The sequence below is a fragment of the Gopherus evgoodei genome, chromosome 2 (genome assembly GCF_007399415.2).
Source record: "Gopherus evgoodei ecotype Sinaloan lineage chromosome 2, rGopEvg1_v1.p, whole genome shotgun sequence".
NCBI classification, from domain to species: domain Eukaryota; kingdom Metazoa; phylum Chordata; order Testudines; family Testudinidae; genus Gopherus; species Gopherus evgoodei.
The window spans coordinates 176456467-176528555 of NC_044323.1; the positions used below are offsets into that span (position 1 = coordinate 176456467).

Below are 72089 nucleotides of genomic sequence, written 5' to 3' on the forward strand. Positions count from 1 at the left end.
TACGCACAGGGTAAGATCAGGCAGAGGGAGGTTACATGACTTGCCCAGAGTCATACAGGAAGTCACTGGATGAGCTAGGATTAAAATCCAGGGGTTCTAACTTGAGAGTCCATACTTGATTGCCACAGATTATACAAATGTTCAAAGTATGATCCTTTGTACTGTGCTACATAAGCTTGGCTCCTGCTCAGCACATCCCTGTTGGTAGGGCTCAGACTATGTCTACACTTAAAACAGTAAAGCGGCACCACAGAAGCTGTGACACTGTATTGCTTCAGTGTAGACACCTACCACAGTGACAGGAGGTGTTCTCCCATCACTGTAGCTATTCTACCTCCCCAAGAGGCAGTAGCTAGGTTGATGGAAGAATTCTTCTGTTGACATATAGTTGTCTACACTGGGGGTTAGCTCGACTTAACTATGTCTCTCAGATCCAAACCCATGAGAGACATGGCTATGCCAACGTAACTTTTCAGTGTAGACCAGCCCTAGGATATCCTACTGGATTCCTTTGGCTTGACTCCTTTTTGACTGGAGAAATACAAAGTTCTGGTCTACACTAAAAAATTAGGTCGAGCCAGCTATGTTCTCAGGGGTATAAAAAAATCCACACTACTCAGCAGCATGGTTAAACCCTGGTGTAGACAGGTCTAAGTCAACAGAAAAATTCTTCCATTGACCTAGGTACTGCCTCTCGAGGAGGTGGATTACCTATGCCAATGGGAGAACCCCTTCTGTCAGTATAGGTAGTGTCTACACTGAAGTGCTCCAGCAATGCAGCTGCAGCACTGGGGGCTGTGACATTGCAGTATTTCAAGGGTAGACTAGCCAACCCACTTGTAATTTCAAAATGGGGTCTTCCTCAGAGTAGATAGTGTAGCCCTCGATAATATCACCCACCCTCTCCTTTCTTCCATTTGATCAACAGTATTGACATCTAAACCATCAACATCATTAGGCATCGAAGTTTAGTCATTCTTTGAGATGAATAGGGCAGTTCACACTTCTCAGAACTACTGTAGGCACTGTGCAAACTCAAGCAGACATTAACAAAACTACATTCACCCCACCACCTGCTGTTGACCTCGCCTAGCTATACCAGGATAAAAACTGATAAGTAATTTCCATTAGTTCTATTGATATAAAAACACACCTTTTCAGCAGTGAAGAGAGAAATAGGGCGGGTCTACCCTAGACATTTACATCAGCACAGCTGCACCAATGCAGCTGCACTGCTGTAGTGCACCTGGTGAAGACGTGTTAAGCCAATGGGAGAGAGCTCTGCTATCGGCTTAATAACACCACCTCCACAAGAGGCACTAGCTACATCTGCAGGAACAGGTCTCGTGCCAACATAGCGCTGTCAACACTGGCGCTTAGGCTGGTATAACTATGTCACGCAGAGGTGTGAATTATTCACACCCTTGAGCAATGTAGTTATACTAAAGTCATTTTGTAGTGTCAATCAGGGTTTAGTTTTAGAGTCCAGCATTATCTCTCTCCAGCATGCACAGAGAAATCAGAACTGAGATTGGACATTAGAAAGCAGAATGTCAGTTCATTTTATCCAGCCAATTAAAATAGACTCCTCCCTTGAGTAGTGCATACTCAAGGAATATATAGTGTGACAGACCCAGACCAGTGAGGTACAGGAGTCTGGTAGAGGGCAAATATACAGGGCACTGGATGAGTAGTTTTCTGTTCCCTGAGTGACCAGAGCAGGGGCTGCACTAGAGTAACCAGGAACCTGCTAAAACCAGTTAAGGCAGACAGGCTGATTAGAACACCTGCAGCCAATCAAGGCAGGCTAATCAGGGCACCTGGGTTTAAAAAAGAGCTCACTCCAGTCAGGCAGGAGGGGAGCCAGAGGAGAGGAAGTGCATGTGAGGAGCTGGGAGCAAGAGGCGCAAGGAGCTGAGAATGAGAGGCTGTGCTGCTGGAGGACTAAGGAGTACAAGCATTATCAGACACCAGGAGGAATGTCCTGTGGTGAGGATAAAGAAGGTATTTGTAGGAGGCCATGGGGAAGTATCCCAGGGAGTTGTAGCTGTCATGCAGCTGTTACAGGACACACTATAGACAGCTGCAATCCACAGGGCCCTGGGCTGGAACCCGGAGTAGAGGGCGGGCCTGGGTTCCCCCCAAACCTCCCAACTCCTGATCAGACATAGGAGAAGCTGACCCAGACTGTGGGGAAGATCACTGAAGTGAGCAAAGCTGCCAAATAAGCGCAGGACCCACCAAGGTAGAGGAGGAACTTTGTCACAATAGCTAGACTCAAGCCCGGGAGAAAGTGAAAATAAAAGGTGTTCCTACATAAAAAAAAAAAAAGATTTCTCTCAATGTCCGTAATTAGTACATCTGATGAGAGAAGCAGCAAGGAAACAGCTTCAGGATGAACGCATCACTTACTGACTCATTGCCATGAAGCTACGCTTCAACAGAATTCCTGGTGAACGGCTATGAAATATTCATCAGCTTATATTTGCAAATGGCTCAGCAACATACTGACTAAATGACCTCTGATAAAGCGCCCACATTAAAATGGAATAGCAGCCAGCTGAAACAAGGTAGCTACAAACTACACGTGTTTTGTCAGCACGGACAAGCAGCAAACACAAACAGAAGAAAATCTACTTGGAATCATCATATTGACAGTGAGAAACAAATGAGGAGAGAGTCTGTTTATTTCAAGGAGACCAGATGGCAGTGCTGCCTACAGCAGCCATGAATGCAGCTACCTGGACTCATGTGTTCAGTTGTGTCCAGGTTTTATTTTCAGCCTTCTCTCAACATCAGAAAATTAACACAGCAGGGAGGGAGCATTCTTTAGTTTGTTCTCCTCTCTGCACATTCATTGGTTGATCTTATTAACGCCAGTGCGTGACACACCTCATGCACGTAGAGACCACAGACCAGTGACTTCCTAATATAGGGTGCAATCTTGTGAGATGACAAATGCAGTCGGCTCCCACCAAAGTCAATAGAAATCAGGATGGTTCCACATCTTGCAGTATGTGCTCAGCTCTTTGCAGGGTCAGAGCCATAGTTTGCATTCCTTCCCTTTGCATTTTGGAAGTTCGCTCTTCTTCTACACACTCCTTGGACATATCAGACCCATAATTAGCATGGATGTCTGCCTACATACCTCTGTCCATGCATTGGGTGCTTCTGAAAAAACACTGACATAGGGGGGTGCTTAGGGATGCGGGTTGTGAGAAAGTGGATTTTACACTGGCATTGTTCTTCATCAACTGTCTTCATGCACGCTGATTGTTTTGGGAGTTGCAGGAGGCAGGGGATGGATCCTCTATCGCCATTTAAGTTTCCATTAGTATTCAGGATGTGAGATTTCCAAGGAGGTTTCCAGCTTTGCACTGCATTGCTAGTGACGGTTATTGCTTGTACTGGAAAGCTCCACACTGGAAATTGTGAGGTGAATGCAAGATAAATTGGGAAAACCTGCCAAGTGGTCTCAACACTCCATAATAGGCAGAGGCATCAGGGCTTGTCTTGTCTTTTTCTAGGTAGGTAGGTTCTCAAAAATCAAACTTTAAATAACCTTTGATTGCTTGCCCTAGGCTTTTCAGAAAGGTGAGACACTATAGCCTGAGCCCGACTGGAGATACAGACCTTCTTTTTTTTAATTAAATGCATTGTGTTAGGGAAGATTTACATTCAGGTCAATAACTCTGTATTATAGCAAGATATACTGTACACTACCAATCAGAATTTAAACTAACAGTACCACCTGGTGGCTGATATAGAAATAGCTTTTCTTCAGCGTTTTTTTTAAACACTAGTAACAACCTTAAATATTTATATCTAACGTCATTGTACATTCTAGTAACAAGCTTAAATATTTATATTTAATGTTACTGTACATTGCAGCCCACCCAGCTACACACCATCCACTTTAACAGTGGAAATGCCAAAGGGGAAGAAAAAGTAGTCCGAACAGACTTCCAATATTGATCTCAATCTAAACCTCTTGCCACTGGCATTTTAATCTAGGATTTAAGAATGGGGGGCTTGGGAGACTAACCAGTGTCTAAAAATCTAGGAGGTGTTGCTGGAGTTTATTTTCCACTGTTTATTTAAGGAGGTGAGAAAAGGAGAGGGACACCACATTCCGGCACAATTAGGTGCTGTTTGACTAATGACAGGCTCTGAAATGACCTGACTCCTTTTAGACTCCCAGTTACCTTCTCTTGATGTCCACAGATTTGGTTTAAAGAACACAAGATTGTTCCCACAGTGCAGTTGTGACCCTGTGGTAGACGTAGCGCCATACATTTCCAATCTGCTCGATTGCATGTACAGTAGATACTGAGGCAGTAGTGTCCAATACTTAGAGCAAGGAACTGGGAACATGGGAGTTCTATTCCTGGCTTTGTGCCCACCTTGGTCACATATCATGTGGTGTATATACTCCATCCTGTCCCAGCAACCAAGCAGCTAATGCAGATGCTGCTGGCCAAAGCTAACTGGCAGACTCATAGCAGTGGGGAAGATTAAAAGAGCTGGGAAGCAGAGGGACAAATGGGCTGAAGAAGGGAACTCCTGCCAGCAAGCTGCTGAGAAGCCACTCTGAGACAGCATGCTGAGAAGGGACATCTGGGCCAACAGGCTGAAAAGCCTACAAAAACCAGAGGAAATAGGAAGGAGCTCAGGGCACAGTGAGAGTTGTTGAGTCCCAATTCTGCCTGGCTGGCTTAAGGGCTCTGAAATGGAACCCAATGGAGTGGGTGTGCCTGGGTTCCCCTACTTATCCCTGAGGGACTTAAGAACTGAGGGGGTTTCCAGGCCCCTTGGACACCTGGACCAATGGACTCTGACAAGAATAAGGAGAAAATCTACATACCCCAGCAGGACCTGGGCAAAGCAAACTGACTGACCGCTTTGTCAGAGCAAATGCTGGTGTAACACTCCACCAGGCCAAAGGGGGTGCTTTTGCATCAGCATACCAGCTCACACCATCACCACCTCTATACCTCAGTTTTCTCAACTATAAAATGATTGGCAATAACTTACCTACCTTTGTAAAGCACTGAGATCCTTGGATGGAAGGCAATGAAGAAGCACAAAGCATTGTGTTATAGTTCTAAAGTTACTCCTGCAGTACTGTACTATTTGCTCTAGTTGGTGGACTGTTCCATGACAATTATACTCGGTCCCAGGGCACAATCCTGGCCAGTTAATGTTAGGCCTGGTCTACATTTAAAATTTAGCTACAATGCTCAGGGGTGTGAAAAATCCAGATCCCTGAACACTGTGGCTATGCCAACCTAATCCCCAGTGTAGATTCAACTAGACTGACAGAGGACTGCTTCCATTGACCTCACTACTGTCACTTGAGGAAGTGGAGTTCCTACAGCAATGGAAATCCTTCCGGCACTGTAGACTGCATCTACACTATGGGGTTATGCTAGCATAGCTATGGCACATAGCAGCACTGTGCCACTATAATCCCCGCAGTGTAGACATGGTAGTTGATTTCTTTATAAAGGATTTTAGAAAGATATTGAAAGAGGTCCTTTAAAGAGCATTTTCCAAGCAAGGGGATTGTAAGTTAGATGTTTTTAAAAGGCTTGTCTCATGCCACAAGTTGTAAAATCTAGTAAGGAAAAATATCTTATTGGTTCACAAGTAGAGATAACCAAACATTTTTTGTGGAAACTCTTTTTCTGTGAAAAATAGAGATTCGAGTTGACTGAAACAATTTGTGTCAATGTTGTCAAACTGTTCTGGTAAAAACCAAATCAACCCCAAACCAAAAAATGAAACATTTCATTCTGAAGTTTTCAAAACAAAATGTTTCAGTTTTTCAATTCAAAATGACTTTTTTTGAAATGCACCTCAATTTCATAGACAATTTTTTTTAAAATATAAAAAAAAAACCTTTTTTTTTAAACTTTTTGTTTCACAGAACATTTTTTAAAAATTATTTCAGGGTGCCCAAAACTGACCTTTTTCTTAAAAAAAAAATCAGTACTGTACACAAACTGAAAAATCAGTTATTCACACCGCTATAATAAATTTAAGGAAAAACTCCTGCACAAGTATTTATTTTGGTTTTGGTTTTTTCTACTCAGACGTATTAAAAGACACTTAGGCTAAAAGTTTCAGCCTTGGATGTCCAAAATTAGATGCCTAAATATGAATTTAGATACCTAAGTGACCTGTTCTTCCAAAGTTCTGAGCACTGTAACTTATATATAAAGTATTGATTTTGGTGTCTACCTTTAGATCCTCAATTTTTAAAATTTGTGGCTTAGGTTGGAAGCCCAGATTGGCCATAATTAACACAGGATCACTTCACTGTGAGTGATCATGACCTCCTTGAGCAGCTGCATGACCACTTGAAGAATGAAACTATCAGCATCAAGAATGAAACTCATTTACACAGACGACACAGCCATTTTAGACAGTTCTCCCTCCTTGTGGATGTTTATCCAAACCAAACCCAAATCTTGCAAGGGTCCCCTCTGGTAACTGTGTGACTGACTGGATAGAAGTTCATGTGATTATACTCAAGGTATGTCTACTCTGCAATCATGCTGCGTGAGCGCAATTCATGCAGACATCCCTCAGCTAGCTTTAATGTAGCTAGCTCTTGGGTACCAGTAGTAGCGAAGCTGTGGCAGCACGAAATTCAGCGTGGACTGTACAAACCCATCCAGAACCCTAGGTAATTACTTGAGCAGCTTCACTGCTACTTTACCCAGGCTAGATAGATTATTTGGGCACCACTCTGATTTTTCCCACCACCTGCCTCTCTTTCTCTAAGTCAGCTATAAAGAGAATCTGATCCAGAACAGAATTGACATTCCTCACATGAGAAAACTACTAGGGCACTACTGACTCTGACTGCTAGGGCACTCTTGACTCTGACTCTGTCAGAACATCTCAATAAGTATTATTAAAGAGATACCTGTCTGCTTGTACATGTATTTCTTAGGCAGCGAGTGGTGCTGAATTTACTCCATAGAGGCAGCCATTTCCCCCTGAACATACAGAAAGTTCAATTAGCTAAAATGGAACCAGACTCCTATTGATTTCACCTGGAGAAGCAGCAGACTACAAAGAAACCCAAAACAATATGCTTTAGTTCATCTGTCTCTGCTGTGGGAAGCTGTCATTTCTTACAGTCTAAGCAGTGCTGATTCACATTGATCCAAAGTTGCACATCATTGCTGCAATGTTGGCAAACAAATGTAGTCCACCTGGTAGGGTGAATGGGTTTTATCACAGGCATTGATTCACTGCAGTTTTGATTCCAATACCAGTTTAAACACAGTGGATTGCCAAACAGCTGCTCTAGCTCATGAGCACATGGTCATGAAGTCGTTGCACAAGAAACCAACTCCTGACATAATGAAGCCCACAGAGTGCATTGAAAGCCAGAGGCTGTTTTCTTAGCTAATTAAAGATTGCTCACCAGAATAATTTCACACCACATCACTACCACCAACATGCACAGCAAGTGAAACCACTGAGTGTTGGAAGGGGCAATGCAGGCACAGCAGAAGATCTGACAAATATTGTAATGACTCCTTCCAGTCAGTAAGAGTGCTCCAGAGAGGCCAGCAAAATCTTTCTCACTGGGATAGAAAATTCAGACCAGGAGAATGTTTTTTTCTATTTGCACCATTAGCTGTAAGCTGTTACTTTCAGCATTAGGAGAGCTTGAAAACCTGCATGACTCAAAGGTAAAAATTTCATTCTGGTCTTGAGCCTGTGAATTTTTGCATTGTGAGCAACCAGAGCTGACAACCAGTGAGCACAAGTTAAATTTATGCATTTGGTATAGTCTCTGCACTGAGCAATAGTAAGTCTCAATTCCCCTGTCAGCCTCTTCCTTTATTCACAAGGGCACAAGGTAGGAAGGCTGAGATACCAGCAAAGAATGGACATGTCTGAAGACACTAATTCAAAATGGCACCGTCTTAAAGTCTCAGTTCCTTGAATATATAGTTATCTCTGCTCATTTTAGTCACATCACAAACCTTGTGCTCCAAGTACAAGATGCACTTTTTTGTTGTTGTCATCTCTAATCTAACCACATAGCTGCATGCCCATGTAAAAATACAAAACAAAACAAAACACTACCCTGCACACACAACTCTCATGCTGGGGAGAGGATGAGAGAGAGAGCAAACCAACATGAGAGACTTAAGTCATATCACTTAACAAGCTACTGGAAGATGCTCCATACTACAGTAATGAGTGACAGTGCAAGAATCTATATAGAACAGAGTAGCGACAAGTGTAAGTTTACTCCTCTTTACTCCTGTTAGTGGTGCTGGCTCTGCAGGTCTCTTAGAAGGAAATCAAGGGTACGTCCACATTGCAGCTGGGGGTGCAAATGACAGTTTGTGTACCCAGGCTAGCTATACTCACTAAAAATAGAAGTGATGACGCCGTGGAGCTGGTTTCAGCACCATCTGCACAAGCCCACAGAAACTCCTGGGTACATACTTGCTTGTTTGACCAGACACAGCTTCTCATCCCACATGTCATAGAAGTCTGGGAGGGCTGTTCATGTTTGAAGGAGTAGTCCACAGAGGAGATGGGATTGGTAATAAAACTCTTTCTAGGAGCGTCATCATGTCCCTTCCAGGATGTTTGTCTATAAAATACTTGTTATTTGGTACAACCTGGTACATTCCAAAGGCACCTACAAATGATTTTCAGATGTAACTGTTAGAGACAGTGACAGGACAGTGTCAGAAAAGGGTGACTTTGCTTCATCTAAATAGAGAGGGACTGTTTTGCCACATGGTCCCCTGTGCACAGTCTGAGTTCCCTGAGCTCATCAGCAAAGCCCCTGTCCTACCCTGGCCACATTTAAGTCTCTGGAAGAACCACTTGTCATCCTGCCTTCTGTGAAGCAGGATTACTTGTACCAACAAAATCTGTGCTTGTTGCTCTGCTTCCCGCAAGTCTGTTGATTCGTGGACTGTGAGCTTCTCAGTGTGGGGACCACCCATCCTTACATGTCTGAAAAGCACCTATGCATTACAGCACTGCCATGAACAAAAATAATTATTGCATATCCCACTGTGGCAATAAATCCTATAATCACAGTCTTGACCCAGGAGACTAAAGAATAAGCCCTCTGACTAGAACCAATTGGGAATTGTTCGATGAAATAGTTTGTAATTGGAAAATGCTGATTCACCAAAAAAAGAAGTATTGTGGGAACATATCAGTTTTGATAAAATTTCATCAGAAATGTTTCTTAGGCCCATGACAGAATTTATAATCGGAGACAGAAAGAGATTTCCCCCACCCCAGAATAGCCTGCAACTAGGATGTGAGACACACAGGTTCAACTCCCTGATCCACCCTCTCTGTCATGTTACCACAACATCCCAGGGGAATGCCCTGACCATTGGGGCGGGGGATCGCTCTCACTCTAATTTTTTCACACAAAAAATCCAGACAGCCTGTGGAATGGGGAACTTTTTTTTTAATCTGAAACATTTTCACAGGATGGGAAAACCATTTCTGACCAGTTAGCACTCTGATCCTTTTCGGAACACAAGCAAAGAACACAAGTATTTTGAATTAAAGAATGAAATCCATGACCAGCACCATTATGTTCATTCATAATGTTTGGCTTCAGAAGTCATGGTTGTGCTTTAACAGCTTCTATCCATGACACTTTGCAAATTGCAGTAGCACTGAACATACAAGGATACTCCAGAGTTTCACCCGTATGTAGTTCTTAGTGAGCAGAGCATTTTATTTTGAAGGGTTTACATTGATTGTGTTATAATCAAAATTAACCACAGCCTGTACACCAGTAATTCCAGATACAGTTTCCCTATCACGTTCCCTGGGTAATTTCTTTTGCTTTAATCAGACATCGCTATTGGGTTTGTTTGATCAATTGTTCGATCAAACCAAACAGATCTATAGCAACCCCGCTCTTGGCCAGGGTGCATGTTCTGCATGAAGCACAGCTGCCTGGGTTCTGAACCTGACCACAGAGTATATGCTTTATTATTATACTAGTGCCTAAAGAATGCAAAACTAGACATGGGCCTGAACCACATGATTCAGACCTGGCTTTCATGGGCTGTATGGGGAGCCATAACACACACGAGTTTTTAACAAAGGACAGTGCCAGTTAACTTTCACCCTTACTAGTACATTAACATGAGCGTATATTTTAAAGATTCTGTCCACAGTGAACAGGACTGGAAACTTCCTTTAAAGAAAAAAGCTGTGATTAATCCCCCAAAAAATGAGGGCAGGCAGAGGGTGGCATAACACTGGAGTTGCAGATCTTACTGGCCAGCTTTGGTAATTGAAATGTCAGTTTTTAAAAAAAGACATCAAGGTTCAGACCCTGGTCTGATTGAAGTCAATGGGAAAACTCCTCTGGACTTTAGTGGGGCCAGGATTTCACCCCCAGGAGTTGCGGAACCGAAGGGCTCCCGTTGTTAAGTATTACTTCCCAATAAACTTGTAGCATGCATTTTTGTTTTCTCAACCACATGTGCTTCTTTTTTGTTCCCCCTGCAACTCTACTTAATGGCAGAGTGACAGACAAAGGAGAGAGCCACTTTTCCAAAGGCATGTCTCATTAATCTAACACACGTGCCACTTTGCAGGATTTGAAATAGGGAAAATACAGTGAGCCAGACTAATATTTTACCAAGCCCATCAAACCACGGGGCCAGCTTCAGCTTTGGCTCAGCTCTGCCAAAAAGACTTGCACCTACCTGCTGCAGAGCTGAGTTTGGCCTGAAGGTTTTTCCCAGTTATGCTCCAGTCCAAAAATTTCCTGCTTTAGCAACTAAATTTTGAAAGCCAATTGAAAATCTTGATTCTCAAACCCAATAGATGTTTGCTGCAGCTAAAGCAGCCCTGGCTTCTTTACTGTGTATTCCTCACTGTCTTCCAGAATTGCCAGTTTACACATGCCACGTTGTATGGAACGATCAGCCTGGATTAGAAATGTACAACTTCAGTAGTGTGCATGTATACAGCCAGTACATACGCAGAAAAATCCAGAGCTCGGGCTTAAAAGAGAGGCAGAGGAGGAACATTAATCAATGCAATGCCAAAAATAATTAAATCAGGACTTGAAAGGTGAGTCATCATTGCACACCTGAAATAATTTTTAGCACAGCCAAAAGTAACGGAATACTTCCTGAAGCTGTGTTCCTAAGACTCAGGCTCCAGGGGAATCAAGTCTACTGAATAACAAAGCTCTGTTCTCTTTAGCAAAGAAACTCACTGCTAAAATAAATGTAATGACAATCAAATTCAGGAAGCGGAACTTACATCCAAGTGGAACTTAAACTCAGTGGAGAGGAGTGCCAGATTAGGGCATTTTCTACCTCCAGGTGTCACATGAAGCCAGCAACCCTTACTCACCTTGAGTAATACCTTCCTTTGCAAACAGTCTAATTGAAAGTAAACTGGCAACTCATATAGCAAGGTACTACTCACTGTGAGCAAGGGTGGAAGAATATAACAGTCCTGTCATGAGTGCTGGGAGTGGACTACAAGACCTCCCGAGGCCAGTTCCTGTCTAACGATTCTATGAATTTTGCCTGTGTTTTGCAGCCTGAAATGCCAAGTTAAGATAGTCTTACACTCCGAGCCCCCAAGTACCCAACTACAGCATGAGAATGGAAGGTGGGAGAGATTAAATAGTTATCTATCTAGTTCAACAAAGAATTAAGGCTGCCGAGTGGAGCTTTTCCAATGAGAAGGTGTTAGTAGATCATTCATCATTAGCTTAAACTAACATGAAACAGAAAGCAGAAGTCTCAACACACGGAACTAACACACTCAGAATTCTGATTAGCCACTTGCTTACACTACGTTGTTTCAAGCTGTGAGCCTGTATTGGATCATTTAATCCTTGTGCAGGTTAATATTGTAACCTCTTACAGTTGTCACAGTCATTGGAGAGAGGAAGTGGAAAACTACCCTCCTCGCCTTGGTGACAAGAGAGAGAAATAATTACAGAGACCACCTCACCATCACCACCATGAAGATGCTTAATGTTGCCATTCTCATTTTAGTCCTGTTTTATCCCAGTCTCAGCACAAAGTGGCCTACGCACCCAGTCTGCAAGGAGAACGATTTGGAAATATATTACAAAAGTTGTGGTGAGATCTTTAAAATTCCATTTTATATTTACAAGGAAAATAAAGTTGTTACTGCATACCAGGGAGGGTTCCCATTCCAGGTGATGAATGAAAGGGTTAAGTTTCTGAGCAAGCCCTGATTTTCTAGTTGGAATGAGCTTAGTCTTTCAGTTTTTTTGCTTCATAAAAATCTCCTGCTGAGATCAAAGATAACAGGGAGAGGAAACAAGTCATGTAAATTCTCCGAAGATTAATAAATAGCTGCCAAAAATAGAGGTAATTTGGCACAAAAAGGTTGTGCAACTGGAATTTTTGTCTTGAAGTTAGATAAAACCCTTTAATCTTCATCCTTCTTACCCCTCTTGTGAATGAAATCGAGGCAGGAGGCTGTCATGGCATAGATCTACTGTTTTCCTAAGGTAAAGTTTGGCTGTGGAGGTGCATGTTTTCTCTTCTCCCACTTAGAGTGACAAGAGACCTGGTGTGACAGTAGGAAGAAATCAGGCTGTGGAAAGTTGCTACCATGCTTAGCTAGACTGCAGCAGACATGCTTAACAGAGGCATTTCCTGTGGACTGTAGGTTTGTTCTTCAAATCTGTTGAAAAGGAAAGGAGCAAACGGCACTGAAATAGCTGAAAATGAATTCATTGAATGGTGCTTCCTTTTCAAGTTGGTTGCTTTGCTGGCCTTGTGTCTCTTCTATCGTACTAATCTGCTTTACTATTGGGACAAAGGGAATTAGATTCACAGACGCCTCATTCATATTACGCACGTAATGTGAAAAGTGATTCATGGCAAATGAACACCCTAGAGTTTGTTTTTCCAGTTCATCCAGACACAAAGGGTTCCCCATGAGGCTTTCTCTCCCCTGCAGCTTTGCAAATCCATTAAAAATAAAACCAGCAAGTGGCAAGAGAAGTAAATAAATATTTGTAATAAAATCCTTAACCAGCCCATTCCTATGAGAACAAAATCAGGCTTCACGTATTATAAATGGATCTACTGTTTTAGGAAAAATTTAATTAGATATTGGATGGAAGCTTTACCGTTACTTTTATTTTAACAATAACTTCTTGTGTGAATTAATTCCCTCCCTCCCCCCCAACATGTCTCCGTTAACAAGTAGCAGGCTTTTACAGAGGCAGTGGGCTAAATTTCAAGTTGCTTTAAATCGTGAGAAGAATTGCTTGCTGGGTGCATGTCAGTCAATGATTCTCCTACCTATCTCAGCTTATTAGCCAAAATGTGTTGATTTAGAGCATACGCCTCAATTGCTGTTTCCCCATACACAGATACTTTCGGCCAGAATAATTATTTATATTGAGAACAGCAAACAAGAAAGAACATAATTAAGGTCCCTGTGACAAAGCCCCATTCTGCTCTCACATCCATGAGAATCAGGCATAGCTTTAGAAGGCAGTGGAGTTACACAGGTGTAAAACCAACGTGAGAGCTAAGGGCACATCGAGACTTTGAGCTAGGGGTGCGATTTCCAGTTCAAGGAGACATCCCCCACGCTAGCTCTCATTGAGTGAGCACACTCAAAACAGAATGTCGCTGCGGTAGCATGGATGGCAGGAGGAGTGAGCCACCCCGAGTACCTGCTTAGGGTTTCAGACAGGGGTGTACTCAGAGAGGCTTGCCCCTCCCGCTGTTCGCACCACCATGTCTACACTCTGTTCTTAGTGAGCTAGCTCAATCTGATGTCTCTTTGTGTTGGAATTTACACGGCCAGCTCAAAGTGTAGATGTACCCTAGGTCAGCTCCAACATGTATGAGCTTGATTGTCCTCTCACTGACACTGGGGCAAACCAGGACTAATTCCAATGAAAGTAATGTCGTTACTCCGATACAAGAGACTGACATTCGTGAAAGGAGAATTGGGCCTTGTGTCTCCACTGACCTGAGCTGATTAAATATATCTATATCTATATATATATATATATATAAACTTTTTTGGACAAAAAATGGATTTGACTAAGATTTTTCATTTTAGTCAAAAGTTTTGGGGTTTTCAACAATAGACTACTCCAGGGATATACTACTGGCAATGCAAGAAGCAACCTCACCTTTCTACATGCAGCTGTGTAAAGGGAGGGGGGCTCCCTCACCCTGGATTTCTCTTTGCAAGCAGCCCTTGCATACTCTTACCCTAGCTTACTTTATATATAATGTTTTATGCAGCTTCATGTTATATCACCATAAAGTTTTTCCCACGGTTTCTCATAGTGTGAAAGGGTGGGACGAGAGGTTTCACCACTCTGAGATTCTGGACTTCTTTGCCCTTCCTGCCAGCCCTCCCCTCTCCATTCATATCTCCCATTTAACAGGCCCCAGCTGATGAGATGAATCTCCTTCTTAACTGGTTGATCACTCCTAATCACCTGTCTCCCAACTTGGCCCATGCAGGGATGCTTACAAAGTGCACTGATTTGTGAGTCCCCGCCCAAGCTACTCCCACTGTGTCAAAAGCCCCTTCAGCTATTCTCATCTTTCATCTGTGTTGATAAATTGCTTTCCCAACAGACCTTCTGGTGCTAGGTCTAGAATATCTTTCAAGCCAGGCAACTTTGCTTGTTACACTGCATAGACTTATGAGATATTTTAGATGTAGTAATGCCCAGAAACCACAGGGCTGCTTGTCATGTCAGAAGGATAGCTTTTCATGGTGTCATTGTGAGGTCAAAGGTTTGGAATAAGAGCTTAAGTAGCTGCCTAGCCCAGAAATCCTGGACGTCGGTGGAGTGGGAATAATAATAAGTACTGCTGTACATGACAGGCATGTTCTCCTGAATGGCCGAAGAACATTAAAGGTGAATTGCAAAGCAAAAGTGGAACATTAATTTTAACCCCACAAATCCAACTGGGAATATTCAGCCCAGAAATAAATGTTAGCCAACCTCTGTAAAACTCTTCTTCCTCATTCCCTCCCAGTCTGAAAGCCTCAGGGTACTTCCTCTGAAGAAATCCCAGAATGCATCATTCTGTGACATCAATGGAAAAACTCTCATTGATTCAATGGGACCAGGATTCATCCCAGCTATTAATGATTTTACATCCTGGGATACTGACAATGCTGGAGGAAAAATGAAGTGGATTTCAGGAAGTGAAAGAAATTTTTAATTACGTTAGTCGAGATTTTATTTCTGTGCCCAGTGCCCTACACAGCCTGATTAATGGAGCTTAGTTCCAGCATATAAATCTGGTATTAAATGTTCATTTTTGCTTTGCAGTTCACCAAGATGGCAACAAAAAACTGACTAAAGCCAAAATAAGGTCAAATGTTACTACAGTGAGTGCAGTGTAAGACGTAGACTGACAACTGAAGATAGGTGGAAGCAAAGAGCAGCTCAATTAATGACAAAGAGCCATGAACTGCAAGAAAGGCACCCAAAAAAAATAAGAAAAAAAATCCTGATCAGTAATTCCATAGTGAGCAACCTAAGCTGAGAAAGCAGTGGCCCAGAGAAGTAAATAGGCTGCTACACTGTCTCCCAGACGTAACACCAATACTGTGATCATGTGGGATAACTAGGGATAACTATAGAGTCTACCAGGGTATAAGTGATCAAAGTGAAGGAAGATCGATCATGACCACAAATCACTTCAGAAACCTTGGAAAACATATTAAGACAGAAGTAACCCAGGCCATTGTCTTGAAGATCCTTCCAATTCCAAAAGCAATCAAGAGAGAAGAGTTATATGGAGGACCAACTGATGGATGTGCCAGGAGTGTAGAGAGATTGATTTTGCATTTATTAGAACGTGGAACAATGGCAGACTGTGTTCGGCAGGATTTACTAAGTCAAAAAGGATAGCTTTCATATACTTCAAGTGATTTGGCATTCACTTGCAACATACGAAATAAGGCAAAAGGAATTAGGAAAAAATTAAATGTTTTAACAGGCTCAAATGCCTCGTATGTAATATATAGTCAGTGTCTACAGAAACACAAGACAGGGATGAGATCCAAGGTCCATTTAGCTTTGTATCCTGTCTCCGACAGTGGCCAGTACCAGATGCTTCAGGAGAAGCTATAAGCGTGCTGCAGGAGGCAGATGTGGGATAATTTGCTCCCACATTAAATCTCATCCCACTCTCCAATAGTTTGAAACTGGCATAAACCCTGAAGCATAGAGGTATAATATCTCTTCCACAGGTTTTATCATTCATTATATATGAAACATGTAAGAAGAACGCAAAGTTATCACATGTGAGGCTTCACTGCCAGTTTAATCACTTGTTTATTACTTCATAGTCTGTCTGAGTGCCTGTTTTATACAGCTTTTCAGGAAAATCAGGCTAGAAACATCATAATATTTTAAAACTCTTTGACTCAGTGCCTGAGTGAAATGGCAATTTGACAAAGTGACTAAAAGCTTCAGTCTTTTAATCAAGTGGTTTGTTGAACAGAATAAGCCAAATTCTCTCTCAGATTCCATGGGGATGGGCACATCAAAGAAATAGAGTTAAGGCCACCCCTGGTGAAAACGTCATAGATTTCAGGGACTTGGATTAATTTAGTCCAACTACTGAAACATCGGTCTAGTCTTCAAATAGTTAAGAGTAACTAACGTACCCTCTTTGGGGCATGGATTGTCTCTCTGCTCTGTTTGTACAGCACCTGACACAATGAGGTCCTGGCCCTGACTGGGGCTTGTAGGGGCTACAATAATACCATTTTTATTATTTGTATCTGCCTTGTGATTGGAAGATTAACTGCATTTTTACTCTTGGTCCCCATGCATATATTCCTGGATATTAGACAATATTTTGTTTAAGAAAAGGATCACCTCCACAAGGGAGAGGGCTTCCAAGAAGCAAACTGCCTGGCAGACAAATATAGTCAAGTGATTCTTACATTGTTAAAACCATTTTGCTGACTAAGTGAAAAAGAGGAACCATAACAGAAGAGTTTTATCCAGAGATATGAAAAGAATCTGCAACATGAAAGTTTGACTGTGATCCCTTTGTACTTCAGAGTGACCTCTACCATAATGATGTTCTTGATCTCTTCAGTTTACATTTTAAAAGGCAATTCTGTGGGGAAGGGGAGGAGAAGGCAATGTAGTTAAGTGCCCTGAGCAGATTTCAGTGCTATTCAAGTGTCATGCTCCTACTCTGAAAGTGCATGCAAACAAAGCTGACGGAGCATAACTCTGACACACCCATCAGCGGCTGCTTATAGTGTGTTTATATAACTGTAATTTGATTAGTTCATGTTAATCAGCATTCTCAAGTGTTCCAAGGACACCGTCCTCAGAGAGTACACTAGGCACTTGCTGCTGTAGATATCTAAGGGGGTAATGTATTTTCCAAGGGCTTTTATTACATAATTTCTTGAAGAGTCTTATGGTTAGCCAGTATTTGTACAACTATTCTATGTTGGTGTCAACACTTGGAGACAACTAGTTTCAGCTGATTGAACAGCCCCTCCTAGACATACATCCTCAACTGATTAACCAACACCCAAAAACCAAGGTCCAGATTCCAGAGAAAACAATAATAAAAACAAATGATAATAATAAGTAAATAAAAAGATTTCAGAGTTCATTCAAAAGCATTTGGAAATTCAGATTTGGCCCACAGTCCACTTATTGACTACCCCTGTTCTAGAGGATGGGATAGATGTTTTTAACAACCCTCATCTCCAACTTGGAATCTGGAGGCTGTCTGGAAAATAAAGAAATGGGTATATCAATTATTAAAGACTTAGCTTCCCGTATGTATTGAGCAACTACCAGGGAATTTCAGGGAAAGTTTCAAAAGGGATGATACAAAGCCAATATTTGGGTTGACATCTGGAAGGAGACCCAGACCTTACAGAAGGCCATAAGGCCCAACTTGGTTTTCTCACTAGCAGAAAGAGTGTTTAAATAAGAAGCTGATTTCATATCTCATATCTGGCTTTTTCTTTAATTTTTTCAAGTCAAATCAGGCCCAATGTTCATGAACTGAAATTTCAGGAGAAGGAGAAGGGTAAACAAACACATATATAATCTTAAATTCAATAATCAAAATAGTCAAGAGGGCACACTTTATTTGCAGCACAGCAAATTGCAAACAGTACAAAACTGCAACTTCTTAGGAGTGGACTAAGGACTCTTAGCAGTGGACTAAGCATACTCTTGGAAAGCCATTTGCCTGAAGTTTGCCATATTACTATGTAAAGGGTTGAGGAGGAGTACAGTGAAGTTACAAGTAACTCTACTGACTTCAGTTGACTAGTGTTACTCTGGTATAACTGAGTTCACAGTCTGGCCCATTGTGCTTCAAATAGTTAAAATGAACTGGCACATGAAATTGCAAGCCCATTAGCAAGAATTTTTAATGAATCTGTAAACTCAGAGGTTGTACCGTATGACTGGAGAATTGCTAACATAGTTCCTATTTTTAAGAAAGGGGGAAAATGTGACCTGGGTAACTACAGTGTTGTCAGTTTGACATCTATAGTATGCAAGGTCTTGGAATAATTTTTGAAGGAGAAAGTAGTTAAGGACATTAAGGTCAATGGTAATTGGGACAAAATACAACATGGTTTTTAAAAAGGTAGTTCGTGCCAAACTAGGTAACAGATTTTTTAGACAAAGGAAACACAGTGGATCTAATTTACCTTGATTTCAGTAAGGCATTTGATACGGTTCCACATGGGGAATTATTAGCTAAATTGGAAAAGATGGGAATCAGTATGAAAACTGAAAGATGGATAAGGAACTGGTTAAAGGGGAGACTACAACGGGTCATACTGAAAGGTCAACTGTCAGGCTGGAGGGAGGTTATTAGTGGAGTTCCTCAGGGATTGCTTTTGGGACCAATCTTATTTAATCTTTTTATTACTGACCTTGGCACAAAAAGTGGATCTCTCATGTTTAAGAAGGATGAAATCAAACTGGAACAGGTACAGAGAACGGCTACTAGGATGATCTGAGGAATGGAAAACCTGTCTTATGAAAGGAGACTCAAAGAGCTTGGCTTGTTTAGCCTAGCCAAAAGAAGGCTCAGGGGAGATATGATTGCTCTTTATAAATACAGAGAGGGATAAACATCAGGGTGGGAGAGGAATTATTTAAGCTCAGTACCAATGTGGACTCAAGAACAAATGGATATAAACTGGCCATCAGGAAGTTTAGACTTGAAATTAGATAAAGTTTTCTACCCATTAGAGGAGTGAAGTTCTGGAACAGCCTTCCAAGGGGAGCAGAGGGGACAAAAGACATATCTGTCTTCAAGACTAACTTGATACATTTATGGAGGGGATGGTATGATGGGATAGCCTAATTTTGGCAATTAATTGATCTTTGACTATTAGTGGTAAATATGCCCAATGGCCTGTGATGGGATGTTAGATGGGGTGGGATCTGAGTGACTACAGAGAATTCTTTCCTGAGTGTCTGGCTAGTGAGTCTTGCCCCATGCTCAGGGTTTAGCTGATGGCCATATTTGGGGTCGGGAAGGAATTTTCCTCCAGGACAGATTAGCAGAGGTCCTGAGGGGGTTTCGCCTTTCTCTGCAGCATGGGGCACGGGTCACTTGCTGGAGGATTCTCTGCACCTTGAAGTCTTTAAACCATCATTTGAGGACTTCAGTATCTCAGACATAGGTTAGGAGTTTGATGCAGGAGTGGGTGGGTGAGATTCTGTTGTGCAGGAGGTCAGACTGAGGAGTGGACAAACTTTTTGGCCCGAAGGCCACATCAGGGTGGTAAAACGGTATGGAGGGCCAGGTAGGGAAGGCTGTGCCTCCCCAAACAGCCTGGTCCCCGCCCCCTCCCACTTCCCGTCCCCTGACTCCCCCCTCAGAATACTCGACCCATCCAATCCCCCAGGCCCGGCTCTAGCCATTTCGCCGCCCCAAGCACGGCGGCACGCCACGGGGGGCGCTCTGCCGCTCGCCGGTCCCGCGGCTCCGGTGGACCTGATGCAGGCGTGCCTACAGATGCTCTACCGGAGCCACAGGACCAGCGGAACCTTCACAGGCACGCCTGCAGGAGGTCCACCGGAACCGCCTGCAACCCTCCCAGCAAACGGCAGAGCGCCCCCCGCGGCATGCCGCCCCAAGCATGCGCTTGGCGCGCTGGGGCCTAGAGCCGGCCCTGCAACCCCCCCTGCTCCTTGTCCCTTGACCACCCCCTCCCAGGATCCCTGCCCCAACTGCCCCCCTGGGACTCCACCCCCTATGCAACCCCCCTCCTAAGCCCCTTTCAGAATGTGGCCCTGCAAACATAGGCAGGGGGCTCAGGAGGAGCAGGGGCAGCTGCACAGCCGGAGAGAAGCAGCAGTTTCCCCTTCAAAGCGTCGCTTCTCTCTGGCCAGCTGCGCAGCCACCCGGTGCTCCTCCTGAGTCCTCCGGCCCCGAGCTCCCACCACCCACACCGCCTGCCCACTCTCCTGCCCCTATAGTGCTGCCCCTCCCCCCAGAGGGGGGGTTGTGCGGGTGCTGAGCTGCCCGAGTGTCCAGCCCTTGGTCCCCCTGTTGTTAGGGAGCCCTGTGCCAGGGCACCCTGTGTTCACTTGTAAATCTGCCCCTGAGCCATGCCGCCCAGCTGGAGCCAGCCATGCTGCCGTGCTGCCTGCACAGTGAGCTGAGGCTGTGGGGGAAAGGGAACAGCAGGGGCGGAGCTGGGGCTGTCCAGGAGCTCAGGGGCTGGGCAGGATGGCCCAGTGGGCCAGATGTGGCCCGCAGGTGGTAGTTTGCCCACCTCTGGACTAGACAATCATAATGGTCCCTTCTGACCTTAAAGTCTTAAAGTCTATGAACACACTCACACTAAAACCTGTTTTATTGGCATCTTTTCAATGCTAATAAACCAATCACAGGGTTTGGCATATTGGATAGCTCACCATCACGACATCACTTAATCATCTCTTTTTTTAAAAAAAAACAAACCCTATCCATGCAATTCGGAATACTTTCACTTCGAGGGCTGGTCTATACTAGAAAGTAAGGTTGACTTAGCTATGTTGCTCAGGGGGGTGACATAATTAAGCTGGCTTAAGTCCTAGTGTAAACAGCACTAGGTTGACATAAGAATTCTTCCATGAACTTAGCTACCACCTCTTAGGGCTTGGCTACACTTGCAAGTTAGAGTGCATTAAAGAAGCCCCAGGCACTCTAACTCATGACCCATCCCCACTGGCAAGGCACTTAGAGCACCTGGACTCTGCAGCTGCAGTGCTTCTGGTAATCCACCTCCAGGAGAAGCATAAAGCTTGCTGCGCCCTGGCTGAATCACCCTGGCATCAGTGTGAATGAAGTGTTGCATTACTGCTCTGTGATTGGCCTCTGGAAACATCCCATAATCCCCTGAAGTCAAGTGGCCACTCTTCTCATTGTTTTGGAACCAGCTGTAGGAATGTGGATATCCCCTTTCAAAGCTCCATTTCTGACAGCCAGCATACTTATCTGCTCCGGGACAAAGCAAGCCATTACTGTGGAATGTTGCTGCTGTGAGTGTGTGTGAGAGCGAGAGGTGGGGGGAAGGGGGAGTCTGCTGCTGTCTGAACTTACAAGACAGCATGCTGACACACTCTCAGCACCCCAAAAACCCACTCTCTCTCCCCCCACATACACACAACACACTACCTGTCTCACTCCACACACACCCCATTTGAAAAGCACATTGCAGCCACTTGCATGCTGGGATAGCTACCACAATGCACTGCTCTCTGTGGTGTTGCAAGAGCTACTAATGTGGCCATGCCAGCATGCTTGAATCTGACAGTGTAAACACATGGCAGTGGTCTCAGAATGTGGTTTAACTCCCAGCGCTCTACATCTGCAAGTGTAGCCATGCCCATAGAGAAGTAGATTTACTACAGTGAGGGTATGTCTACACTACCCGCCAATCTGGTCCCCTGATCTATCGGGGATCAATGTATCGTGTCTCATCTAGACGCGATACACTGATCCCCGAATGCACTCCCTGTCGACTCCGGAACTCCACCAGGGCGAGAGGCGAAAGCGGAGTCGACGGGGGAGTGGCAGCTGTCGATCCTGTGCTGCGAGGACGCAAAGTAAGTCAATCTAAGTCGATCTAAGATACGTCAACTTCAGCTACGCTATTCTCGTAGTTGAAGTTGCGTATCTTAGATTGACCACCCTCCGCCAAAGTGTAGACCAGGCCTGACAGACAAACCACTGGAGTAAGTGTTTACACCACAGAGGCACAGCTGCAGCACTACAGTTGTGCTGCTGTAGCATTTCTACTGTAGATATGCCCTTAGTAGAGTCCAGATCAGTTACTCTTCCCATCCCCCAAAGGTCTTTGCCATATGAATTGAAGGCTTCCTGAGGACCAAATACACAGTGTTTACAGCTCCAATTTTTTTTCTTAATAGAAGCAACAACATGAGCTGTCAGATATGAAGCAGATCTGTAAAGCATGGGATCATATTTTATAAACCCAGAATGACTATCTTTGATCACTCAGTAGTACCATGCTAACGGGTTATCTTCTTTATTAATCTTTGCAGCAACTTTAATTTTACATAACACCAATTTCTGCTTTTCCCATCACTCCAAGTTAAATCAGATTGCTGGTCTCTCTCCCTTGGTGTATATGTTATCTGAACATGGACTCTCTTTTTAATTAAAGGAAATAAGCTTGCTGGGAGCTTTAGCTGTTAGGGAGAAGTTAGTGGGTGGGGAAAACTCTTGTTTCCTGCTTCTACAGGGTAAATGTTAAATCATGCACTTGATAAAAGAAGGTTCTCTCTCCATTACTCATTGTTTTATGGCAGCTAGATTGAGCCAGATGCTTCATAATTATTTATTTATTTTCCTCAAGCAGTCTCCTGTAATTGCTTTTGTTCCTGAATTATTCCAAGCCACATGAAACCAGCTCCCCACTGGTCTTTTCTAGCATCGAGTCCTAATGGACAACAATCAAAGAACTAGAGTTTCCCTTGAAAATGTTTTCATTTGCACTATCCAAAATACCTTGGTGTGACAGTTTGAATGCCCATCTGGCTCTTGATCCCCAGAGAGATGACTCATCACATGGTGTCAGTCATTCCTCCTTATTTCTAGTTGCTATATTGCATTAAAAGATAGTATTTCCAACTAACTCCTTTCCAACGTAGGCAATTGCTGTCGCTGCCACAGGGACATTAAGGGATCGCAAACAGTAGGGGAAGTAGTCCACAAGGCAATTAATATTAAGATATGGTTCCCTCTATGAAAAAGCATGGGACTACCCAGACATAATTAAACAATGCCAAAACAGTATTCTAAATTATATTTGCAGAGTACAATGCATCAAGAAGAACTGTAAGGAGCCTGTGATTTTGTTAAGACATGCAAAATTGGAATATTTTATGGTGGCCAGGTTTAGTATTAAATAGGTGAGCCAAAGTTATACCAGATATCCAGTAAGACCTTGAGATTAGCTCTCTTTGTTGTGTGAAGTGGAGGTCATGAAAAAGCACATCCACCTCATACGAATGTTAAAGACCAAGAACTGAACAATGGTGTTTTGTGAGCAGTCTCATGGTAAATTTACTGTTTAGGTGTACCACAAGATACACCTTCTAGAGACTTCCATTCTACCTCATTTAGAGAATGTTGCACATACAGGTTTTAGTATAGCTCTCAACCCTCCAGAGATGCCTTCAGTTACCATGAGAGCAGGGCTTTCTAAATGGGAGTGGACTCCCCTGGCAGATGTACAATCAGTTTATAGGAACCATCTAAAATAATCCAGAAAAAAAACCTCTCTGGGCTCTGATGTCTTCTCATTCAGGAGGAGGATGTGATTCACTGACTTCAATGGGAGTTACAACAGCATAAAACTTGAGTAACACAGTGCTAATCAAGTCTGCTTAAGGAGGAGATTTTAGTGATGCTGACCCTGCTAAGCACTAAACACCAGCCATTCCTGGATGTTACTTGCAGAGTCAAGAGAGCTTCTTATTAGAGATTTGAAGAACTGCCACAAAATGAATTTCATATACTGGCCTTCTTTTCATCTGAAAATGAAAGATTTCTGTGAAATGATTCAATGGCAGGTAGTGCAGCAAGTCAAGCAGTTTCCTTAAGGGTCACACGGTGCTGATTACAACTTATTGCCCCACCTTTGTGGCTGATTTCAACCCATTCCTGGAAAATGGGACACATCTGGTATATTTACTTGCAGCCAGACACTATTGTGCGTAATTAGCAATAAAGTCCGACATCCAGAGTGCTGTATGCATTTCTAGCCACAGGACCCTTTGTAGGACTCTTTGGTTCTATTTCATACATGAAACAGGACATTCTCAAACCACTATGGCAAGCATTGATGGTGAGCGACATACAATGATACCTTCCATGTGTTCATTAAACAACATGACTACACATTTGTCATGTGTGATTTATTCTCTCATCTGCTCCCCAGAGGGAGAAGTGTATGGAGTGGAGGTTCTAGTTTTGGTACAGTGCTTTTTGCTTTTTGCTTTATGTTAGAGATGGCAACGTCAAAGAAATGGACCTTGCACTTGGAACAGCGAGTGATGCAGTTTGTGATGGTCCTTAGGTCCTGGGGGAGTTTGTTCCACAGTCTCAAACCACCACCACCACCCCCTCCCGGGAAGGTTCAAGCTCCCACACTGATGAGCATTACTCTTATTGTTGAGAGTTTCATTGTGCCAGAGGAGGGTAGTTGCTGACCAAGTTCTTTGTCCTGGAACTTTGGATGAACCTTAAATATTCTTGGCCCAGGTCATAGAGAGCTTTGGAAGTAAGGACTGAGTCCTTGAACTTCATTCAAAATTCTATGGGAAGCCAATGTAGCAAGTAGAGGACACGTTTGAAGAATCCTTCTGTCAACCTAGCTACCATCTCTCAGAGAGGTGGATTTACTACAGCGACTGAAGAATCTCTTTCTTCACTGTAGTAAGTGTCTATGCTGCAGCTGTGCTGCTGTAGCGTTTCTAGTGTAGACATACCCTTTACCTCAACCTGTTTTTTCAAGCTTTTATGAGCAACTATGAGGTCTAGAAACTTTCCCTTTTTCAATTCTGATATAATCACTTGACCCTGGGAGCTGGGACCTCAGGCATAAGCCTGCAGTGTCCACACTTAATCCAGCCCTTTTGTACATAATTGCTATTTGCAAATGTTTGATACTCATGAGTCAGAATGACGTTAGCTTAAATATCATCAGCTAGCTGAAAAAAAATAATGACGTTAGCTTAAATATCAGGAGCTTTAAAAAAAATACATTTTTTAGGATCTTCTCGGTTTGAAACTTTCAGTTGCACGTTTTCAAGCTTTTATCTGCAACCAGAATGAGGACTAGAAATCTACTCTTTCAGAAATGAAAGCTAGGATTCACACATAATCACTTTTCTCACAAGGGGAGAGGCAACTCTAGATTTAATTCTGAGTGGAGCGCAGGAGCTGGTCCAAAAGGTAACGATAGCAGGACCGCTTGGAAATAGTGACCATAATACAATAGCATTCAACATCCCTGTGGTGGGAAGAACATCTCAACAGCCCAACACTGTGGCATTTAATTTCAAAAGGGTGAACTATACAAAAATGAGGGGGTTAGTTAAACAAAAGTTAAAAGGTACAGTGACTAAGGTGAAATCCCTGCAAGCTGCATGGGCACTTTTTAAAGACACCATAATAGAGGCCCAACTTCAATGTATACCCCAAATTAAGAAACACAGTAAAAGAACTAAAAAAAGAGCCACTGTGGCTTAACAACCATGTAAAAGACGCAGTGAGAGAGAAAAAGACTTCCTTTAATAAGTGGAAGTCAAATCCTAGTGAGGCAAATAGAAAGGAGCATAAACATTGCCAACTGAAGTGCAAGAGTGTAATAAGAAAAGCCAAAGAGGAGTTTGAAGAACGGCTAGCCAAAAACTCCAAAGGTAATACAAAATGTTTTTTTAAGTACATTAGAAGCAGGAAGCCTGCTAAACAACCAGTGGGGCCCCTTGACGATCGAAATACAAAAGGCGCGCTTAAAGACGATAAAGTCATTGCGGAGAAACTAAATGGATTCTTTGCTTCAGTCTTCACGGCTGAGGATGTTAGAGTGATTCCCAAACCTGAGCTGGCTTTTGTAGGTGACAAATCTGAGGAACTGTCACAAATTGAAGTGTCACTAGAGGAGGTTTTGGAATTAATTGATAAACTCAACATTAACAAGTCACTGGGACCAGATGGCATTCACCCAAGAGTTTTGAAAGAACTCAAATGTGAAGTTGCGGAACTATTAACCAAGGTTTGTAACCTGTCCTTTAAATCGGCTACGGTACCCAATGACTGGAAGTTAGCTAATATAATGCCAATATTTAAAAAGGGCTCTAGAGGTGATCCCGGCAATTACAGACTGGTAAGTCTAACGTCGGTACTGGGCAAATTAGTCGAAACAATAGTTAAGAATAAAATTGTCAGACACATAGAAAAACATAAACCGTTGAGCAATAGTCAACATGGTTTCTGTAAAGGGAAATCATGTCTTACTAATCTATTAGAGTTCTTTGAAGGGGGATCCAGTGGACATAGTGTACTTAGATTTCCAGAAAGCCTTTGACAAGGTCACTCACCAAAGGCTCTTAAGTAAATTAAGCTGTCATGGGATAAAAGGGAAGGTCCTTTCATGGATTGAGAACTGGTTAAAAGACAGGGAACAAAGGGTAGGAATTAATGGCAAATTCTCAGAATGGAGAGGGGTAACTAGTGGTGTTCCCCAAGGGTCAGTCCTAGGACCAATCCTATTCAATTTATTCATAAATGATCTGGAGAAAGGGGTAAACAGTGAGGTGGCAAAGTTTGCAGATGATACTAAACTGCTCTAGATAGTTAAGACCAAAGCAGATTGTGAAGAACTTCAAAAAGATCTCACAAAACTAAGTGATTGGGCAACAAAATGGCAAATGAAATTTAATGTGGATAAATGTAAAGTAATGCACATTGGAAAAAATAACCCAAACTGTACATACAATATGATGGGGGCTAATTTAACTACAAAGAGTCAGGAAAAAGATCTTGGAGTCATTGTGGATAGTTCTCTGAAGATGTCCACACAGTATGCAGAGGAGGTCAAAAAAAGCAAACAGGATGTTAGGAATCATTAAAAAGGGAATAGAAAATAAGACTGAGAATATATTATTGCCCTTATATAAATCCATAGTATGCCCACATCTCGAATACTGTGTACAGATGTGGTCTCCTCACCCCGAAAAAGATATTCTAGCACTAGAAAAGGTTCAGAAAAGGGCAACTAAAATGATTAGGGGTTTGGAGAGGGTCCCATATGAGGAAAGATTAAAGAGGCTAGGACTCTTCAGCTTGGAAAAGAGGAGACTAAAGGGCGATATGATAGAGGTATATAAAATCATGAATGATGTGGAGAAAGTGGATAAGGAAAAGTTATTTACTTATTCCCATAATGCAAGAACTAGGGGTCACCAAATGAAATTAATAGGCAGTAGGTTTAAAACAAATAAAAGAAAGTTCTTCTTCACGCAGCGCACAGTCAACTTGTGGAACTCCTTACCTGAGGAGGTTGTAAATGCGAAGACTATAACAGTGTTTAAAAGAGAAATGGATAAATTCATGGTGGTGAAGTCCATAAATGGCTATTAGCCAGGATAGGTAAAGAATGGTGTCCCTAGCCTCTGTTTGTCAGAGGATGGAAATGGGTGGCAGGAGAGAGATCACTTGATCATTGCCTGTTAGGTTCACTCCCTCTGGGGCACCTGGCATTGGCCACTCTCAGTAGACAGATACTGGGCTAGATGGACCTTTGGTCTGACCTGGTACAGCCGTTCTTATGTCTCCAGGAGCTGGGGCTTTAAGTAATACACTAAATATCACATGAGTTTGCAGCACTATTGCAGCAGGGTTCACAGGTCCTTTACAGCCCCAAAAACATGTGACATTCCTCCCACTCCACTTCTATGATTCCTACATGAGCCAAAGTGTTGTGGGGTTTTGGACCCAGCAGGAATTCTGCACTGAGTTTCAGAGTGCACCCCCGAGCTAAGTGAAATGCCAACCTGTACTTGAAGATTCAAATTAGCAAACTCAATGTTGACCGTGACTCTAAGGTCACTGTAGACCAGGACAAAGTGTGCTCAGCCAGGGTGTGAGCTAATCATGATTAAACCCTTTCAGTTGCAGAGCTACAGAGGGTTTAATCACCGTTAGTGGACATGAGTTTATACAATTTGTTCTGCTCTACACTGAATGCAAAGTGACCGTCAGCACAGCATCAGCTAATTCCTTTCTTCACAACCATGTTCCAGCATGGTCCAGTTTTGGAGTGAAGGCAAGTCCTAAATGGAGGTTCATTAAATAGAGTGTACATGTGCATAATCTGAGACTTTCATTCTGCTTCAACAGAGACCATCTCAGTTCACTATGAGCGGGTTCCACTGCATTTCAAATCTCTCTCTGAGGGTTCAGGTTAATTTATTCAAATAGACATTAAAAGGGAAGTGTTGAGGGAATGCATAAATTATGGCATCCAAAACAGTTAATCATTCTTTATCTCCTTTGTTCACTTGGATGTTGTGAGGATTAGTTTTGTTAAGAGTTTGAAGGTGAAAAGTGCTGTTTAAGTGCTAAGTATTTTTTCCATCATGCTCATTTCCAATTCCTGCAGCACTGTACTGTCCTTGTGTGACCCTAATAAAGCCATTCAATACAATTGCATTCTTTCTCAGCTCCCAAAAGTGTGATTTTGAAAGGCCAAAAGGTACCAGAATCATACTGGAGAGCTTCTGTAATGCTCTGAGATGTGCAGAAACGTGAACTTTGTCACACCAGCACCACAAAGCTCACGTGATTGCTGCCTCTAATCTGCTGCACTCATTTATTATAATGACTTGGAAGCAGTGGTATTTTGAGGCAATATCAGATTACTTCAAGGTGAAATTGGACCCAGAGCAAAGTCAACAAGAGGGGGAAAAAGACAAGCACAATTCTAGAACAGACCATCAAAATTATTAGAACAGAACTTTTTCTACTGTGGCAGTCCAGTTTCTGCAATGCTGCAGGAATGCTGGAACAATTTGTATAGTGGGGGGTACAGAGAGCCATTGAACCAAACTGTAAACGCCGGATATGATGGAAACCACTTCATGCCAGGGGGTGCAGCAGCACCTATGCAATGTTGTGTTAGTCACAGTGATGTGAGGCCTGCTAAGGAAAACAAGACAAGACAAATACATCTTTTATTTAAATGTATCAAGTGAATTTCTTTGAAACTCCAACCAACGGTCTTTTTTGGATGGTCTCAGTGGTGAAAGTGGGCCGGTATGGGCCGGTACGGTGTACCAATAAGAAGTGGCCGCCAGTACCAGCCCGTACACAGGTCACATTAAGCGCAGCGCTTTAACATTGCTGCCCCTTTTGCCCCCACTCCAGGGCCGCTGATGGGTGGAGGCAAAAGGGGCAGCTGCTCCAGGGCCCAGTGATTTAAAAAGGCCTGGGGCTCCTGGCCACCACTACCACGGCAGGGGCCAGAGCCCCTGGCAGTGCGGGCCAGGCAGGGTGGAAGGGCTGGCTAGGGGAGGTTGACCCCCACCCCTTCCACCCAAGGCCCCACTCCTTCCAGGGGCCCAGAGCCAGGCCCCCATATCAGTAAGTAATTTACCTTACTTTCACCCCTGGATGGTCTACTCACTATTCCAGAATAATCCAACAGAATTCACCTACCAGCTACAAGGAATGTCAAACGAGATTGAAGTCCGGCATTATGGTGCCACGGCACGCAATGTGCCAGGCAATCTATATATAAATACGGACTGCAAGGAATATCCCTATAAACATTCAGGAAGTAGTGAAATGAGAGAAGTGCTATTGTATCTGATCTGTCAGATCAGTGGGTAGTGTTCCAACTGATGGCTGATGAATAGCAGAGAGTCAACAGTGGTTCCAAATTCTAGCTCAAAAAGAGCAGTGCGGCCCTGGCAAAAGCTGCAAACTCAATTTTGAATACAATCGAAACCTTAGTAGAATCCGTGGGTCCTATTATGTTCAAAGAAGAGGACAGAACTTCAGCTGCAGTCAACCATTCAGACCAGCTGAGGATCTAGCTGAGCATTTGTACTTGAAAGTAGTCACGTGAAAGTAGTCAGAACTAGAGATAGGCTTGAACCCAAACTGCAGATCTAGACACCCCTATACCTTGAGGAAATTCCGCTCTAGTTCCTAACGCTGGGACTCAGACCCATCTCAAGCAAAAATATAAAGACATAAAAATGCCTATTTTTCCATTAAGCGTTTACTTGCGGAGAAGCTAAATGTTTTTGCAAAATTGCAATCATCATTTCAAATGTTGGTAACATATCAAAGCTGAACTGGAATAGCAAACTATCTGAAACCTGAAGAAGAGTTTCTAGCTTTAATTATGGAAGAGATAACAGATTGAAGGAGTGGGTGGAGGAACGACTCGGATCTGGGAACATACAGTACTGTGCACTATGAAGTGGTGCAGGAAAGGGAATCATCATGTATTTTATAGTCAAAAAGGTAAATGTTTTTGCTTTGGGTATGTGAAAGACATAACATGTAAAAAAAAAATTCAGTCTAGATGAGTCACTTCTGACTGAGGCAAACAAGAAAGAACCAGTATAAAATCTCCATGAGACAAAATACATTAATTCACTCTTGGAACATTGTGCATCTGAAACCAAAATGGTAGCTGCTTCACAGTTGCTCCTGTAGGAGACAGGGAATTCCTCCACATTTAAAGGGCCAGTACAGAAAAAGCAGAACAGACTCTCCTATCAGCTACATAGCTACCTGGGCACAGTAAAATTTGCAGACATCTTTATTTTAACAACCAAAAAAGCGTACTTTGGGTTCTCTAAGTTCCTTTAGCTGCACCCACTCTGCCTACTTCTCACAGGCACTGCAGCTCATCCTACCTTCACCTTACTCAGGAAGAACTGCTACCAAGAGGTCCCATCTCCACTACAGAACTATCATGTCGGACTGTAAAGTCCTAAACTTATGTATCATAGAGAGATGGTCAGAAATGTGTGTTCCCACCCCCAGTGGAAAGTTTTGACTTTTCAGCAAAAAGTCAAAAGCCATAAAATTTCTTTTGGGAAATTCCCTTGCATGTTCTCATGTGAGCTGTCATTTGAGGGCCTCAGACCTCCATTCTCCTCTCCTGTACAGCCAAGGTTTCTGGACAGACTACATCTTGCATGATGCACCACAGTCTCGCCTCTTGTAGAACCACTGTGGTGTCTCATGGGAGTCTCATGGCCAAAGCACATCATGGAAGAGGTAGTCCAGCTGAGGAACCCAGTCCATGAAGGAGAACAGGGGCATGAGGTACTTGAACTGTAACTCCTATAAGTTCAATTTTTCAACTAAAAGTCAACCTTTTCCAGGAAAAGCTGACACCTTTCACGAAGAACTTCGTTTTGTCAAAAACCCAGTTTCCCACTGAAAAACAGTTTTGACCAAAAAATTTTGACCAGCCTTTGTGCCATGATTCAGTTGAAACAGACCAGTCCCATCTAAAAGAGCAAAACCAAACTGTATTTGTTGCAATATCATTTTGTAACTGTGTCCCCCTATGAAAACTTCTGCGTTGGAATTTTTAACCATTCAACCATCTGTAGCTCTTATGCAAGCTCAACATGTTACAGAAAGCAGTGGCAGCAGCACCTAGAGTAACAATGGTTGATACATTTGATCCACTGACTCCTGAAAAGTCCAAAATCTGAGCAGCTGCTTTCTAAACTTTATCATCACACTTTGCATTAAATACAGAAGTGAGAGATTCACTTGCAGAAGCAAAGAGGAAACCAACCCCTGAGAAGGGACAGAGAAAAGTGGGGAGAGGGCCCTAGATGCTTTAGAGAAAAGAGAAGTCTAAAACCATATTTCCCACAAGAGCAAGAAACGGCTCTTTTCACCTCATTGCAATGACTTTTGAAACCAAAGTTGCAAAATAGGAAGTGACAGAAAGAAAAAAAAATAAGCCATCAGGTCCCTCTGACTCTTGTGTAACTGTTAAACAGCTCCTTTGGCGCCATCGTCCTTTTCTAGTCCGTCACACAACTAAAGCAACTTGTTCATTGAAAGAAAAAACAAAATGCAGCTCACTAGCATGAAGCCTTGGGCAAATATCATTGCCTTTTTTGTCTCACTGCTTTATTTTATAGTTATTTTTAAGAACAGAAATTAAGTTTTGGGTGGTCCTTTGGAGAGCTTACATGCTTCCCTGGTCTAGGGTTGTTTGGGGATTTTTTAGGGTACTCACCCATCTTCTTTTTACTGCCTCTTGCATTTTCCTTTCCATTTGTGCATTTGAGTCACCAGACTTCATTGCTTACAGGCTCCCTCCACACTTTCATCCCTGCTGGCCCCACCTTCCAGTCACACATATAGTTTAAACCTGTGGGAGGGGGAGGACCATTGTAAAGAAGCATTCAAACTGGAACACAATGCACTGCTGCTACATCAACGCAGCCTCACAGAAGACAATCTTGACTCCAGTTTGGGGGGCCATTTCAGATTTTGATGGCGGGGGTGAGGGGCCAACTTTAACCATGATTCCAGGGCTATTTAGGCACCTGAAAACTCTAGGGTTTTTTTTTACAGATAATAACTTAGAAATTAGCTGTATCTAATTCCTATATAAAAAAAGAGAATTAAATATTAGACCCACTTAGTTCTAATACTAGCATGTTCTCACATCTTATGTCAAGTCACTTAAGAGACACTGGTTAGATTTAAAATTTTAATGTATATTCTTAATTTGTAATGAGGGCTTGTCTACACTATGACATTGTCGACAAAACTTTTGTCTTTCATGGGTAATTTAAAAAGGCCCCCCCTCCCCCCCCGCGCAAAAGACAAAAGTTTTGCAGAAGCAAGTGGCAGTGTGAATGCAGCTTTGTTGGCCGCAGAGCTCTCCCACCAACAAAGCTAACGCAGCTCGAGGGGCTGGAAGTTTGCTGACAAAGTACCAACACAGAGCATTTATACACGCTGACTTTTAGCAACAAGACTGTGTCGACACTGCCTTGTCGCTAAAAGCTGCGTGGTGTAGACAAGCCCTAACTCTTGATTACAACAATTGAAACAATTGTAGAATAATCTAGAATCACTTTTTTGCAGTTCACCAAGCTTGGAATAGATCATTTAACTTTGGAAACATCCTAGTAGGCCAAGGCTCCGTCAGTTTATACTGCACCAGCCTGAGGCAGGTAAAACACCACAGCAGCCCAACACTGTAGCATTAATTTCAGAAAGGGGAACTACACAAAAATGAGGAGGTTAGCTAAACAGAAATTAAAAGGTACAGAGCCAAACGTGAAATCCCTGCAAGCTGCATGGAAACTTTTTCAAGACACCATAATAGAGGCTCAACTTAAATATATAGCCCAAATTAAAAAACATAGTAAGAGAATAAAAAAAGTGCCACCGTGGCTAACCAACAAAGTAAAAGAAGCAGTGAGAGGCAAAAAGGCATCCTTTAAAAAGTGGAAGTTAAATCCTAGTGAGGAAAATAGAAAGGAGCATAAACTCTGGCAAATGAAGTGTAAAAATATAATTAGGAAGGCCAAAAGAGACTCAAAAAGTAATAGCAAAAAAATTTTAAGTACATCAGAAGCAGGAAGCCTGCTAAGCAACCAGTGGGATTACTGGATGATCAAGACACTAAAGGAGCACTCAAGGACGATAAGGCCATTGCGGAGAAACTAAATAAATTCTTTGCATCGGTCTTCACAGCTCAGGATGTGAGGGAGATTCCCAAACCTGAGCCATTCTTTTTAGGTGACAAATCTGAGGAACTATTCCAGACTGAGGTCGTCAGAGGAGGTTTTGGAACAAACTGATAAACTAAACAGTAATAAGTCACCAGGACCATATGATATTCACCCAAGAGTTCTGAAGGAATTCAAATGTGAAATTGCAGGACTACTAACTGTAGTCTATAACCTATCATTTATATTAACTTCTGTACCAGATGACTGAAGGATAGCTAATGTGATACCAATTTTTTTTAATGGCTCCAGAGGTGATCCTAGCAATTACAGGCAGGTAAGCCTGACTTCGATACCGGGAAAACTGGTCGAAACTTTAGTAAAAAAACAAAATTGTCAGATACATAGATGAACATAATTTGTTGGGGAAGAGTAAATTTGGTTTTTGTAAATGGAAATCATGCCTCACCAATCTACTAGAATTCTTCAACAAGCATGTAGATATTGGGGATCCAGTGGATATAGTGTACTTAGATTTTCAGAAAGCCTCAGACAAGGTCCCTCACCAAAGGCTCTTAAGCAAAGTAAGGTGTCATGGGATAAGAGGGAAGGCCCTCTCATGGATTGATAACTGGTATAAAGATAGGAAACAAAGAGTAGGAATAAATGGTCAGATTACAGAATGGAGAGAGGTAAATAGTGGTGTCCCTGGGGTCTCTACTGGGCCAAATCCTATTCAATACATTCATAAATGATCTGGAAAAATGGGTAAACAGCGAGCTGGCAAAATTTGCAGATGATATAAAATTGCTCAAGATAGTTAAGTCCCAGGCAGATTGCGAAGAGCTATAAAAGGATCTCTCAAAACTGGGTGACTGGGCAACAAAATGGCAGATGAAATTCAGTGTTAATAAATGCAAAGTAATGCACATTGAAAACATAATCCCAACTATACATATAAAATGATGGGGCCTATATTAGCAGTTACCACTCAAGAGAGAGTTGTTGGAGTCATTGTGGATAGTTCTCTGAAAACATTCACTCGATGTGTAGCAGCAGTCAAAAAAGCAAACAGAATGTTCGGAATTATTAAGAAAGGAATAGATAATAAGACAGAAAATACCACATTGCCTCTATATAATTCCATGGTACGCCCACATCTTGAATACTGCGTGCAGATGTGGTTGCCCATCTCAAAAAAGATATATCGGAATTGGAAAATGTTCAGAAAAGGGCAACAAAAATTATTAGGGGTATGGAACTGCCATATGAGGAGAGATTAATAAGACTGGGACTTTTCAGCTTGGAAAAGAAACAACTAAGAGAGGACATTATAGAAGTCTATAAAATCATGACTAGTGTGGAGAAAGCAAATCAGGAAGTGCTATTTACTCCTCATAACACAAGAACTAGGGGCCACCAAATGAAATTGATAGGCAGCAGGTTTAAAACAAAAGGAAGTATTTTTTCACACAACGCACAGTCAACCTGTGGAACTCCTTGCCAGAGGATGTTGTTAAAGCCAAAAGTATAACAAGGTTCAAAAAAGAACTAAATAAGTTCATGGAGGATAGGTCCATCAGTGGCTATTAGCTAGGAAGGAGAGGGATGGTGTCCCTAGCCTCTGTTTGCCAGAAGCTGGGAATGGGTGACAGGGGATGTATCACTTGATGATTACCTGTTCTGTTCATTCCCTCTCGGGCATCTGGCATCGGTCACTGTCAGAATACAGGATACTGGAGTAGATAGATCTTTGGTCTGACCCTGTATGGCTGTTCTTATGTTCTGAAATCATCACGTATCCACTTGACTCCAGGAGCTGGGGCTTTAAGGAAAACAATAATTATCATGAGACTCATGACAAAATTATGAGAGTTGGCAACATTGCTTTTATTTCTATTTAAAGGCTAGTTACTTTCTAAAAGTCTCTTAACACAACACTACAGTGATTGAGTTGTAGTTCTCACAAGAGAATATTTAAAACAAAACAACAAGAAAATTCCACATTTTAAAGATGAGAAAAAAATTGAGACTTCTGAGGTTTATCAGGGCCACTGCAGGCAGGAAAGGAAAATAAACAGGCACAGGAGCTCTGGGGAGCTCTTCCTCTTGAAAAAAAGTTGGAGGGTCAAATCTTTTACTTCTTAATCCAGTAAAACTTCTATTGCCGTCAGTGCTCCATTCATAAATATCAATGTGTGCTTAATAACTATATACTTCATACTTCAATATCTAAGCCTTCTTATCCAGGGCTACACATTTTATACACATTGGCTCAGGGACTACATTTTCTGACATATTCTGAACAGTGTTGAGCATACAGATGGTGCCCAGTGAATAATACAAATTATGATAATAATAATCAACTTAATGGATTCTGTGGATTAAATTTCTATTCTTTGTTCTGGAATTGGCCTGGATACAGCTGAAACCCTAAGATTTGAGGCATAAATACATCTGATACTTTTATGACATTTTCTGATTCCTTCCTTTTCTCGAACTCAGAACAAAAAAATGACAAAACAAAATGGTTTTCAGTTAAAACGTAAAATTGCACAGCAGTCATTGCTCTACAACCCAGCATGGGACAGAATCTGCCACTTCTTGGGAGGTCAGTGATCTCCTCTCATCTGACTCTCATTCTCCATCCTTCCTGACCTCTGTGCTGCTTTTCATGCTGTCAACCAAGGCATCCAGCCTAATCTCCTGGGACCATTTGCTGGAGTCTCAGAGAACTGGCCACCTTGGTTTTATTCTCATCTATCAGAGTCCTCTTTTTTTGGCAGCATGCAGCAGAGAGACAGGCTCATCTGCTGGACAAGGAGTTTTCCCTGAAAGACCTGAGTTCTACTTCCCCATAGACTTCCTGCATGATCTTAGGCCAGTATGTTAAGGACAGAGTTTCAAAATCTTTTAGGCACCCAAAGATGCAGCTAGGCATCTAGTGGGGTTTACAAAGCAACTAACCTTCTAGGCACTTTTGAAAATCATACTAGGTGCCTTTGAAAATCTGGCCTTTAGAATGAGTGTGCTTCAGTGCCCCATCTGTACAATGTTCAGCACTGCTCTACCTCACCGAGGGGATGTGAGGAGAAATAGCTTAGACCTTGTGAGGCGCTCGGACACTACGGTCATGGGGCCACATACAGATAGAGTGGAAAGTTCTCTATACCACTGCTATCCCTTCCCTTGGTTTTGGCCCCTTCTTTTCACATACGTCCCTAAATCTACCCCTTTCTGAATGTAACCTTGGCTCAGAGGGCTTGGCTGTATTTCTTCTGAGTCCCCTATGTTATCTCTAAAACAACCTCCTCCCTCCCAGCCACCCACTTCCCCAGGGATTCCTGTTTTACAGGCTAGACTTCCAGATCCTTAATTTAATCACCAGCCCTTCCTTATCTTAATCACCCTCCCTCTGTTTGTAAACAAAATGCTGACTCCTTGCCCCAGGGGCACATCTCCTCTGCAGAGCTTACATTTCATACTAAGGGTATGGCTACACTTGCAGGTGTGCAGCGCTGGGAGTTACAGCTGTCTTCGTACAGCTGTGCAGGGACAGCGCTGCAGTGTGGCCACACTGACAGCTACCAGTGCTGCAGTGTGGCCACATTTGCAGCATTTTCAGCGCGGTTGGGAGTGGTGCATTGTGGGCAGCTATCCCACAGAGCACCTCGTCCCATTTTGGCGCCATGGGTTGTGGGAAGGGGATGGAAGGGTGCGGATCATTCTGCTTCCTGTTGTAATGCCTCGTGGTGCATCACTTCACATCCCAGCAGTCACAGTTTTTTCATCCACGTTTGGTGCCATTGTGAGTCTCTGTGCAGCGCAATTTCTGTGGGAAATGGAGCCCGAGCTGTTGAAGACTTTGCTGATGACTGTCGCCAGCACATCATGTTTGGCAGTTGAGCTATTCCTTCAGCTCCAATGTGACACTGAGGAATCCGACGATGATATCGAGTCGCCTGACGTGTGTGACACTAAATTGCTTGTGGCATTCACGGAAATGCTCAGCACCGTGGAACGCTGCTTTTGGGCTCGGAAAACAAGCACTGAGTGGTGGGATCACATGGTCATGGAATTCCGGGATGACAAGCACTGGCTGCAGAACTTTCGGATAAGAAAAGCCACTTTCATGGGACTGTGTGAGGAGCTCGCCCCCACCCTGCGGCCCAAGGACACAAGATTGAGAGCTGCCCTGTCAGTGGAGAAGCAGGTGGCTATTGCAATCTGGAAGCTGGCAACTCCAGACAGCTACCAATCGGTCGCGAACCAGTTTGGAGTGGGAAAGTAGACCGTTGGAATTGTGTTGATGCAAGTTTGCATTAATTGCATCCTGCTAAGAAGAACCGTGACTCTGGGGAACATGCAGGACATTCTGGATGGCTTTGCACAAATGGATTTCCCTAACTGTGGAGGTGCGATAGATGGGACGTATATTCCTATTCTGGCACCACCCCACTTGGCATCCGAGTACATTAATAGGAAGGGGTATTTCTCTGTGGTTCTCCAGGCGCTTGTGGATCACCGTGGGCATTTCATTGACATTAACACAGGCTGGCCTGGAAAGCTGCATGATGCACGCATCTTTCGGAACAGTGGCCTGTTCAGGAAGCTGCAGGCCGGGACTTTTTTCCCAGACCGGAAGATCACAGTAGGGGACGTCAAAATGCCCATTGTGATCCTTGGAGACCCCGCTTACCCGTTAATGCCTTGGCTCATGAAATCGTATACAGGGAAGCTTGACAGGAGCAAGGACCGGTTCAACTACAGGCTGAGCCAGTGCCGAATGACTGTGGAGTGTGCATTTGGCTGTTTAAAAGGATGCTGGAGATCTCTTTATGGGAAGCTAGACTTGGGGGAAAGCAGCATCCCTGTGGTTATATCCACATGCTGTACCCTCCATAATATTTGTGAAGGGAAGGGTGAAACATTCAGTCAGGAATGGACCTCCGAGGTTCAACGCCTGGAGGCTGAAGTGACCCAGCCCAGCACAGGGCTACAAGGATTAGGGATGCCTTGAGGGAGGAATTTGAGGCTGAAAACCAACAGTGATGTTTGGTGCCTTGCACGAGAGTGAAGTGCAATGGTTACAATAGTAGGAATCTGTTTTTCCTAAAATGATTTGCAGTGCATGCTTCTTTCCTGGGCTAAGGTATATTTCACTTTCTGCAATAATAAAGATTGTTTTCAAAGACAAGAATTCATTTATTGAAAAGAAAATAACTTTCTTGACAGACACACAACATTTTGGGAACCTAAAAGGGCAGGGGGGGTAGGGTGGTGAATTGTACAGTCACAGGTTTGAATATGTCCTGTCTGGAGTGCTTTGCAATGACTGCTGCACTTCAGGATGAAAATACTGCATGGTGATGGGGGCTGAGTGCAGAGGGTAAGGGTCATAGTTCTCAGGGCTGGTTGGTGAAGGTACAGGTTTTGGGGGCAGCTGGTGATGGTAAGAACCTGGATGCTGGGGAAGGGGGTTTGGAGCTGACATTGGGGCACAAGGGAAAGAGCTTTGGGATGGGGCGGGGGGGCCGGCACGGTAGTGCTCTGCCTGCATGGCTACGAGCGCCTGGATAGAGTCCGCTTGGCGCGCCAGGATGCTTATCAGCTGCTTTGTGCTTTTCTTCTTGGCCACTGCATTTCTCTGGTGGAGCACGCTTTCCCTTTGTCTCCAGTCCTGCAGTTTTTTACTCTCTCTGGCAGAGTGATCCATCACTGCTTTAAGCATGTCTTCTTTGCTTTTTCGTGGCTTTTTCCTGAGGTTCTGTAGCCTCTGCCCAGTGGATGATGCGGGCAGTCCAGTAGTCAAGGACACTGTTCGAAAGACAGAAATGGGAACAGTTAAAACAGGACACAGGCTGCATTGTTTATAATCTCATCCAGACAGTTACTCCCACACAGTGAAGGAGCTGACAGTCTTCACTTTAGCATACTTTTCCCATACCAAACAGAGCACACCTAACCCACAGGAGGCAGGAAATGGTGAGTAATGATTGCTTCAGGGATGTACAGGGGTTTCTGTGCGTTGGGGAGAGCAAAATGCTGCGGGGGGCACCTACACTGAACACTCTCCCCACATTTTCCACAGGAGTTAATCCTGGAAGATATCTCGCTGCTGCGGGTGACCTGGGAAGAGCGGGAGGGTCTTCTACAGCAATGCGGATTCCGCCCTGGCCCCTATGCAGCTTGCCTGTGTGCAGCAATGGTCCCCCCACCCCTTGCGGCACAGTGGCGCGGATGCATTAGCCTGACTGGGACAAGGACCACAGTGGCTCTCCCTATAAACTTGCGCAAGCGCATTGCCCACGCTCTGGCTGAAACTTTTGAAGAGATTACTGAGGCCGATTACCGCGACGTGATAGACCACATCAATGGGCTATTCCACATCTAGGCATGCATGCATGCAGCCCTAACCATCCCTCCTCTCCCTAAACATTTGCATCCTGAAACTAAAAGCTGCTTACCAGGAACCCGCTCCTCTGCTTCTCCTTCACCAAGTTCCAGCTGCTGCAACTGGCTACCTTCCTCCTGGCTTGAGAAGAGCTCCTGGCTGCATGCCTCCTGGGACTCCGGGGTGTCTCCCCTCACCCCAGTACCCTCACTCTCGGTTTCCTCAACCCCCTCCTCTTCCCCCTCCTCTAACCCACCCCCCCACTCTGAAGTGTCCCTCGTGGTCGTCGGATTGGCAGTGGGGTCACCCCCAAGTATCGCATCCAGCTCCTTGTAAAAATGGCAGGTCGTGGGGGCAGCACCTGAGCGGCGGTTTCCCTCGCAGGCTTTGCAATAGGCACTCCGCAGCTCCTTCACTTTAACCCTGCACTGCACTGCATCCCGGTCACGGCCCCTTTCCAGCATGGCCTTTGATATCTGCCCATAGGTATGGTAATTCCTAAGGCTGGAGCGCAGCTGTGACTGCACAGCTTCCTCCCCCCAAACACTGATGAGGTCCAGCAACTCGCCATTGTTCCATGCTGGGGCTCGTTTGGTGCATGGAGGCATGGTCACCCAGAAAGATTCACTGATTGCACTCCACACCTGGCTGAGCAAACAGGAAGGGGATTTTAAAAATTCCTGGGGCATTTAAAGGGCGGGTCACCTGAACCCAGGGCAGTAGAATGCGAACTGATGAGCAGAGTGGCTGAACAGGCATTCTGGGATACCTCCTAATACCCTGGAGGCCAATTACAGCGCTTTTGGTGGCCACACTTGCGGAGCAGCGCTGCATCACCGGCGCTGCAATCCTTATACCCCAAGCAGAGCAGGAGTACAGCCAGCGCTGCAATCAGGGAGATGCAGCGCTGTATGTGCCTTGCAAGTGTGGACAGTGAGTAAGTTGCAGCGCTGGTGGTGGGTTTGCAGCGCTGCAACTCTCCAGTGTAGCCAAGCCCTAATGCTGTGCTGTAGCTAAGAGCTCCACTTGGGAGCTTGCACACCTCCTGAACAAAACTCCCGCCCCACTTTGCCCCCCTAAATGGTACCCCACTAGAATTGCAAAGATGTGAAACTGTCCCTATCCCACCATTTTCAGTTCAATAAAATGTCACCTATAAAACTTGGGCTAAGGTTTTCAAAAATAGGAGCATAAAGTTAGGCTCCTAAGTCCTTAGCTAGGCACCTAAGTGACCTAATTTTCATTCACCAGGCAACTTCCCCTGAAGTCACCCATGGTTTCTGAAATGTTCTGAACAAGTTTGTTTTGGTCTGCGCTAGGGGGTCTCAAATTTTATTGCACCGTGACCCCCTTCGGACAACAAAAATTACTACATGACCCCAGGAGGGGGACCAAAGCTTGAACCTGCCCAAGTCCTGCCGCCCTGGGTGTGGGAGCCAAAAGCCAAAGGGATTCAGCCCCAGGCAGGGGGCTTGTAACCTGAGCCCCACCACCAGGGCGGAAGCCCTCAGGCTTCCGCCCTGGGTGGTGGGGCTTTGGCCCCAGCAAGTTTAATGCCAGCCCTGATGATCTCATTAAAATGGAGTTGCGATCCACTTTGGGGTCCTGACTCACAGTTTGAGAACCGCTAGTCTACGCTTGCAGTTAAACCAGATTCAGCACTGGCTCAGCTGCAATTGTTGTCGACACCCAGCATCAGAAATGGATATGTTGACAAAGCCTTAAAGTATTAAATAATTTAAGGACTGGCCAGGTCCTAATGGCTAGAAAGCAGGAATGTAGGGAGAGGGAGAGGATTTGAATTTACACAAGAGTCTGGTCAGTTTCATGCTGCTATTCACTGATAGGCAGCAGTAAAACTGACAAGAATCATGTCAATTTCAGAAAGCCTCTGCCAGTGTTTGTTGTACCCCAGCTCCCAAGCATCCAGCTTGGAGGCATATTTAATTTCAGAAACATCATGCTTCAATGGTGAAAAAACAAACAGATTTCAATTCCGGAAAAAAAAAATGAGTTTTTGGCTTTTTGTCATGATTCAGGATGAAAAAATTTCCAAAAACTTTCACAGACCCAAATTAAATTTCCCGGCCAGCTCTATTAGGCATTACTGCAATACAAATAGAAAAATAAATAATAATTATATTACTCTTTATTATTAATTATTATTATTAAGCACAAGTCACTGTGATAGCGGGAATGAGAGTTTAGGGCAGGACTACCCAGATTGGGTGGCAAATGGGGCAATTTGCCCCAGGCTCAGGGCCCCGCAGGGCCCCCACGAGAATATAGTATTCTATAGTATTGCAACTTTTTTGTTTTGGAAGGGGCCCCCAAAATTGCTTTGCCCCAGGCCCCCTGAATCCTCTGGGCAGCCCTGGTTTAGAGACACTGGGAAGTGCAGCTGTGCAAGGACTCTCGTTTCAACTGAGTCCTGATTGCTATTCCTGAACTCCCATTTTGAGTGGTCTCTTCCCACAACAGGTCCCAGCCACATTCCGACTGAAAGCGAACGCAGTTGGGATTAGCGTGATGTCGGTGAAATAAGCACACAGCAGTCTAATCCTTTAGCCACATGATGTTGGAGTTTGGGGATTATGTTTGGGAGGATTTCAAAGAAAATATGTGTGACTTGATTTTCAAAAGTATTTTATTCTTTTATCATTTTTTATGAAGTAGAGTTCCCATGCATTGGAAATAAAAGTAAAAATCAGTTGCCTGTTACCTTTTGACAGATCCCGTGCAAGATTTTGCTCTTAGCATCGATGGTTGTTCCAATATCTTAATGAATACTTTTAACATCAGAGCTGCAACGGTCTTAAGTAAGTAAAGTGCTGTTTTTGAGTGTTACAAATAAGATACGTCATTGTGCATGTGTCAGTGTTAAGGAGGGTCTGATGAATTGTAACCAAGTGCTTTTGATAATACATGAGAGGGTTTATCGCTCTCATGAGAGGGTCCAGGGGCTCAGACACAGATTGGGCCTCAGGAGGCATAGATTCTATTCTCAGCTGTGTCTCTGACCTACTGTGTGACCTTGAGTAAGTCACTTACCCCTCCCCACTCCTGCACCTTTGTTTCCCCTCCCACCCTTTGTCAGCCTGTTCACATTGTAAACTTGTTCGGGCAGGGGGTTGTCCTTCGGGTATTTTCTTCGCTGCACAGTTAACTCAAGTTACTCTTCGGGAGTTAGCTTAGCTAGAGAGTGAAAGGGGCCACACTGCGAAATAACACTTGAGTTGCTGTGGCTACACTGGCCTTGCGCTCACTCGTGTGCAGCACAAAGACTTCTGGGGGCATGTCTGTTTTCGGGGGTCACAAGCGAGATAAGTTTCAGGATTCTTTTACAATCCTTGCACATGCTGGTTCACAACCCCTGACTGCAGAGTTTGAATCCAGTAGCCTCAAAAGCAGGAGTTCTCAAACTTTTGTACTGACCCCTTTCATACAGCAAGCCTCTGAGTGCGACCCCACCCTTATACATTAAAAACATTTTTTTATATATTTAACACTATTATAAATGCTGGAGGCAAAGCAGGGTTTGGGGTAGAGGGTGACAGCTCACAACCCCCCATGTAATAACCTTGTGACCCCCTGAGGGGTCCCGACCCCCAGTTTGAGAACCTCTGCTCAAAAGGAAGCTACTCTTCATTCACTACATGTCTTGTTATCTACCACCAGGGACAGTACAGGGCAGTTTCTGTATCGCATAGTGTTCTATGGTTTCAGGAACTCTCAGTGGAATTGGGGCCTAAATAAGAAAAGAATAGGATCCTTTTAAAATAAATAATAAACTAATTACTTAATTAATTTAATTAATAAATTCATTGTAAAATAAATAATAGCAGCTCAATTTCCAAACAGTTCTCTCCCTGAACTCTCCTTCTGTTTTCTGCGTAGGACACAACATCAAGGAACTATCTATAAAAGTTAATCTCATCCTAAATGGGAAGAGTATCCTAGAATACTCACAGAAACTCTGTGAGCCGAATGGCCGAAGGTTTATCTTCTGTGGAAAGAAAAAAGGAGGTAATTTTACCTAACACACTAAACACTCGATGGGTGCTGAACACTGCAAGCTGGACACACCGCTGTGCTGCTGAATGTGTCACTACTTCCTAACATTCTGTTTACTGCAGCAGAATGTTAGTGGATGACAGAAACACAGTAGGAGAGCGTCCTTTTATTTTTAAAGTCTTCTTTTTGCATAACGAGCTCACTAGCTTGTATTTTAATGGCACAGAGGTCTGAGTGCTATATACATCAATGTTCAAGGGGAATTTAGAAGGATAATCTACAACTCAATATATTATGTAAATAAGTAGCATGGGCCTACACCCCTTATGTTCAGTAGCAGTCTTATTTCAGCAAGACTGCTTGCATATCTGAGGATATTGCAGAATTGTCTCCTATTTTTGTAAAAGCAAGGGCTGAGCTAATGAACAAGATTACTGGAGAAATGTCTCCTATCTAAAAAGTTGTGTTTCCTGTTCACTGACCCATAATCCTGAGTAAGGATTCAAGACTGCAGCTAGGGTGACCAGATGGGATGAAGAAAATATCGGGACACATTTTGGGGAGTCCCACCGGGGGAGAAAAAAAAAAAGCAGAGAGAGAAGAAAAAAAACAGAGTCCCGAACAAACATCGATCAGGACGCGGGACAAAGGCCTAAAAATCAGGACAGTCCCAATTTTATCAGGACATCTGGTCACCCTAACTGCAGCATTTGGACCAAGGTATATTTTGGTATCATCTTAGGTGTTTGGTTTTATTTAAGGATCTCTAATAATAATACATTCTTATTCTTCCTGATGCCATGTTCATCTCTTTGGGCTGATTTGAAAAGAAAGGTGGGTGGAGGGCAATTTCCCAGAGAGCTAAGAGAATGGCAGTTCAGTAAGTTAGTTTTGAAAGCTATTTTTCCCCAGTCACCTGCATCTCCATCAGCACTACAATAATTCATTTGCTGTAGGGCTGTGGGTTTTGTGACCGCACACTGCACTGTGGACAAGATGGCATCAGGGGAATTGCTAAGACATTTCACACAGTACAGAGATATCAAAAAGAATAGCAGAGAAATACTGCACAAGCAACCAATTATGTAAATTCTGCAAGCCAGATAGACAGAAAAATTAAATTCAGAGGCTTTCTCAATAGTGTATTGAATTAAAGAAAAAATAAGACACCCACAGACCTACTGGAAGACTGTCTTATTCTGATGAAGTGCTTAATAACACCCTGTAGGAAACGCATCAAGGAGAACTAGAGTCGATCCTGAGCCCAGCACAAGCTGCTGTTTACACATTAAGCCACACAGCCAAACCCTTCTGGGGTACACAGGCCCTTAATCTTAGCCTGGCAGACAGACTGTTTTCACTAATTGAAGTACATCATGATATAAAACAACACTTGATTGTTTAAATAATGCCATGTATCTTCATTTAGAAGCTGCCCTCAATGAATGACGGAATCTTATCACACAGTTGTTAATAGAAGCCATGTTGTTTAATAGCCACCTTCACTGGGTAGTCAGGACTTTCCCATGCAATCCACAGAGGGAAGGGGTTAAGTCTGCTAGATGATGGGGCTCCAAAATGGAGATGTGGTGTTTTCTAGATAGTCAGTGTACGTTTTTACACGATATTATAATGCAGTTTGGTCTCCAGTCCCACATGGAGCAGCTCAGCACAGCCACATTTGAAGGCTGTGTCTACACTAGCACTTTTGTCAATATAACTTATGTCACTCAGGAGTATGAAAAAACAACCCTCTGAGCGACATAAATTACACTGACAAAAGCGCTGGTGCGGACCGCCCCACGTCAGTGGGAGACGCGCTCTTGCCAACACACCTACTGCTGCTCGTTGGGGGTGGTTTAATTATGTTGACAGGAGAGGTCTCTCCCACTGGCATAGAGCAGCTACACGGGAGACCTGTGCCACTGTAAAGTCTCTAGTGTAGACATGGCCCGGTTGTTAGCATTGTTGTTAAACTCGACCATTGCCCTGTGCAGCGAGGGCCATAATTTGAGCTGTCAAATATGAGGTGAAGGAAGTGTGAAGATGGCAGACCATTCTCTTTTTAGAGCTGAATTTTGTCAATTAAAGCCCCATCTTCATTGCATGTTGAGTAACATTTGTAAAGCAAATTTTATTTGACCTCAGTTTAAATATAGTTGCAAGCAGGTTTTGGTTGGCCACTGTAGTGAGAACAAAGACTGTAAAAGCTTTCTCCTACCCCGTTCCTAAACAAGCCACAGGCTTTATAGTTCGTTCCATTTATAGATCTTTTTTGAGAGAGCTAGGAATATACAGGGCTGAGAGAGAGGAGGGTGTCATGGAATGTAATTGAGGAGGAGTCAAAGCTGGCTAATAGAGAACATTTTCCTTCCTCTATTATCTTTTACTTCTAGATGAGCAACTCATGATTAGAACTGTCTTGTCAGAACAAACATAGATGGATGTTTTACCAACATCTTCGTTTCAATTATAGTATTTGTTACCTATCTTTTTACTTTTATTTAAACAAATTGTATAATGGTCACAACCGGTCTAACAAAGCTCACGAGGGATCTCAAACATGATTCCGAACAACTTATGTCTGTTTCTTTGAGATCTAAACCTATTATACTCTCTTCAGTTCCAAAGAAGGCAAAGAGGTGAACTTTAGCAATGATTTTTTTCACTACTAGAGTTTTTGTGGTATTAAGTTTAAAGATGAGCTTCCTCTCTCTAGGGAGGAATTTTTCTGATTGTCGTTCATATCCCACACAAGAAAATAGTTACAAAAGAGTTAGGATTGCTCAAATGTACTTCCCATCAACACAGTCACAAAAAACAGAAAAACCACCCATTCTGGTAACTTTAGGATTCACATCCAGCACAACTCAGAGACCTTACCCAATTAATGCCCAAACACACTCACAGACTTTGCGGCTGCACAAACTCACTTTTTCACATCCAACATAGGATGCTCAAAGCACACACCCAATTTCTTGCAATCACACTCAACAAAAAAACCTTAACTCGGTCCTTAGTTACAAATGAACATACACATGTAATGGCTTGTGTGTATAATAAGTTACACTTGCAGAATATAAGATGTGAAGTTAGGTATTTCTTTTGAGTGCAATTGTGAGGAAATGGACATGTATTCTCAGCATGCAGCTGCACCACAGAGCTGGGTTCTGGTCTGATCTGCCATATGACCTTCAGTAAGAAACTCATCCTCTCCACCTCAGTTTCTCCCACCCGTAAAGTGAGTTAATGATACTCACCCAGCTCCAATATTTATAGATGAGCACTGTTCAGATCAGTTCTGAACCAACAGAATTCATGGCAGTTGTGCCATTGAGTTGAATGGGTGCAGGATCTGGCCCTAGAAGAGCTAAGTATTACTGTATTATTACTCACACAGAAAAAAATAAAAAATCTATAAAGGTTTAAAGCCCAGAAAAGGAAGAGGTGGGTGTAGATGTACTGGGGTCTTTATATAGTGTAACAAGTGTGAGAATGTTCAAAGATTTTCAGCCTAAGAAAGAGTTGAGAAAGAGGCGTCAGAATTTCATTATAGGTGTTTTGTCAGAAATGAGAGGCAACTTCACAAGAACAAGTAACTTGAAGTAATTCTCAGGAAATTCTTACCTGCTCCACTTCCTACTGTAAATTGCAAGAGACCTGTTGATGGCAGGGAGGAGTAAATTACTTTTGTTAGGAAGTAAGAGTGAAAAGAATCCACAAAATAGAAAAGAAAGCCCGAAGTCAGCAGTATCTAGAGACCTTTTTATGATGTTCTGCAGAAAACCTCTTCAGTCATGTTAGCCCTTAAGAGAAGGGTTGAACATGGAAGATAGTGCAAAACAGCCAATGTTCTTGGGACATTAACAGATGCTGTGACTTATTAGTATCCTGCACATATGAAGATGGGGGAACCTTTTGACTGGAAAGTTTCCCATGATTTGTGAATTGATCCCATAAATAAGATCAGTCGTTCATACTATATAACCTATGTGAACTCAGACAGGAAAGTTCCAAAGAGGCAATACTTTCCATTCAATGCACAAAGCTAAGTGTTTGTCTTATTTATAATTATTGCAACTAATTTATCTGATTTGCCCCTCACTGATAGGTAAATGCAAGGGTTTAGGAAGATATACTGTATCGAGAATACTATGTTAAACTGGAATCCCAAAAGCAAGACATGCATTCAGTTGGATTCAGCCTTGGGAGACACTGCTTTCTGCTGTAGCCCCAGCTTTGTAAAGTCCATGGAGAGGCAATCACATTGGTTTCAGGGACCTGGTTTAAACAACACAGCCACCAAAGTGGGTGGTTCTGGTCAGCTAGGGGTTTGGTCATAAAACCCAGTAGACCTATTGATTCAGAACATCTCCTGGGAGCCTCCAGTAGCTGAAGATTAAAGCTGCTCTCATTCCCCGTAGCTGAAGCCCACCTACTGGTACAGGGGAGAAGAGTCCATTTCCCCATCTATGAAGTGGGACTGATATTCACTCAGCTCACAAAGGAATAGAACTCAGGGGTGCACAGCTCCTATCTCCTACTAAATTCCAGATCGGCTCCCCCAGATGCCCCAAAGAATAGTACTAGTGATGGTTTCTGCTCAGCACACAGTAGTCCTAGGAATAACTCCTACTGCTACCACCTCAAGCAAGAGTGTGGCCACAAATGCATGGGCAGGACCTCAGGGTCTCCTAATGGGGGAAGTACATCTACAGCCCAGGATTGCCTTAATCTAGCCCTGGTGGGATGGTCAAAGTTGACTTATGGTGTAGTAGAAAAATTAGCATCTACCTTCACCAGGGAGATACTAGCATCCCCACACATTCAGAAGCATGTGTTTTGTCTGATCTTGTCTAATTCAGTTTCAAACATAGGTTTTGCAAAGCTAGGACACCATCATTTCACTTTCAATCTCTTGCTAGTTCTGAAATACTCCAGGGCTGACTCCATTGATTCACGTGACCTGTGAAAAGTCTCTATCTCCAACTGTTAGAGAAGGATTCAGAGTTCATACTTCCTCCACTTTTGTCCTCTGCTGCTGTCCAGGACTTGTTGGGCAGTCTGATCCTGGTTCCAAGCTCCCTGTCTCACTTGCTGCATTTTCTTTCTCAAACATGGCCCATTACAGGAGATTCTACAGCAAGGGGTTGCTTTCTGCACTGCACTGTGCACACCAGCATTTTACAAATAGGACAGCTCCCACCTACACCTCTGCTTCCGCAAATGCTCAAACCCCACTTTTTTTTTTTTTAATAAAAGAGGAAATGAAGGCAGAAAGGGCAAGTGACTTGTCTAAGGGGCCCAAAATGTCGACATCAACACTGGGATTAGAATTCAGGATATTTTAGCTGCTGACCCTAAATTCAATTCACTAGACTACAGCTGGCTCATGGCCTGGACTCTCCAGCTGCTTCACCTGTGCCATGGGAAGCATTTTCCTTTTCAAAGAGCTGTTGCCATGGTTGCTCACTTCTGTGCATGAAGCAAGAGCCTTAGAGTCTGAGGTTTCTCTGCTGCATCGAGTAATGACTCATAATTTAAAAAATACTTCAAAACCCTGTTCTGTTTAGTTTTGCTAGATTCTAGACAGGAGCTATAGGCCCGGATTCTGCAGACATTGAAGCACCTGCACAACTTTACTCAAATGGGCAGTGATGACACTGGGACTCTGCATAGTCTCTCCTACACTAGCAAGATGGTCCATACCTTTACGTTTCTCTCAGAGAGTTGTTGTCCATAAAGCTTTTTTAAACCCTAGAGCACTTGTCACTGAGGGTTTCAAAGTATTGCTATAAAACAGTGCATACTACCACCTGCTTGTTTCCTTTGTTCATTGCACAATCATCATCCATTTGTTTTTCAGAACATATCTACTACGAAGGGCCTGTCACACTGGGAATCCATGAAATCCCCCAAGTAAGTTCCCTGTGGTTATGTCCTGAAATCTAAGAATTACCTTACTCAGGCCTTGTCTACACGACGCGTTTATACCAAATTTAGCAGCGTTAAGCGGAATTAACCCTGCACCCGTTCACACAACGAAGCCCTTTATATAGTTATAAAGGGCTCTTAAAACCGATTTCTGTACTCCTCCCCGACGAGGGGAATAGCGCTCAAATCGGTATTGCCATGTCGGATTAGGGTTAGTGTGGCCGCAATTCGATGGTATTGGCCTCCGGGAGCTATCCCACAGCACCATTGTGACTGCTCTGGAAAGCGATCTGAACTCGGATGCACTGGCCAGGTAGACAGGAAAAGCCCAGTGAACTTTTGAATTTCATTTCCTGTTTGCCCAGCATGGCGTGCTGATCAGCACGGGTGGCGATGCAGTCCCAAATCCAAAAAGCGCTCCAGTATGGACTGTATGGGAGATAATGGATCTGATCGCTATATGGGGAGACAAATCTGTTCCATCAGAGCTCCGTTCCAGAAGACGAAATGTCAAAGCATTTGAAAAAATCTCCAGGCTATGATAGACAGAGGCCACAGCAGGGACTCAACACAGTACTGTGTGACAAGCGTAATGGAAAGCCAAAGAATCAAATGGACACTCATGGAGGGAGGGAGGGGGGACTGAGGACTTGAGCTATTCCACAGTTCTTGCAGTCTCCGAAAAGTATTTGCATTCTTGGCTGAGCTCCCAATGCCTGAAGGGTCAAAAACATTGTCACCAGTGGTTCAGGGAATATGTCGTCAATTTACCTCTCCCCCCCCAAAAGAAAAGGGAAAAAAATCATTTCTCGCCTCTTTTCAATGTCACCGTATGTCTACTGCATGCTGCTGGTAGACGGGGTGCTGCAGCGCTAAACAGCAGCATCTTCTCCTCACCCCTCCCCGGTGGCAGACGGTACGGTACAATATGACTGATAGCCGTCCTCGTCATCATCCTGTGAGTGCTCCTGGCTGGCCTCAGTGAGGTCAGCCGGGGGTGCCTGGGCAAAAATGGGAATGACTCCCGGTCATTCCCTTCTTTAAGCTTTGTGTCCTGGAGATTCAGTCCTGGCAGATGGTGCAATAGGGCTGGTAACTGTCCTCATCATAGCAGCTGTAGGCTGAGCTCCTCTCCCCCACTCCTTTCATGTCTAATGGAGATTCTGGACTATCATAGCAGCGGGAGGCTGTGCTCCTCTCCCCCACACTCTTTAATGAATAATGGAGATGTCCTGCCTGGAATATCAAAGCAGCTGGAGGCTGCCTCCCCCTCATTTTATCTCACTAAAAAGTCAGTGTTTCTTATTCCTGCATTCTTTATTACTTCATCACACAAATGGGGGGATAACTGCCACGGTAGCCGAGGAGGGGTGTGGGAGGAGGGAAGCAATGGGTGGGGTTGTTGCAGAGGCAGTCCCTAGAATGGCATGCAACTCATCATTTCTGCGGGATCTCTGGGGTTCTGACCCGGAGCGGCTGTGCTCTCTGGTTCTTTAGTAGATTTGCCCTATATTCTAGGCAGGACTGATTCTATTTTTAGACAAAACATAAAGAAGGGAATGACCTGGAAAGTCATTCCCATTTTTGTCCATGCATCCCCGGCCGGCCTCAGCGAGGCCAGCCAGGAGCACCAATGACAGCAGCAGACGGTACAATATGACTGGTAACCGTCATCACCAATTTCCAAAGCTACAGACAGTGCAATAGGGCTGGTAACCGTCTCTGTTACCTTGCAAGGGCAAATGAATGCTGCTATGTAGCGCTGCAGTACCACGTCTGTCAGCAGCATCCAGTACACATACGGTGACAGTGAAAAAAGGCTAAACGGGCTCCATGGTTACCATGCTATGGCGTCTGCCAGGGCAATCCAGAGAAAAAAGGCGCAAAATGATTGTCTGCCGTTGCTTTCACGGAGGAAGGATTGATTGACGACATTTACCCAGAACCACCTGCGACACTGTTTTTGCTCCATCATGCATTGTGATCTCAACCCAGAATTCCAATGGGTGGGAGAGACTGTGGGAACTATGGGATAGCTATGGGATAGCTATCCACAGTGCAACGCTTCGGAAGTCGACGCTAGCCTCGGTACATGGATGCACATCACCGAATTAATGTGCTTAGTGTGGCCGCGTGCACTTGACTTTATACAATCCATTTTAAAAAATCGGTTTCTGTAAAATCAGAATAATCCCGTAGTGTAGACATACCCTAAGAGCAAAAAGCGCAATAATAATGGGTGATTTCAACTATTCCCATATTGACTGGGTAAATGTCACCTCAGGGCATGATGCAGAGACAAAATTTCTAGACACCAACAGTGACTGCTTCTTGGAGCAGCTAGTCCTGGAACCCACAAGGGGGGGGGGCAGCAATTCTTGATTAAGTCCTAACTGGAATCCAGAATCTGGGCCAAGAAGTAACTATGCCTGAATCAGTCAGTAATAGTGACCATAATGTACTTACATTTAACATTCTCATAGAGGGGATAAAAGCCCCCCCCAAACCTACTACGGTAACATTTAACTTTGAAAAGGTGAACTACATAAAAATAGGGATACTTGTTAGATGGAAATTAAAAGGCGCTATCACAAGGGTTAAATGCCTGTAAGTAGCAGGGGTACTATTTAAAAACACCATAATAGAGGCTCAGACTAAATGTTTACCCTCAACCAGAAAAGACAATAAGAGGACTAAAAGAATGCCACCATGGCTAATAATCAGAGTGATGTTTAGAAAGACATCTTGAAGTCACTGTGGATAGCTCTCTGAAAACTTCAGCTCAGTGAACAGCAGCAGTCAAAGAGGCTAACAGAATGTTAGCAACCAGGGATAGAAAATAAGACAGAAACTATCATAATGCCACTCTATAAATTCAGGTGCCCCCACACCTTGAATACTTTGTCCAGTTCTGGTCGCCCAATCTCAAAAAGAATACAGTGGAACTGAAAAATGTTCAGCGAAGTGCAACAGAAATGATCAAGGATATGGAATGGCTTCCATACATGGAAAGACTAAAAAGATTAGGCTTGTTCAGCTTAGAAAAGCAATGACTAAAGGGGGATATGGTAGAGACCTCTTAAATCATGAATGGTGTGGAAAAAGTGAATAGAGAAGTGTTAGTTACCCTTTCCCACAATACACAAATGTGGGATCATCGTATGAAATTAATAGTCAGTCGGTTTAATATAAACAAGAGGAAGTACTTTTTCACATAATGCACTGTTAACCTGTTGAGCTCATTGCCATGAGATGTTGTGATTGCCAAAAATGTAACTGGGTTCAAAAAAGAATTAGGTCAATTCACGGACGATAGGTCCATCAATGGCTATTAGCCATGATGATCAGGGATGCAACCCCATGTTTGGGATGACCCTAAACCTCTGCCTGCCAGAAGCCAGGAGGGAAAGACTCAACTGCCCTGTTCTGTACACTTCACCTGAAGCTCTGGTATGGGCCACTGTTGGAGACAGGATACAGTGACAGACGGATAATTGGTCTGACTCAGTATGGCAAGTCTTATGTCCTTAAGAACCACCACATTGTCCTACCAGAATGTCCCTAGTACAGTAACAGATTCACTCTTCTAGTACTGGAGGCTGGGGACATTCAGCACAGTTGGTTTTCCCCATGTTTGTAGTTTGTCCCTCTAATACACTGCCCTGCCCTGATTCTTGCATTGGTAGCAGGGGAAGCAGCGCCTCCTGGTGATTCCTAAGAGGAAGGTCACCTCTGCAAGGGCCCATTAGCACCACTGGAGCAATGTTTTCTATACCAGTAGTTGCTGCAAGGAGCTTAAACTTGCTGAAGTCTTAAGATGAGAGTCAAGGGTAGTGGGGAAGGGGAAGAAATGGAGAAAGGAAGAAGTGGAGAGGAGGTGAAAGGAGTTTAGACTAGAGGACACAACCTCTCTCTCCCCTCTTTTCCTTCCGATCAGTCCTTCACTTCTACTCTCATTGGCCTATTTTACCACCTCTCCTTCCCTGCTTATCCATTATGTCTTTGGAAGTAGCATACTCCATACAGAACCAATCTCCTGCTTGAATTTCAGCAGACAGGCACACAGTGCCAAAGATGCTGAAAGCCTCCTTGCGTCTGTCTACCTGTCCAGCCACAACTAAACACTGTCCTCAGCCAGGCAAAGACATCGATCATTTGCCAAAGAATTGAGGAGGCCAATGGAAGGGGGCACATGGGTCTAGATCAGAGTGGCCATTGGTTAAGAACTTGCAGGTGGGGAGAATCATGGCCACCAAAACTAAAGTGTACAATCCCATTAAGCAGTCAAAGACCTACTACTGCTTCATTCTGCTCATGTTGACTAGAATATAATTCCATGAGATACTGATAAGCAACTTGGCCCATAAGTAGTCCCATTTCTACAATAAGGTACTTAATGTGAGTAAGGATATATATTTCATAGATTTTTAAGGTCAGATGGGACAATGAGATTATCTAAGAAAACCTTCTATAAGAATCTGGCCCTGTGAGAGTTAGGGAATCCAGACCTAAATAAGAAAGACAGTCATTCTTCTCAGATTTTTTTATTTATAAGAATTCAATTTTCCAAATTATCAAAAAGTTATAATAAAATTTAAAGAAATCCAGTCATTTGAGAACAATTGGGACAGGTCACAACAGCCCCATATCCAGGCAAAAGACTATATAGCACTGAAGAATTACTAAATTTATAAATAACAGAACAGGAAACCAACCTCAATTACCTAATAAGGACCAATTCTTCCACTCTGACCCATGGGGAATAAGGTACTACTCAACATGTATATGGGTTGCAAAATCTGCCTCTGATTATTATAAACATAGATCTAATATTAGCAACCACAAGAGAGTCCAGAGGCGACACATGGGGAGAAGGAATGTGGGGTCACACGTCTCCTCAGATTTTTGCCAAGGTTTGCGGGCCCCACTCGGTCACATGGTGTGGCGGAGCCCATGAGCTGTGCCCCATGGGGAGAGCCAGGAGCAACAGCTAGGAGCCACAGGGCGGGGCTGCTGCTTTCCAGGCAGGGAGACTAAGAGTAAGGGGGAGGGATCTGCCTCAGAGGGAGGAGGGCAGTGACTCGAGCTATTTCAGGGGTGCCCAAACCTTAAAATTTTGCCCCTCACTACCACTCACCGCAGATATGAGTTGTCTCTGAGAGGCGCCCCTCGCCCCTGGCCCTGCCCCTACTCCACTCTTTCTCCGCTCCCATTCCAACCCCTTCCCCAAAGTCCCCACCCCAACTCTGCTCTCTCCCTGCCCCATTGGACCCTTCCCCAAAACCCCAGACCAGCCCCGCCTCTTCCCTGAGCACACCGCATTCCCCGTCCTCTGCCCTCCCTCCCAGTGCTTGCCGTGCAAAACAGCTGTTTGGCGGCGCAAGTGCTGGGAGCTAGGGGGAAGAAGCGGGTATGCAGCACACTTAGGGGAGGAGGCAGAGGCAGAGAAGAGGCGGAGGCGAGTTGGGGAAGGGGGACAGTGTGGGGAGCTGCTGGTGGTGCAGAGCACCCACCAATTTTTCCTCATGGGTGCTCTAGCCCCAAAGCACCCACGGAGTCAGCATCTATGGAGTCCAGTACAAACAAGGCTATATACTTAGGAACCATTGTCATGGGGCCTCCTCCAGAACCTACACTGTACTGTCCCCAAAGAGAGGTTCAAGGGGGAAGAGGCCAGTTACTGTTGCAGAAATCCACATGGTACAGAGAGGAGAATCCCCAGGAAAACAGTCAATTACTAGCTGCACACACCTACCACCTCAAAGCCAGAGAGCTCTTAACACTCAGAGAGGTTTCTATGGGCTCAGGCCAAAGGCAGCACTGATCCTCTAAGCCTCCACACTGCTGGCAGGTTTCCTGCCCAGTTTCTGCAGAGAAGATCAAATGTGGCTCAAAAATCCAGAATTAAAACAAATTTCTGTGTTAAGTCCTCCTCTCAATCTCTTAAGTGAGCTTAGCCACCTGACTTTCCCAATATTTCTGACTGTTAGGAGGAGAGAGATATTTTGACCTATGAAATTAGGATGTTCCCTAAGCCCAGGTCAACACATTTGGACTGTGCATAGTTTCTCTTTTACATTGTGCAGAGTGCTGATGTGAAATTGTCCCCAAAGGAAGCGTTATGGTTACCACCTGTTTTGTTGGAACTCAGATACAGCAAGTTCTGTGTCCGTGTCATGTGTTTCTACAGATGATGCTTTTTTAAAAAATACCCAATCAATATGTTAACATCTGTGAAAATTCATCTGAAGTTATAATAGTGCAATATTTGAACAATAAGATTAGAGTGGGATGAATCCCAGTCAAAAGAACATTTCTTCCACTCTGATTATACAGCAGCTGCAAAGTAAAGAAAAAGCCTTAATAACAAAAGCCAAGGTGCAGTAGTTTCAGAAAGAGCAAGAAAAGCTGCATGGACCTGAAAGGAATTTTTAAATATCAAATGCTTCCCTATGGAAGCATTTACTGCCATGTTTTAATTTTGAATTTGCTACGCTATCAACATTTGACATCTATGAAGAAGGGCATTTGGCAAGAAAAATGGGCCACACCTTTTACCACCATTGAAACATATTTGGACTGGAAGAGCTTTCAGGAGGGGTATAACAATTTTAATGAAAAAGGGGACTCTCTTCTATGAAGAGAGGCAGTTCTGTACTATTTGTGTGCTAATCTAATGTTTTGCTTTTGTTTCACACAGGGAGAGTACACAGTTTCAGTGATGCTGTATAATGAAGATCATCTCACTATTGCTTGTGCTGATTTTACCATTAAAAAAAAATAATTTTTCCCCATATAAAGCAAAGAAGCGATCAGAAACAGTTCATTTAAAGGGGCAGGTCACCAAAATAGTGCAAGCTTTGTAGCTAAGAAAGCTAGTTATATTCTACAGTGATATTGAAGGAAATAATTCCACTCAGAGGTTCAGGTGCTATTCTTGTTTATAATCTATTGCTTTTAGGAAGGCACTAGAACCCCAAGAGATAATTTATCTTATGACATTCACTGTACTCCATTTGTTTTTGTTTCTAAAATATATGGCTGCTTTAAAATAGCAAGAGTTTTAAATGTTCAAAAGCCTTCTAGTCCACTAACTGCAGAACTGAATGAAACAGACATCGCCCAATGAGCTGTCTAGCAGGAGGAGATCAGAGCTTTTTTCCTGGGCTACTGGAGGCAGGAGGGGACTTAGCACAGTGGTTCCCAAACACAGGCATGCCTGCTAGAGCGATGGCTTTTGTGATTGACACTAGGCATGGAGTTCTAACCACAGAACCCTTTCCTACCTGAACTTGGTGCAATGAATGTCTGTATCATTTTACACATGCTCATTTTACACAATGATAGACTTAGATTGTCCCAGATTTCAATTTTGTTCAGTCTGACATGATATGAGATTTGGAGCAGCCTTGGTTTAACTAAATGAGAGGCAGGCCAACATTATACCAGAGGAGAGGAGTTGCAGCTGCTGCATTAAGAGAAGAGAGCACTGGCACTGCCCAGGTCTTACTCTTAGAAATTGATGCCTTGGGAACCACTATACTGCACTCAGTCTTTGGTAGGGAGGAGGGAGTACCTCACATTATCCCTTCCAAATTCAGTACAGTTCAGTACCTAACACAGGGCCATGTAAAAAAAAATAAGCTTCCAATATCTTACATTGGCTATTACAATATCAAGGTCAGAAAGGCACCCACCCCACAGTTAAACTCTCAACATGCATTCAGTATTATGCACTTAACATTTGCAATCAATACAATGTAACGTTACAAAAAGCTGCAGATACCAGCTCATTTATTAACGGTGAAGAAAACCAAATTATTTATGTTCAGGAAGACATACGGAAAGTAGGGGAGAGGCCTACATGATGTGGAAGCCTCTTCAGACATCCTGATTGCAGCATTCATCCACATACTTTTATAGAAGCTATAACATAACCTCACTGTAGCCTGTACTTTCTGTGTAGACTCTTTTTAATAAACCCATGAAAGAGAGACCCAAGAATGTGAACAGAAGTATTCCACCTGCTATTTGAGCAATCCTTGTGTCATATCTGTTCTCTGGAGTAACAGCACTCCACACTTCAATTTTTTGGATTTGCTTTTTTGTTTTTTACATCCTTTTTAATGACATGTGAATGATTCTGCTAATATGCTATTATGGCCATCTGCTTCCCAATAAAGTCAGATGAAAAAGAGTCCTTTATGTTCTTTTTTCTGTTTTGGTATTTTGCCTCTGAGGTCCACCCAAAAGGTAAAGCCCAAAACTCATAGAAAAAGTTACCATTTCTTGCTTGAGACTTGAATATCCTCTCCTCTCTGGCTTTAACAATGCAGAGAAATATCAGGATAAGAGATATAAGCCATCTTCAGTTCTCTCAGAAAAAACCATTCCCTAACTGTTGCCCCGAGATCTCATCAAAAGAATGCATCTCTGAACTAACAGTGCCCTCTGATAAATAACTATTGTGTTCTGAGATGGTCCTCCATTTCCCATCCATGCAGTGGACCTGTTAAATCCAGTTTCATCAACTGTGTTCAAGTCTTCAGGGACCTGATCTACACTGTGAAGTTTTACCATGACTGAATATAGTTGTGAATAACCATGTTAACTGACAGTGTTCAACACAAAATAACAGGCCAAGTATAAACTCGGACAAAACATTCAACATACTGACAACTAATTGTGATTAAACCTTGCTCTGATCAGGGTTTAAACATAATGAGCTGATGTTATATTGAACATAGTTTATCCTAGTTGCCTGCTAAACGGTACTCAGCATCATGTTAGTTAACTCAATGAGTCAGAACTGCGCTCAGCGACAATAAAGCTATACAGGGTAGACCTCTGAGGAAGTATGGGATATCAGCCCACATACAAACAGTTAGGCAGCATGTGCATGTGGATGTGCACACAATGACTATGTTGTGGAAAAGCCACCATGGAGACTCACTTTAACTCTTTGTAATCTGCCAGAAGAAGGTATTACAAAAATGGATACAAAAATGGATACAAAAAAAGTTCAAAAGCTTGTACCTTCCACCAGAAGTTGGTAAAATAAATGATATTACCTCACCCACCTTGTCTCTCACAGAAAGAGTTGTAATTTATAGGTTTTTTCCCATAAATTTAAGCACTCTCTACATGACTCCTACATGGTTACAAAAGTCAGAACAAACTGACATGGAGAAGAAACCATCAAAATCGCATCTAGCAGCATTAGTAGCACACGGAAATGTTCCCTATGTCCAGCTCGCTTCCATGACAAACCTTGCCCCTAAAATCCTATTGGATGGCCTTGCCTTCAACCAACCGACCATATCAGATGAAAAACAATCCCAAGGGCCTTCACTAGTTGAAACACCTCCAACTAAAATAGGTGTCCCCTACCACCTGGACATTGCCCGGGCTACCAAGTTTTTCAATCCAGAAGCACATCTCCAAAAATTTCCATTACCAGAGAAATAAATAAACTGGTCATCTCTTACTTGAGGTGTGGTACTACCCATGTGCTGTGGACAATCAGTTACACAATAAACTACACCTCCGAGCAACAAAACCTCATCTCCAGAAATCAGACTTCTATCGCCTGAGCTAAAATAGATCTCCCTTTGGTGTTAACTGTAGCAGGTCCCTTAGGATATGTTTACACTGCAATAAAACATCAGGCATGGCTGGTCCATGTCAGCTGACTTGTGCTCACAGGGCTCAGGCTGCCAGGCTGGAGTCTGGAGCTTCAGCTGGAGCCTGGGCTCTGGGACTTTACTCCTTGCAGAGTCTCCAGAGTTCAAGTTCCAGCCTAAGTCGGAATGTCTACACTGCAATTTTACAGCCTCACAGTCCAAGCCCTGACTCGGGCCAGCCAGCAGTATTTAATTGCTGTGTATATATACCTTGGCCTCTTGATGGACCAGCTACTAGCGGATCTCACACAAATACACATACATAAAGCCAGTACATCACACCAAGATCAGCTGAACAGTCCATGGTTTCCTAGCACAAACACTGCTTGTCTCTTGCTGTCAGAGAGAATTAGGTAAATGACTAAAAATAAACCCAAGTTTTTACTCCCCAAATAAAACTGGAAACACATTTTATTCCTGGTGATGTACTTGAACTCTTTGCTCAGTCATTTGCTACCTAAGAACTAAGTGTGGCTCCCCTCGCCAACCCTGCTCCACAGCTTAGCAGCCCATAGCTTCATCTGCTTCCAGATTAAAAAGTGGCTCAGTCCCTTCATCCTGAAAAGCCCCTTGGCTTAACCCAGCTTCTCCTTTTATTTCCTGTTCATAATCAGTCACAGCTGGGCCCCTCCAGGCTTGGCAGTTTGGGCAGTTTCTGCAGGACAGGGATTTTTGTCTTCTCTGGTCCCAGTATAGCGTGTTAACCCCTTCATGGCCCAAAAAGGTGTGGGGCGCAGCCACACTGTGATGCCTGAATTAGAACAGATTTAGCAATTACAGCATTTGTCTTCCAAAATAGCCTTAAAAAGCTAAATAAAGCTACCATAGCAACAAACAAGTTCTGATTATAGCTGGGCTGTGTTAGTGTGAGAGCACATCCTCTAGTGATTCACAGCTCTAGAGAGGAGGAAGGATGCTTTCACAGAAACAAGGACCTGTAAACTTTCCAATCAGCTCTCCTTGAAACCAGGAGGAGGAGGCAGAAATGAAACCAATGGCTAGATTCTGTGCTCAAAGACTTCCCTGAAGGACCTGTGTAGGTTGGAAACAACTCTGGGGATTTGTATAGTCTTCTGTTGTCTTCAAAGGTGCTATTCTGTCCTCAAAATGAGTGCATGTATTTTTAAGGATCCTTTTTAGACCCTTGAGTGTGTCTCTAAAGAAGGCTCTGGTTGCTCCATTTTATTCTTTCATTGGTTCTCTGGGACACAGTGGTGGGGGAGACTTCAGAAGGTCTGAATCAGGACAATGGCAAATTAAAACATGAAGTTATCTTCCTCCTAGCCCTATACACCACTCAGCTCTCATTGCAACGGAATAGCACACCCACGTGCCTGATGAAGGATCCATGTGGCACTTAGGCCCCAGTCTTTTAAGGAATTGCATGGGAGCAAACCCATGCCGGGCCTCACTGAACTGAAAGGGGCTCCATGTAACACAAAGGTCCAACCACATGTGCTCCTGCAGGACTGGGGGCCTGGAAGACATTGTGACTGGCACATTACAAATGCATAAAATGAATAGATGATGTGGATGTGGGATCTCCATGCCATCAATGTTGTAAAGCACATTCCAGTTGGGAGCCCCAAAGCAACAGAAGGACTTCAGAGAGCACGTCTGCACTTTGAAGAATATCCCAGCAGACAAAGCTAAGGACTAAAGGACACAAAGGTCTTGTCTACATGGCAAGTTAGTGCGTGACAAACTGGGGAATATATCTTTAGTGTACTAGCGTTCATACACAAACTGGCTGTGTGGACCCTGCTACCACACACCAGAAGTTCCTTGGTGCACTTTGACCTACTCCCATTTGAAACAGGAGTAGGGCAATGGCTGGAAGAGCAGTCACCACCCCTCTTTGTCAGCTGCATAGGGTATTGGGGCCACTGGATCTGTGTAAAGGACTCCCCTACTGCTACACCAACAGTTACCTGTGCAGGAAGTAAGTGGTGCAGAGGACTTGGGGTGCCCTTTCCATCACAGTTGATTTTAATCTATTTTGCAAAAATAAATAATTAAATACTACTTGCCCCCAATGCTACAGATGCAAAACTTTCCCCTGCATGGCATGACAGAGCTGGCTGGAGGAGGTTATACACTGTCTCTTGGGTTGTGCTGAGAGGAGCCCACTTTAATTGTTTTGCAAGGGTTACAAATTTGTCTCAACTTCCTGAAGACCCCCTGCTACAGTGAGGCTTATCATTAATATCACAGCACCGCTGTTGGGCAATTTGGGGCCATCTCTATATACATATCGTTTAAAAAACAAAACATTGTGTCATCAAGATTTTATATGACTTAGATGTGACTCATTGCACCATCACCACTTGGCCATCTTAGCCACTGTTTGTTCCACTTCCTCTAACCCTCCATCTGTCTGTTTTGTCTTCTTTAGTTTGTAAGCAGAGCTAGTCAAAACTCAGCATTACTGTCTCACAGAAAATTCTGACATTCCAAATTAGACCAAAAACAAATCTTTACAAAATTTCCCACAAAATGGAAATTCAGGGAAAAAAATGTTTTGGAAAAATTTGTTTTTATAGGAAATGTCATCAAAATAATACACAAATTGGACAAATTCTGAAGCACAGTGAAGCCTGAGGTGCAAGACCATGCTGGACTGACAGAGAAGTAAAATGTGAACAGCAATGACAAAAGAAACAAAAGGGACAGAGTAAGTTAATGCCACATTTTTATATGAAATGAAAGAAAAGACATTTGTGTTTGAGGTGGATAGAAAGATCATTATTACAAGCCTTTTCTAAAAGATATCCATCATCATCACTATTACCTAATACTAGAAGTTGGCCCAGGTACTAGAAAACTGTTGAGATCAAGAGAAAAAATCACATTTTCACCAGCTGAGGGCCTCCCACATGCAAAACTAACTAGCCTGAAAGAATTGGAGACAAGCAATTAGTATCAGCCAGCAGACAATTGCCAGGGTGATTTCAAGCATCTCCAAAAAGCCTGAACAAAGAGATCAGACATACAAGGCACGCTAAAAGAAACCAGGCTCTTGCTTAGATGGATTTCCAGTACAGTGGCAGCATTAGGCACCTGCAACCCATGCAATCGTTGGAGGCCCTAAGGCAGCCCCCTGATATGGTAACTGAGTTACAAATGAAATGCAAGCCAAGCCCAGCACGATGATGCAGGGACGCAAGCCCACCCAGCGTGATGAATGTCAACACTTGGAGGGGTCCAAGAATTGAGCTCTGCAGGGGCTCACCATGAGACAAATGCCATCCCTGTTCCAAAGGAGTGTGTTCTGTTGGTAAAGGCCCAACTGCCATTTGGTCGGCCACTCATGAATATACAAGATGGTGAAACACCCTTTGACATTGTAATAATGTATCCACTATCTGGTTATACAATGATCCTGAGGCTATTTTAGGGTGAGATGATAGTGGCTAGTTTCAGAAATTCAGTTACCACTGACTCACACGCTGAGCAGCCACCCATGGACTTTTCTTTTTTCCTCCTCTTCCCACTCTCCTCACTCTGCTCTGCCACCATCAATCTAACCACAGGACAGCATGACGCTAAGTGTGAAACAACCGGGAAGGGGCTCAACTTGATCACGAGAATGGCACTGCTGAGAGCCAAAACAAATATTTGCCAGTAACCCTGTGTCTTTTGTTTGCTTGCATGGCTCCCATTTACTAGCTTTCTTACGGTAAATTTTACAGCTGGAGTTACTAGAGTGACAAGGTGGGCCTATTGCTTCTCAATGCACTGATGGTTTCTCCCTTATTTGGTATTTAAACACTTGTATTTAATATGGAATGTTCTCCATCCCTTCCAAGACTAGATTGTCAATTGTTTTCCCTCCCTGCCCTCCCTTTATCACGTTGAGAGCTGTCAGCCTGAAAAATTCTGGGAGAAGGAGAAGTAGTGGGGAATGGTACACACATAGCAGTGGTTTTCAACCTGTGGTCCACAGACCCTTGGGGGCCTGCAGACTATGTCTAAGACTTCCAGGGGGATCCGCACCTCTGTTAAAAATTTGTTAGGTGTCTGCAATGGAAAAAGGTTGAAAACCACTGATATATAGGGTTTAATTTTTTAATGCTTGCTATGCTTTGGTCACAATGCAGCTGGCTCTATCTGATCCATATTAAGGATTCTTCTGTCCTCTCACTACTGAGCTAGATCCCAGTCCTGCGAAAACATAAGTGCTTAACTTTGCCTTCAATGGGACTATTCATATCCTTAAAGTTAAGCATGTGCAGGATCAGGTCCTTTGTCCCCACATCAACCACATGATGCCAATAACTTTCCTCCCTCTGTCTCCCTCCCTCCCTCTCTCTGTCCATGTCTGAAATGGAAACAGCAGTGGCTGTTGCAGTCCTTGTTATTTCAGGCTGGGAAACACTGCACACAAGTTCCCTGTACTCTTCCATCTCAATTTATTGAAGTTAAACCCCAGCTATTTCCCATTCTGAATGCCAGAAAGTGAAGCCAACAGAAAAAGTAAGTATTAAAAAATGAAGACATCCAAACTGATCTTAATGTTGGAGAAAAAGTTCAGGCTTGAATCAATTAGCTGGAGACACTATTGTTTGTAGCCAATTAAAAATCAAAGCAGAACCAAATTACCAATTAATGGGGGTGTTGTGAAAGATGAAGAGGCTGTCAGTAGCTCCCTAGTTACAACATAGATTTTCTATTGCTTTGCAGAGGACAGATAAATTACTACCAATGTTGCCGTGAAGCTTGTATTTCTTCGTTACAGCTTGGGCTGTTCTCTAATAACATCAAATTCAATCATCCCCAAACTTCAGGGAAGTTTGGATCCAGATCACAAACAGGTGGTTCTTTTCCATCTCTAATTATTTTGTTAACACCCATAAATATAACCACAGAACTGGAGAAAATAAATGCAGATCCATTTAAAAACAAATATGTATCTTGTACGTAATGTTTAAAAAGAAAGGTGGTTAGCCACTTTGCTGCAGGTCCTAAATGGAACTTCTGTGTAGTAATGACGGAATATGGCAGTGGAATGCCAGAGCATTCCCTACAGTGTCAAATTCCTCTGGAATATCTCATTATCTCCAAGAGTCACATCTTTCTGTTCATCCATAGCTGCCATACAGCCTTGTCTATATTGTGGATTTGTCTTGATTCCAGCACTCAATGCCAGCAACCAGCAGCTGCACTGGTGTAAACTCCAAGTGCAGACAAGGAAGGCAACTATTTGTACCACTGGAGCTTACCTTGGATTCAAGCAGAACTTTATATAATTTTTAGATTATAGGACCATGCTTTTATAGCAGTACCCTCTCTAGCAAAACAGCTCTTTCCAGCCCCAACTAGAACCTCTGAGGAAGGAAGTGCAGCTTCCACTCTGAACCCTAGCTGCAGTGAGGCTTTGCTCACACATCTAACACTCAAGAAAATGAGGCCCACATCTTGGTAACTGACAGAGCCTTGCCATCCTTTTTTTCACTCTGGTGTCCAAATCACCAGAACTTCTTAGTCCTAGAACTCAGGTGTCCCTTCACTATCCAGTGAGACTCAGGGGTAGGAAGTGATGAGAGGGTGAGTGACCGTAACTGTTCTGAGTGGGGGGAAGGGGGAAATCATAATGAGAGAAGGGAATTCCAGACTTTTTCCAGCACTTAGCTAACCTAATATCTATAATGGGTCACAAATTTTCTGACTGAATGTTTTTTTCATCAGAAAATGTTGATCCCTCAAGAGCAAAAAGTTTGCCAGAAAAAAAGTGTTGATTCTGTTCTGATGAATTTCATTTTAGAAAAAAAAAATTATATAATGAAGAATTTTGATAATGTCAAAACATAATATCTAGACATTTTCAGAATGGAATGTTTCAATTTTTCATTTCTCAATGATTTTTGGTTTGAAATTTATTTTATAATTAAAAATTTAAAAAAATATACTGAAACTGGAACTAAATGTTTTGATTTTATCAAAACAAAACATTTCAATTGACCAAAACTAAAATCAGAATTTCATCCCACAGGTAATTTCACATTTTTTTTTCCATTCCATTCAGGAACAGAAAAAAATTTCACACTCATTGAATTTCCCACAAAATGGAAAATTGATTCCTTCCCAGTTCTACTCAACTCAATACACTAAAGCAGGGGTAGGCAACCTATGGTACTCGTGCCACAGGTGGCATGTGAGCTGATTTTCAGTGGCACTCACACTGCCCGGGTCCTGGCCACCAGTCTGGGGGGCTCTGCATTTTAATTTAATTTTAAATGAAGCTTCTTAAACATTTAAAAAACCTTATTTACTTTACATACAACAGTAGTTTAGTTATATATTATAGGCTTATAGAAAGAGACCTTCTAAAAAGATTAAAATGTATTACTGGCACGCAAAACCTTAAATTAGAGTGAATAAATTAAGATTCAGCACACCACTTCTGAATGGTTGCCGACCCCTGCACTAAAGGTTTTTTCTGGCTGTTCTTCTGACTAGTGCTAGACACCGTTTCTTCCTCTTTACAGCTACATACCATTCAAGATCCAGTACCTGGGTGTGGAAGACTTTTAAATAACTTATAGGATTCTGCATCTTATGCTATGTAAAGATGTACATTCCATAGTCCAATTTGGTAACATCCACGTCCTTATGTTATACGCTATTCCAGTAGGTGGCAGTGTTAACCTAGGAGTCACTACGTATATTTCTTGTTTTGCAAGATTCTTCCTGGATATCTGACTTGGAGATTGTGAACGGGATTTACAGTTTTAAAAATACAAATAAGAAATAAGTTCTGAACTGCACAATGGTTTTATCATGGTTTTTCCATTAACCTCTGTCTCTTGCACCAATGTTTTAAGGGCTTCCTAATTGATAATGAGAGATGTTTTATTAAATGTTATTTGTTGTTACACTCATTCCCCGCCCCCCTAGTGATTCTAAGAACTTTTGTTTTGTTTTTAACCCTTTAATATCTGGAGCCAGTCTTCCCAGAGTTCTGTTTATAATCACATCCTCACTGCACCCACACAGAATACACAAAAGGTCCTCTCTTCTCAAGTGGATGTCTGATGAAAGGGTGATTGCAGGTTCCATGTAGCGAAGCATCTTACATTCTCAGTTAGGTACCATGAAAACATAGCATAGTTACAAGTTTCCGGCTTTACAAGCAAAGGGTCTCTTACTTCTCTATATCCCAAACTCACACAGAGTCAGTGTATAAAAAAGTGCTGTGAAAAAATAGCAAAAGTGATCTTGAAATCCCCTTACACCTGACCTTGTCAGACTTTTTCATAATGTAGCCCAAACCCTACTAGACAGCCTTGTGGACCACTTCCTCTCGCACTCACCATCCTGGGGCCCAACCCCCCCTCAACCCCTGTTCCACTGAGCATCACAGAGACCGCCTCTCCATTTCATTCACCATCCTGGGGATCATCCCCCATCCAGCACTGTGTGGACCACCTCCTCTCTTGCTCACCATTCCAGGGACCACCTCCCATTTGCAACTGCACAGATCACTTCCCATTCCACTGGCAAATAAAAAGTATCTTTGTGGTTACTGCTGCTATGAAGTAGTGATATTGGGAACACATTTAATGTATTTTTAGCTTCTTGTGTATGCAGTTTAGTAGCTAGAAACAATGGGAGGAAGGAGCTAGCACCATGTGACTCACTAGCTCTCCTAAGAGACTACTAACAAATGCACAGTGGACAACCAACAGTCTGGATCACAGAATGGGAATCCCCTCCCTACACTAATTCTGTTTTCCAGTGCTTGAACAATTCTACAAATGACACTAATGTGTCACTTCTTTTCAGTTAAGTGGGAATGCTGTAAATGGTTCAGCAATTACTCTGCCTGCCCCTTTCACATAGTGACCCAGATATTATACAAATCACAGCAAAGATTGCAATACCTAAATTTTCTTTTATTTATTTAAAAGTCCCCATAGCCAGTCACTCTCCCTGAAACCTGGCCTCTTCCTCCCCCAAGTCCTCTTTTCTATCACAGCAACAGAAACGACCAGTCTGAGGAATTGCAACCTACATGCTGTATTTTACCAGTACAGAGTCCCTGGTGATATCAGAAGTGTTCCAATTAAGAGACCATCCTGACTATCAGAGACTCATAGGAATATAATGTGCTGGGAGATATTTACTATTAAGGCATTAATTACTTTAAATCTCATCAATATACATAGCATTAAGACATTTTCAAGTTGCTAAAAGAAGAGGGATTGTCCCTGGTGTTCTGGCCAAAATCCAAGTCAAGGACAGTAATTATATTCTGCTTACTTGAAATACCATCTGCAGTTTCATTTCAATACACTAGTTGGCCCTGATTCAACACTCATTGAAATCAATAGAAAACTCTCTCATAGACTTCAATAGGAGCTAGATCTGAGTCACGTTTACTCCTTGGCCTAACTTAATGTTAAGTTTTGTTGTCGACCACTGTTTAATGGCTGTTGTGTGCTGCCCTAGAATGACTGCACTTCAGGAGTGGATGAAACAATACCTAGATGTCCATTACCTTCCATAGAGAAGTGGGAGGAAGCTCAATTAGCTAAAGAAACATGATCCAATAGATTAAGCCCAAAATACTGGTTTTCTTGAAAAAAAGTTGGTAAGGAACCTGAGGTCCTAATTCAGATAAGCTTCTAATGACTGCAGTGAGTGTCTCCCTGAGTAAGAACCAAATAAAAAACTGAATCAAATATGCAGTAAGAATCTCAGGAATTGGATCAGTGTTAATATATATTTTCAGAAAGTTTAATTGTGTTAGAGTTAGTTGTTAGAATTAATATATTATTGTTATGGTCATTTGTATTACTGCAGAGCCTACGAGTCTTGGACCAGGACCCCACTGCGTTACACACTGTACAAACAGAACAATAAGACATTCCCTGCCTCAAAGAGTTTGCAATGCAAATATAAGGCAAGCAACAACAGATGGATAGACAGACAGGAGAGTACAAAGAAACAATAAGACGATGTTGGTCAGCATGGTAGGCAGTGGTCTTAGCACACCAGCAGCCTAAATGTTGTCAAGTCTGTGTTTAAAAGTGATCTGTAAAGCATTTATTTTTAAATTGGGCTTATACTCTTTCTTCTTTAAGATGGGAATAGGTGGCCTGAGAGGTTTATGGACGTATATTTTGTTGTTGTTGTTGTTTTGGTTTGTTTTTTTAGAAAGAGAGTGTAGAAGCTTGCTTGTTTTTTAGTTTAGAAAAATCTTTCTCCAACATGTTTATTAGGCATCAGAGTTCAATAGTTTAAACAAAAACAAACAGCATCTTACATCAGTAGCTCAGAAAGCACTTTACAAAGAAGATCAGCATCATTATCCTCATTTTACAGAAGGATAAACTGAGGCATAGAGAGGTAACGTGACCCAGCATACCCGTGGTAGAGTCAGGAATAGAACCCAGGTCTCCTGAGTCCCAATCTTATGCTCTTATCCAGAAACAAGTTTCCCTTTAGAATCTGAAAGTATTTTAGGATGCACAGGTGAAAGACACCATAACAGTGTAGAAGTTTTGAGTAGTGTAGCAGCTATTAGAAGCAACCTGGAAGATTGAATTGTACCCAGTCCAGTCTGAGTAATAGCAACATGTACCTATGTTGCCCCAAGAGCATGACAGCGATGGGAGAACTCCTCCCATCGGCATACGTAGTGTTTACACTGAAGCGCTACAGTGCTGCAGCTGTAGCATTTTAAGTGTAGACATACCCTCAGAGTCACAATCTGGTTCTTCTTTCCCTGTTACCCCAGGGGGAAATTAATTGTGCTTGCCCTTCTGCTAATGCAGATTACTTCTACCTCTGCACTCGCTCCAGGGTGCAGTTGGCTCCTAGTGGAGGCAGAGGGAGCCCAGCAGCCACTACTGTCCCTATGCAGGATCCAGTGATGCGGGTAAGTTCTCCTTTGTCCTTAACCTCCAACCAACTGCCCACCTCGGTCCCCTGTGTGAGTTTGCAGGATTGCTCATGACTGAGGCCCAAGTGTACAAAGACTGTACAGTCAGATATTTACATCAGCAAATACCAATTTCTTACCCAGTCACCGCTTGAACAGACAGTAAAAGGTGTGCCAGGTAACTAGACAGGTGTGGCTTTTATCGATTGTACACAGCCATTGAAATGAATTGCATCGAATCAGTTCCCTGGCAGTTATCCAAACTGTGATACTACTTTGTGTTTTCCATCTCAGCATCTCAAAGTGCTTTAAAAGTCTACACTAGAGACTTCAACTATTCCTAAGGATTTGTCTAGATTTAAAGGGGTGATGTTAGGTCATGTTAGCTGGCTTGATCTAACACTTTCTAAAACCTTAGTCGAGACAAGCAAGTTGTACTTTATCATGTGCTAGCAGGTCAAACTAAGTCCGGGGGTGGACGGGGGGGGACTTGCTTTGGGCAGGTCTAAACTACTGTTTTCGTCAATCTAACTTACATTGCTCCGGGGTATGAAAAAGACACCCCTCTGAGTGACACAAGTTACAGCAACCTAAGTGCTGTCCACACCAGCACTATGTTGGTGGGAGATGCTCTCGCCTTGACATAGCTTCCACCTCTCACAGAGGTGGAATAATTATGCCGACATGAGAGCGCTCTCTCATCAGCATAGAGCATCTTCACCAGACGCGCTGCAGCTGCACCGATGTAGCACTTCTAGTGCAGACCTGCCCTTTGTCTTGACTAGAGCTTAAGAATGGGTTAAATAAGCTCAGTACATCAGCCAGCAGGATTTAATAACATATTGTATAGTACTTTTAAACACTATCCTAGACAAAGCTTAGTTGAACCAGGGGGCTGCCCTGCATCTGGTTTAGCCTTATATACTAGTGCAAATTGGGTACAAAATGTGCCGTTCTAGTTTGGTAGAATTTTACACACACTTTGCACTTATGTAAAGGACAGATCTAGGGCAATGATGAATCAGGTCTGCACACAGAAGCAGCACCACTTTAATTAAAACAGATTTACAAATTAGAGCTGGTTAGGAATTTTCCAGCAAAACAGTTTCTCCATCAGAAAATGTCAATTCAGTGGAACCAAAATGTTTTGCAGAAATGTAACAGTTTCAGCAAACTCCCGCTGAAACACAGGCAGTCAGAGCTCCACCCTGCCTGCCAGCAGTCTGAAAGCCCTGAGAACCTGGGCTCAAGCTGGAACTCTCAGAGCTTCTTGTTCCCTGCCACACAGCTAGGAGCTTGGCTTCCAAATCCCTCATGGCTGCCACAGCTTCAGAGAGCTCAGAGCTCAGGCACCCAAACTCAGTTTTGTTTCAAAATTTCCAAAATGAAATGTTTCAATTATTTCAGTTCCCCCCACACACAATTTTTCCTTCCATGGGAAACTTAGAAATTTGTACTTTTTTTTCCCTGAAACAGTGTGAATTTTTTTCAGAATTTTGAAATTTCTGTGGTACAGAAATTTTGACCTTTGTACCAACTGCATTAAAAACCTGTTTAGTTTAAACCAGCCCAAACTGTGTGACCAGGCTATATGAGTTTTAACTGGCTTATATGGCAATTTAGCTTGCATCAACTATTTGTAAACCACATATATGTGGTCCATGAAGGTTTTCCCCCTGGTTTGACTAAGTCAATATTTTAAACCAATATTAATTAAAACAGCACAACTTATTATATGCTCTTTTGGGCAAAGGCCATCTTTTTGTCTGTATTTGTTCAGTGCCCAAAAGAACGAGGTCCTAGACCATGACAAGGGGTCCTAGGCACTATCACAAAACAAACAAACAAATAAAATAATAATAGTTAATAATAGAATGCAGCACACAATTCTTGGAAAATATTTTGCAGTTGATCTCTTTCCTTACTATTTCAACTGCTTAGTGCTTGTGGAGAGGTCCATTCCCTAAAGCAGGTTTAATGCTGAAAATATTTGCCTCTCAATCCACAGATCCGTCTGATTTTAGCAAAACACTATGACTAGCTGATAACTTGGTTCCTTGAACATCAGCAGCCAAACACGAAACTGGCATCATCTCCAGGAAGCAGAACACCTACGGCAGCTATTTTTTATTTAAAATCATCATAAAAGAAGATTTTATTTATTTTTATTTTATTCTCACATGGTATCAACTATAAGTCTGATTCCTTCTGAAACATGATATACAGAGATCTGAAGCAAGGGAGAAAGTTACAAGCATTCAAGTGAGAAGAGAGAACCTTTGGATTTAAACTTTGTAGAAGAGAATGTTTAGCTGCAATGAAGATGAGGCTGCAAACAGGACTACCTAGGTAGACTGGCCCACAACATCAAAGGATTAAAATAGGAAAAGG

General features: G+C 43.1%; 1 protein-coding gene across 1 annotated transcript; it reads left to right on the forward strand.

Moving 5' to 3' along the window:
• Positions 1–11884: 11884 nt before the first annotated feature.
• LY86 (lymphocyte antigen 86) lies at positions 11885–58326 on the forward strand. Its single transcript, XM_030552346.1, has 5 exons — positions 11885–12137; positions 42914–43000; positions 44079–44207; positions 50062–50114; positions 56830–58326. Exons 1-5 carry the CDS (start codon positions 12017–12019, stop codon positions 56911–56913), a joined length of 474 nt encoding a protein of 157 aa, XP_030408206.1. The 5' UTR covers positions 11885–12016; the 3' UTR covers positions 56914–58326.
• The last annotated feature ends 13763 nt before the right edge of the window (positions 58327–72089 follow it).

Bases quoted from the DNA above. Each gene is read 5' to 3' on its own strand.
- LY86 (XM_030552346.1), top strand. From the start codon at position 12,017: ATGAAGATGCTTAATGTTGCCATTCTCATTTTAGTCCTGTTTTATCCC. The intron at 43,001-44,078 runs GTAAGTAAAGTG...TTTTCTGCGTAG, and splicing joins CAGAGCTGCAACGGTCTTAA to GACACAACATCAAGGAACTA. The intron at 50,115-56,829 runs GTAAGTTCCCTG...TGTTTCACACAG, and splicing joins GAATCCATGAAATCCCCCAA to GGAGAGTACACAGTTTCAGT.